Source organism: Eucyclogobius newberryi, unplaced genomic scaffold, assembly GCF_026437365.1.
Source record: "Eucyclogobius newberryi isolate DKJ021-1_F unplaced genomic scaffold, fEucNew1.0.hap1 SCAF_4, whole genome shotgun sequence".
Taxonomy (NCBI): domain Eukaryota; kingdom Metazoa; phylum Chordata; class Actinopteri; order Gobiiformes; family Gobiidae; genus Eucyclogobius; species Eucyclogobius newberryi.
The window spans coordinates 28767940-28829988 of NW_027316056.1; the positions used below are offsets into that span (position 1 = coordinate 28767940).

Here is a 62049-nt window from a genome sequence, read left to right on the forward strand (position 1 = left end):
GGACTGCTTCAGCACCACTGTCTGGACTGAGCTTTACGGCCATGGGGAGGACATCAACACCATCAGAGAGTGCATCACGGACTACATCAACTTCTGTTTTGAGAACATTGTTCCCTCCCAGACGGTGCGGTGTTTTCCAAACAACAAGCCATGGATTACCCGTGAACTGAAGGCTCTGCTGAAGGAGAAGAAGAGAGCCTTCAGGTCAGGGAACAAGGAGGAGCTGAGGACTGTGCAGAAAAAGCTGAGGAGGAAAATCAGGCAGGCTGAAGCCGGCTACAAGAGGAGGATGGAGGAGCAGCTGCAGCAGAAGAACATTCAGGAAGTGTGGAGAAGCCTGAAAACCATCTCGGCCTTCAAAATCCCCCCTGCCCAGACAGAGGGGGATCTACAGTGGGTGAATGATTTAAATGCTCACTTCTTGAGGTTTACTGGTCACCCGCCCCTCCCCCTGCACAGCTGCATGCTCCCTCTTCCACAGCTGGACAATGCCCTGCATCCGTTCCTCTTCATTTCTCCGCCCCTGACCATCAGCTCCCCACTTCGCCTGGACTCACCCATCCCCCCAGCACACAGTCCCCCTGCCAACCTCTGACTGTCACAGCAGCACATGTGAGGAGTGAGCTGAAGAGGATTAAAGTGAGGAAGGCAGCAGGACCTGACGGCATCAGCCCCAGGCTCCTTAAGTCCTGTGCAGATGAACTGTGTGGAGTTATGGAGCATGTCTTCAACATGAGCCTGAAGCTGAGGGTGGTAACACAGGTCTGGAAGACCTCCTGTCTGGTACCTGTGCCCAAGACACCGCGCGCCAAAGACCTCAACAGCTTCAGGCCGGTGGCTCTCACGTCCCATCTGATGAAGACACTGGAGCGGCTGGTCCTGGACCACCTCCGCTCCACCGTGAGCTCAGTCATGGACCCGCTGCAGTTTGCATACCGGCCTGGCATTGGAGTGGAGGACGCCATCATCTCCCTGCTGCACCGCTCTCTCTCTCACCTGGAAAAGCCTGGCAGCTCTGTGAGGATCCTGTTCTTTGATCTTTCCAGCCCCTTCAACAACATCAGCTCCTGAGGGACAAGCTGGAGACTGCTGGTGTGGAGTATGACCTGGCAGAGTGGATCCTGGACTACCTCACGGACCAACCCCAGTTTGTGAGAGCACAGGACTGTGTGTCTGACACTCGGACCTGCAGTGTGGGGGCGCCCCAGGGCACTGTCCTCGCACCCTTTCTCTTCACCCTTTACACTGCAGACTTCAGACACGACACTGCAGAAGTTCTCTGATGACTCTGCCATCATCGGACTCATCACGGACGACGATGATGCAGAGTACAGGGGACTGGCGCAGTACTTTGTGGACTGGTGTCAGCGGAACCACCTCCTCATCAACTCGGGGAAGACCAAGGAGATGGTGGTGGATTTCCGCAGACGCCACCCCACTGCCCCCTTACCAGTGAACATCCAGGGAAGGGACATTGAGAGCGTGGACTCATACAAGTACCTGGGTGTTCATCTGAACCACAAACTGGACTGGACTCATAACACAGACGCACTGTACAGGAAGAGCCAGAGTCGGCTCTACCTCCTGAGGAGACTCAGGTCTTCAGGAGTGGCCCTGTCACTCCAAAAGACCTGAGTCTCCTCAGTGGTGGCATCAGCCCTCCTGTACGGTGTGGCCTGCTGGAGCAGCAGCATCGCAGAGAGGGAGAGGAGGAGGCTGGACAAAGTCATCAAGAAGTCCAGCTCCGTCCTGGGCTGCGCTCTGGACTCGGTGCAGGAGGTGGGGGACAGAAGGGTCCTGGCTGGATTCACATCTATGCTTGACCATGAGTGCCACCCCCTGCAGTCCGCTCTGGAGAGCAGCTTCAGTGAGAGACTGATCCACCCTCGCTGTGTGAAGGAAAGGTTTCGCAGGTCTTTCCTTCCTGCTGCTATCAGACTTTATAACAAACACTGTTAGTCCTGAACACTCGACTTAACAATGTGCAATTCCGTCATATGTGCAATATGTGCCGTCGTGACACATATTCATGTGCAATTACTGTCATGATCACATGCAATGGTATTTATGTATTTATTTATTTTTATCTTTATTATTTTTCCCCTCCATCCCTTGTTGGGTAATGGGAGTTTTTGTTTATAAGAGATCATCTACTGAAAGTGTTTTTCAAACTTCCTATAAGTGATCTGTTCTTTTCTTCTGTATCTACCTCTGTAGCTACCTGCGTTGCATCAATGAAATTTCCCCATGTGGGACAATAAAGGAATATCTTATCTTGTCTTATCTTACTCCGTACCCCCCAGCAGGAAATGGGCAGTGTGAGCGGTTCAATCGAACACTTCACAATATGTTGCGTGCTCTTCCTGCATCCCGTAAGAGGGACTGGAGTGGTTGCTTAACCCAGGTGCTCTACGCATATAACACCACTCCCCACCAGTCCACTGGTGAGTCTCCATTCTTCCTGATGTTTGGGCAAGAACCACGTCTGCCTATTGATTTCTTGTTGGGTAGGGTGCAAGACCCCGTGGGGGGGAAGTGTGCATGAGTGGGTGTTACGACCACCTGGCTCAACGGCAGCCAAACAAAGAGGGGAGTCCACACAGCACTCACAATAATTAATAGTATATTTTTATTATAAATAATCAGGCCCTGACAAAATAAACTAATGTATCTGTGTAGATGGCAACTAACTAAGTGTAGTGTGATATGTATCGTTGCAATGAAAATGTGCAAAAATAAACAGAAATAAAACTGTGCTGCCACACAGTACATCAACCAGTCTTGGGGCGCGGCGAGAGAGAGAGAGACTGCTCCCACCAGCCTCCCTTATATCCAGGCTGGCTCCACTCAAGCCAAACGATCCTAAGGTGTGTTAGGAGGGACCTGCAGTGGAGAGAATCACCTGGCAACCAGGAGAGGGTGCTGACTCCCACTGCCCAGGGAGCTGACACCCCTACAGAATCCCTAGGTTCGTAACAGTGGGTGAAAAGCGCACCAGACGCGTCTTCAGGTGGCTTTCAACGGGGCAAGAGAAAGATTGCGTCTGGCGGCCTCACGCAGAAAGGCAAATCATGACCAACGGGTCAGAGATGTGCCATTTAAGGAAGGCCAGCTGGTGCTACTTCACGATTACAGTGCTAGGGGTTGTCGGAAGACCCAAGACCTGTGGGGTCCTCAACCTATGTTGTCCTGCAAGCCCCAAGGGAAGATGGTGTGGTGTACACGGTGGCTCCTGTGGATCAACAAACCAAGGTAAAAAGGGTCCACCGATCCCTGTTGAAGGCCCTGCTTTGCAGTGACTCCCCTGCCACTGTCCCTGGTGTGAATCCTCCGGATGCACCTGTAGCACCAATCGTAGAAGATGAACAGTCATTTGAGGATGATTTGTTTTTACAGCCGCCGGTGCGGCAGCCAACAGTTGTGCCCCAAAACTCCTCCCACGTCCCATTACACGTGCCGAGTGCTCAAGAACCATTAGTTGCTCTCCCCACCGTGGTCACTGACCAGGCTCCGCCAGCAATTGACCCTGTGGCCAATCCTGGCTTCAGCGAGGCATCTGTACGCCGGTCCACTCGCACGACCGCTGGCCGATACCTAAATCCCCACCGTATTCCAAGGTCCCTAGTTGAACAACCATCCAGCCAAGGTGCTCCTGTGTCATCCTCCAGGCTGACACAAGCAGTTTTTAGGCCTTGGTGTTAAGTTGTGTTTCATCGTCGGGGCGACAATGCATTTCGGGGGGGGTGGAATGTGGCAATATGGGCTGTAGAGGCCTGGGCTGAGGGTACACTTACCTGCCGCTCCGTGGCGCTCAGCTGGCAGACTATTTAAGCGCGCCCTCCTCATCCGCCTCTCGTTTCGCCCACACGCTCTTCCGGGCCTTAGTTGTTGGCCACTCCATCCTCCATTCCAGGTAATGACAATCCCGCGGCTTCGATTCATTCATTTCACAAATTCATGAGTTAAAATTCTTCCGGTAGTGCCGCTGCAGTGCCACAGGCACCCATAATCCAGTCCAGGGCTCTGGCAAACACCTAGCAGGTAATGAACTCCCAATTCTCCTCAGTCATTCAGTTTCAACGCTCCTAAATCCCGGTTTGCCCCAGATACACCGGTCAAGTACACCCGTTTGGCTTTTAACGCCTTGTCCATGACCACGCGCCGCAGATTGCGGCGAAGGCACGCTTTTGTGCGGCAACAGCTGGCCAACGTTGCGTGCGCTAGTCCATTCAGTTTGGATGCAGCCTGTGGTGTGGAGCAATCCCATTGAGAAGCTAAGGAAGTATCGTGTTCTACTCCGTCAACCATGCCCGGTATGTGCCGAGAATTTATTTAGATCAGTTTCGATTGAATGTAGTAATTCCACTGGTAATATTGCAGGTCTCCTGTGGTGGTCCGCAGCGGCTTGGGCACGCCCCCCTCTGCTGTTTAGTTCCTTCTTGGCTTCTTTTTGTTTTGTTCCTGCTCTGTTCTGATCCTGTATTGTGCCTATTTTGCCGTCCCGTTTTGTTCCTGTTTTGTCCCTATTCTGTTCTTATTTCGCCTACTATTATAATAACTTGGGTTTGACTTTCGAGGGTTAATTTGAAAAAGTAAAAGGTGTGCGTGATACCTGGAGAGTCAAACTACTATAATCACTTGGCATTTACTATCTAGGTTTGCTAACTTAGGAGCTATTGAAAAGAATCCTTGATTTTTGACAAAAAATATTCCTTAAAAATCTACAAAGGGTTAAATTGAAAAAGTAAAACGTGTGCGTGATACCTGGAGACCACAACTACTATAATCACTTGGGTTTGACTTTCTAGGTCAGCTGATTTAGGAGCTATTGAAAAGAATCCTTGTTTTTTGACAAAAAATATTGCTTAAAAATCTATAAAGGGTTAAATTGAAAAAGTAAAAGGTGTGCGTGATACCTGGAGACCACAACTACTATAATCACTTGGGTTTGACTTTCTAGGTTTGCTAACTTAGGAGCTATTGAAAAGAATCCTTGTTTTTTGACGAAAAATATTCCTTAAAAATCTATAAAGGGTTAATTTGAAAAAGTAAAAGGTGTGCGTGATACCTGGAGACTACAACTACTATAATCACTTAGCGTTTACTATCTAGGTTCGCTCATTTAGGAGCTATTGAAAATAATCCTTGTTTTTTGACTAAAAATATTCTTTAAAAATCTACAAAGGGTTAATTTTTCAGCCCAAAAGGACTTTGACATCTAGGATTAGCAACTTGGATTCATGCTCAATGTTGTTGTTTTTTTTGTTTGTTTTTATAAATATGTTTATATTTTTTAAGATAACAAACGGTACTTTAGAGACGGTCCCTAACTGGCGCACCTAAGCCAGCGCGCAGCTCCCTGTGTCGAGCTACTGCAGGCGGAGCACACTCAGAGGAAGCTCCCGCTCTAGTTGCGGAGGCGAATATCCAACGTCCAACGTGAAACTAACTTCACCGCGGTGCCCCGGAGCCCTTCCTTCCCTCCCTCCGAGCATCCACAACCACCACCGCCGCCGCCACCGCCACCGCCACCGCCACCGCCTCCCCTCTTCCGCCTGCACCGTGCCTGAAACACGGCGCTCCCGGAGCTCGTTCCTCGGTCCCGGAGCTCGTTCCTCGGTCGCACTGAAGTAATGCCCCGGCTGACGCGCGTGTGAGCCCCGCGGAAAGACAGCAGAACATGGCCTCGTTGCGGATGGTTGGTAAAGTTACGCTGGGACGTGCGGGAGCGCTGCTACTTCATCCTCCGCACTTCGCTCTCAAAAATGCCTCTCCGGTTGCACTTTTTCACCAGGTAATTGTCCGTAACCCTTGGAAGGCGCGTGGGACCGCGAGGAGCCTGCGTGTTTTTAAAGACGACTGCTTTGACTACAAAAGGGAGTCTAGTTTTGTAACTTTTTGGTTTGATGCAGCCTGTTGTGTTGTTGTCACGGGAGAAAAGATGGATGATGATTCCACTGTGGGCCGTGTGTCGTTTGGCTACTTTATTAACAGCAACAAAAACATTGTGAGGGAGAATTTGCACCAACAGCAAACTCAAACTTGCAGTAAATCATGCATCAATCAACGCCAATATCTGCCTGTAGTTCATGCGCCCTCTGTAGGACAAACTGAGCATCTTCTACTTAAACTGAAAACTTTGAGCAAATCCACGTCATCCATGCAATAGTATGTGAGGCTTGAAGAATGTATCTGTAGACTTCTGTTGTCATCCTTGTGAAAAGATGCACCGTTGGCGTTTGGGTCTTGGCTGTTGCTGCTGAGGATTTGCCTGCACAGGGTTTGCGGTTTCAGCTGTTTTGACAGGCGCTCATGCTGCAGAAGAGGCTGCCACTGCCTTTTGGACTTCAGTTAGATAAAGCCTGCACAAAGCCTTATTCCATGAGTCCTGACACATAGGCCTACTACCGGTGATAGTAAAGGGATTATTGTGATTATCCGTGCTGCTGTAACCATGGATAATCATTCTAGTTATGAATAGCCAATGGTAACACAAAAAGTGGAGCATGTGTGGGTCACTTTGGGGCAGGCATGTCAGCTGTGTTAGTATGCACGTTGGAATTGTTGGATTTGGGGAGAAGACGAGCTCACTTTGTTGTTGTTGTTGTTGTTGTTGTTGTTGTTTTATGGCGGTTGGCATCCAATTGTTGCATTACCGCCAGACTTTATTCCTCAGACTTTTCGTGGTCCTCAGACTCTGTCGTAGTCCGTAAAAGTACTCCTTCCATTGCTTTGTTCGTTGACAAATGGCAATAAACCTGATTCTGATTCACTTTGTGTCAGAAGAACACGGAATGACAGTTCAAAAGAAACACTTGTGTCATAGTTAATGGTTGAGTTTATCCTGTAACTTATTGTCTTGATCTGTAGATAGACATTGCAGAGGTGAGGTAAACCTCATGGGACGGGAACAGTTTAATTATGAACAAAATGCCATCAAAAACCGCTTCACTCGTAGTGTTGCCGAGTAGCCTATTTAATGACATACAGTCTATAAACACTAAATTGCTTGAATACAGGGGTACAATTTGATTTAGGTCCACCTATCATTTGAAATATGGACATAAAATCTAGTATTTTGTGTGTATTTTGTGTGTATTATAGTCCAATCATTGCTCAGTTATCCATAGATCTTCCTTTGTCAAAGCTCAGCCACCTGAGGTCACTATAGACTCTTAAGAGCACGTTTAAGTGCTCCCTTTGAGGGTGGAAACACCCCTAAACAGCTCAGTGTATTTTCTGTCTGAGGTTGTCATGTCTCATGACTAGTTCCAGCAGCACAGGGACTAAAAATAGGAACTACATTGTGCTCATTTTACATTATATCCTTAAGCCATTTATCCATTTAGAAGGATTAATGACTGTCTAATGATCTCACTTTCATTGGGGTCTTCAGTTTGCATCTGTTACTTCTGTGAGGTCCGTTTTACCTGTTGAAATACAGCATAATACTAGGGCTGGATGCGATACACGATGCACTGCTCACAATACAATACTATGATCTATTTTGTAATGCATGCGATAATCAATATATTGCCCATGATAATTCTAGGATATATCACTATTTTAACAGAACCCAATACATTAACAACATTTTTCTTTGTTAAACCACAACCTGCACAAACCTAAAATAAAATACAGTAACAAGTTTCCTTTCGCTAAACAAAGCAACAAAATGCTGTCACATAGAAATTTGGTGAATTATGCCAAAAATTACTCCGATATGGATAGCCCACGATCTCGATACTGTATCAGGAAATTCCCCGTAAGAATAAAGGAGCGCTGACATCAGAGAGTCCAGTTTTTTTCTCCTTGGCTGATCCAGAGAAACCAAATAGCCGATGGCAAATTAAATCCTATGAATGCATGTTAAACTAATATTTGTATTTAACACTGCACTGTTCTACGTAAGAAATATAATTGTACGGGGAAAAGAAAGTCTCTAGCAGTGATTTCTAGGCATCGGTTCCTTTTCACTACTAACCCTGTCACGTTGTGTGTGGGGCCTTTATTAGCACTAATATGTTCAAACAAAGACTATATAGCCCTGCCAATGTCTGTCTGACTTTAACTGGCATGACACGACATAAGGTCATCTATTACACTTGGGTGAGTCGTACAGTACAGTCCGTATCATTTATTGTGGGAGCTGAACTGTTGGAGAATAGACTCGGCTGAACCTGTTGTTCAGTGGAGAGATTTTATGACACTGACACTTCTCTTTTGTCTGTTCTTTCCTTTTGTGTCATGAAGCAGTAAGTAACCACGAACATAGAGTCATAAGACTGAAGATACTTGAGTGTATATAAGTGCTTTTCGACAGCTTTATATTGATTGGCTTGTAAATGTATGCATAAAGGTGCTGTGGCCACTCGAATTCACTCTATTACAGAATGCGTACTTGGCGTTCTGCATAAGTGGTTGTTTGATCACTTTGTAGGGTCACAACTACTTTGGTATTGCCTCTGTTGTCGAATAATTGACTTTGCGTCGTGTAAAAGAAACGCATCTGGCGTTGTCGGGCTCAATTTGAAACAAAATATGAGCATTTATACATGGATTACACGCATTAGCTGTGGTGTTTGTGATAAGAGAGTTGAATACTATAATAGAAAGTAAGCTACGACAAAGAAAGCGCACGAGCGTGAATAATAAATTCAATTCCCCTAAAAAGCTTTTCACTGTCACCGGTTTCTAATACAACGTGAGGAAAGGTGAAATGACTGCCGAGCTGTGACCGGCCGACAGTTGCTCTTTATTCACAAGTCAAATGTTTTAATGTAGTTAGAACAACGCTGAATATAAAATAACCTTTTTTTTACACAGCTGTAAACTGAGGCTCCATTCACTTGTCGAGATGTCTAACCGTCTGCTCGATGTAGCCCAGATTTACAGACTAGTCTTTGAAGTCACTTTCTTAACCGCTTCACTGATAATCCTATGCTATCTACTATTTTGTGGTGGAGTCGATTGTTTTTAATTTGTTCGGCCCGGAAGCAATTGCAGCCCCAAAATGGCACCGACATCTGTCCGTCGGGAGGCCTGACATTTCTAAGTGAACACTTGGCTGCACTTGCTTTGCTTCGCCTTTCAGCCCTCAACAGCTTGTTGACGCTTTATTGCCGCCATAAATCTGTTTCTATTGCGTTTGGGAATGCTTAGTTTAATGTTGCATGTTTTATACTTGTACTCAAATGTTCCTTGTTCGTGATGGGAAACATTACAGCTCTGTTTTTACAATGAGGAAGAAATGCTACTTATTAAAAAATGCTTTTGATGAACTCTAGTTTGGCTGGTTTGGTTCTACGTCGTACAGGTCAAGAGTTGGTCAGTTGGTTTGTTTATGTTGTGGTTAATGTGTGTTAGTGTTGTCGCAATACTAAAATGACAGATTTTTGGTACCCCTGTCATAATGCAACTACGAAGGCAAATTTAGGCCACGATAGATGAAAATAAATAGAAACAGGACAACAAACTTAAAATTTTGCAAGAAAAAAAAACATGCACATTAGCCAAGTTTTCTTCATCTATTTGCCTCGTTTTTATCATTCTGGATTCCACAGCCCGGTGCAGAAGAGGCTGGAGATGGAAACGATCCTCATCAGTTTGTCGTATTGGGCTTACATTATTATAAAACACACACTAACATTAGTCTAAAACTGTTGTGTGGGGGTCTGTGTCATGATATTGTGTCAATCTCCATGGGCTTCAGCTGCATACTTTCAACTTGGTAAGATTTAGTCCTGTTACGGTCCAAGTGTAGATCAACACACACTGTCAAACTTCTCATTAAAGTCTAAAAATGGCACAATGGTAAAACGCCAGTCATAAACTATATCATTGTAGTTTAGCAGAAAATATATTATGTGGTCTTGTAGTAGTTCTGATATAGATTGCTCTAGAATGAGTCAAGAAAAGTCAAATTTTGTCATTTGTGTTTGTTTTTTCCCCCTTCAGTATTGATACTTATATCTAGTTCTGATACTTGGTTTTAGGGCTGCAGGATTTGGAAAAAAATATCCAATTGCAATTTTTCTGACTGATTGAGATGAAATTAGAAATTTATGTTGTATAGAAGTTGAAATTCTGTTCAAAGTTCACATTTCAGTATTTGTATTTGTACAGATACTACCACTACTAAAGCTTTTACGCAGAATAAATTATGGTATTTCAAAAATTGCAGCCTTTGCAATTGCAATTATTCTTGCAGCCCTGCTAGGTTTAGTATTGATTATTATCTGGATATTAATACTTTGGACAACCTTGTATATTCATTATCCGTGCTGTCTCCCTTCTACAGCACACGGTTGTAAAACATGTATATTTAAATTTCCGAGCACTGTGCCACTCCGGCCTGTGCCTGTCTTATACCACTCGGAGGACATAAAACCTAATAACAGTGATAACTCCCTGTAATGGGATGAAGAGACATGCATGGCTCCCGGGTGGCTCAGATAAGATGGCTGATTATCATCTTGTCTTTGCATTAGAGTATAGTTACTGCCATTGTTGGAATGGGGAAGATTAGATATTTGTTACATGTTATATGATCTCAACTTTGTTTTTAACATGGTCAATTAGAAAGAATTAAAAAAAAATTGTATATGCAGTTGTATCCAGACATTGAACCAATATCATGAAGCATCACATTAGGTATGGAATTTTAGGGGTGTGGTCAAAAATAATAGAGCATCCTCTGCGTAGTAGGCCGTTTTATGTCCATCCCATCCATTGTACTGGGCCAGTGATTCCAAATACAAAGCAAACAAAAGGAGAGACCAAGCACAACCCTGCCTCAGTCGTCCATCCATCTTCCCATTTTTTGTCGGGACCAAATCCATCTCATGAAATTGTCTTTCCTGAGGGCAAATATTCTGTCTAAGATAATGTTCTTGTCATATTTACAGATTTTTTTCCCACCATTTTGAGCTAAACTGCATTTTGAACTTAAATCAAAAGCCAAACTGCCGCCTCCTTGTAAACTGCATCACTCAATAACGCACAACTATTGATGGATACTGTGGCACTAAACCTTGACCTATTATTAAGTTAAGTACCTGTCACAAGGGTAATATCCAAGACCGCACGCTCTCCCTCCAGCATAACGACAATCTATAAAGTCATTACATGGCTAAAGTCAATAACTGAAAGAAGGAGCTCGTTGTGACAATATGCTCTAGATCCACAGACTGGGGTAGAATGCTAAGACATGCCTTATCGCTGTGAAGCACATGAGCCACTCCACATTTCCCCATTCCACATCCTGTTTGTATCAGTTTAGCCTAGAATTACTTTGCCAGTCCAAGTTTGTGTAGATTGGACAAAAGTAGAGCTGAATGTGCTGACGGCAGACCAAAATGTTATTTGTGAGGCAGTAAGAAATGTGCCAATTAGTTAGAAAGTGTATTCATCACTCCAGGCTGCCGCATTGAAAAAGTCAGTTTGAACAGTTCATTATATTTTACATAACATAATGCAAAGTTTAGAAGGAAAACCTTTTAGGGCTGTAGTCGACTAAAGATGTGCTTCGATTATTGAACTAAAGGGAGCGAGTGGAACTAGCAAAAGCTCTCAAATCTAATGAGTATCTCTATTGTTTGACCACAAGATCACCCAGTTACAAATATTTATACTGAAAACTACTAGTAAACCGTGTAAAAGATAGAATAAACTTAAAAGTCAAACCCCTCTTTTTGCTATTGAACATAAATCCTTTCAAATCCCCCCATAATAATTGGTCGACTGCTAAAAATATGGGTCAACCAATAATAATGATTCACCCTCTCCATCTGTTAAGTGTAGTGGGGCTGGTTTGTTGTCCTATCAAATATTTGAAGTCATCTTGCTTAGTCATATTCATGTTCATCAACAAAGAAAGACGCTGGGCAGATTTAAAGGGACTCTGAGGGCCCATGAGGGACATATGATGGGACAGAAATAGTGCAGAATAAGTGTCGGTGGTAATGAGAAGTAGACGAGAGGGTGATTTCTGAACCTGTGGGATACTGGCATGTACCCCTTATGACCTATGACTGTCGTTATCCTTTATAATATTTTATAGGTGTTCAACTGACCGTAAAATATATGTTCTAGAAAAATGTTTGTTTCAAGCTGCAATTTGTAAGACTGGCGTGGGTCTGCTTGATTTGGTCATCCTTCACTGCACTTCCAGCAGATGTGCTGCGCTGCAAGAATACCTCGGGGCCCAATGCCAGTGTTGGGATGGAGCCATACCCAACTGGGAAGGATATGGATGCTTCCACAGGGACAGCAAAGAATTTTAATTGGTAAAAGAATGAAGAACCGAAATCTGCCGTCAACATTGTAGCTGTAAGGCCGGCTTATAAATTAAGTTGAATTAATTTAAATGTAATTGAAATATGATGAACTATGTATCAGTGTATTGTCTGTGCTTTGCTTTCACAGACCCAGTGAGCCATTGGCTTTAACCATTTTAGGGGCTATTACTGCTCTATTCTTTACTTACAAATGTGGTTAAACACTAACTGTGTAGCAGTTCCATTGACGGATGATGCCTAGTATATAAAAAAGAAATCAGAACAAATTGAAGAGTCAGTCCAATGTTGCATTTTGGTTAGTCGCTGATGTTTTCCAAATTGTTAACACTTAATTTTAGAAAGTGGAAACCATTAAGGTAAGGCCGTAGCTAATCAGTCAAGACTACTTTACAAAATATTGCTTGTGCATTTGGGATCACAAGCTGGCGGTGCTGCTGTGTGTACAGCTGCTCAGTGAACCTGGGAGACCCATGAAGGCTAAAACTGTAAAGATCATGGACCTTAGCTTTGAAGCTCAGTGCAACACTCTACTGCTCACAGTTTTTTCCACTCCTATGTTTATTTTATGAAGATCAATATCATGTTTGTGGAGTCATTGTTTTGTCCTTATTGAAAAAGCGGCCTCATCAAAGCGTGCGGACTTTTGGTTGGCAAACATACCAATCTGATTTCCACATTTTAGGCTACTTTGGCTATTTGTTTTAAGGCTCAAGCCCAGACCGTAATTTTGTTTGGGCTGACCATCTGTCGAAAGGAAATGCAGGAAGATTTGTTTTAGCAGAATTTGGCTCCAGATGGAGCTGGTCTGACACATATTCATGTGCAATTACTGTCGTGATCACATGCAATGGTATTTATTTATTTATTATTTATGTATTTATTTGTCCATGGGAGTTTTTATTTATTTATAGGAGATCTTCTACTGAAAGTGTTTTTCAGACTTCCTATAAGTGATCTGTTCTGTTCTTCTGTATCTACCTCTGTATCTACCTGCGTTGCACCAATGAAATTTCCCCATGTGGGACAATAAAGGAATATCTTATCTTATCTTATCTTAAGCTAGACTTCATACTGCTCTGAGCTGGATCAGCCCTGCCCTCACTTTTCACCCTGTCCTTCACTCAAAAGATTCTGATGTTGAAATGACTGCAGTCTGAACCCGGCAGTCACACGTATCTGACATCTACAGAGACAGCCACATTGTTTTAAACGGGAAAAGGCTGGAGAAAAAAACTGCAGTGAAGCTAGAAAGTGCACAAAGTATGTATTGTTGTATTGGTATTGTTGTGAGAAAGTGTGTGAAAGAGCTTATATATTGGAAGCATATGATGATTAATGTTGCTCGCTCACTAATCGTGTGAATGTAGATGTATTTGTTTATGATAAAATGAATGCCTGAAGGCGTTATTAGACTGGACAGTTAAAGTGTGAAATGGGGAGACGGTACAGACATTCGGCAAATTGTCAAAAGCTGGTATCGACTCCACAGCGTAACTCAGGTGTGTCCAAACCGTTTTCACTGATATTCACTGACCGTATTTTGAAACTTATACGGAGCCGACGTGAACATGCTTGAATTTGTAAAAATACTACTTTTTTGTTGTTTAGGCCAACTTAGCACGAAGTATGAGGGCTGCGTTTTGCCCCCGGGCCACAGTTTGGACACCCCTGACATATCTGCACCACCACTGAGCACTGAATAGCCTAGTTCAATTCCTGACTTGAACAATTTGCCATCGTTGACCATTTAAAAGTTTTGATTTAAATGTAATCACTCTAAAATCAGCATATTACATACTCCACATGCTGCTTTTAGATAACGGATAGACTATAATTTCACACCATAGGATGCACTGCAACAGTAAATAATAACCTTACAACAGATACAACCACCACCTTCTCCTTTTCATTGTTGTATCTAATCAATATTCCAAGTGCGTGTCACCGTCTATGCATCGCCCTTCACACTTTTTGGGGGACAGTCTATATATATGTGGAATGATTTGACTCCATCTGTTCCTCATCATCGAAACACTGCCTTTGCCTCAACATTAACGTCTGGCGGAGTATTCATCCCCTCGCTATACGTTGGTTATTTATGTTCGGTCGATGGAACTGAAGACAGATAGTCAAAGCTGGTGACAAACTGTCCTCCTCCCCCTGCTTTGCCCCGAGGTGCCCATCACCATCAGGAGCTGTGGGTCACTCATTACAGACCCCTGTCAGAGTTGAGCAATGTTCCAGTTAAAGCCCCCTCCCCCATACGCCCCAGCCATAGTGTTTCCCACTTCATTTCTGTAAAAAGGGCCTTGATATAAAACTGGAATGACTTATGCACAAGAGGTTGGGGCAGGGGGTCTTAACTACCTTGCAGGAGCTTCAAAAGGTGGAGGGGAAATGAACAAGATGTGACAAACAGCCCATGGCTAAGAATAGAATGTCTAAACTACTATTGGTGGTGGTTCATACAGGCTCCATGTTTGATTTGAAATTCTCTGAGCTGTATCGTAAGCTATCATTAATCAATTCCACCATTTGGTGCTTAGAAGGCAGGAAAGCTTTAGTAACTTAAAAATGAGAGAACTAGGCACAATCACATGGTCGATGTAAAATAAAACATACATTGTACAAGTCAACCATTATGGGTTTGTTTGCCAATTAAATGTATTTTTCAATGCTATCAATGCCTGGGGCAGACTTGTGGGGCTGATTTTCATCATTTCCCCCAGTTATATGATAGCGAGCAACCTATAAGCCATTTTGAGAAGCTTGCGAAGGGATTTCCAACAATTGGGCGTCTCAGCTAAGCTTAGTTATAAGATAAGATAAGATATTCCTTTATTGTCCCACATGGGGAAATTTCATTGGTGCAACGCAGGTAGATACAGAGGTAGATACAGAAGAACAGATCACTTATAGGAAGTCTGAAAAACACTTTCAGTAGAAGATCTCCTATAAATAAATAAAAACTCCCATAGACAAATAAATAAATACCATTTCATGTGATCCCGACAGTAATTGCACATGAATATGTGTCACGACAGCACATAGATTGCACATGAATTTCACAGTAATTTCACAGTAATTGCACATGAATTCCAACAGCAATTGCACATACGACAGAATTGCACATCAGTATTAGGTTAGGTCAGTATTGCGACGGGATAACGTGACGATCTCCGGGTAAGACGACAGTTCTCCGCAGTTTCATGAGTTCCTCCTTTGTGTAAACGCGGTACGGCGCAGGCCGGGGGCGGGGCCGGAGCCGGAGCCGGGGGGCGGGGCCGGAGCCGGGGGGCGGGGCCGGAGCCGGGGGGCGGGGCCGGAGCCGGGGGACTCAGAGCCAAGACACATCGCAACGACACGACGAAAACACTCAATCCAGCCGAATAAAGTCAAAACAAGTTAATTTAAAGCGATTCCAGTGCGTGTCCCGATCGTTCGTGAAGTTCCTCTTTCATATAAACGTGTACATAAACGTGTACCGACGACACGCCGTACTTTAGCGCGGCCGGAGGGCGCGGGGGGGGCTGGTGGGCTCGCTCGGAGCTAGCTCACGTCACAACAACACAACGAACGCAACGAAAAACGCTCAAATCCAGCCGAAAAAAGTCAAAAACAGTTGAATTAAAAAACTATTCCAGCGCGTGTCCCTATCGTACAGTAAAATAGAAAAAATATACTAACTATATTTACAAAATATAGGAGATAAAGCACAATAAGTGTGAGAAAGAAGAAGAAGCACTCGAGCTTGAGCTGCAAAGAAGCAAAAAACATACAGTTTTTATGAAGAGTGGGAATCTGACCTTTTATTCACATCATTCTCGACCAGTGTCCGAGCTCTGTCTGTGGCTAAGCGATAGTAGTCCATGATTTTCGTATTGGTTACTGATGCTGTTTTTACCCCAGCAGCACGTTTTCTTCGTGTAGACCAGCACCAACTTTACTCTCTTCTTTCCCCGCAGTCACTTCTCCGAGTGCTTCTTTGTGGTGTCACCGCTCATTTTCCCCGTTTTATCTTTGGCGCGCAGGCAGTGAGCGGTGGGCTTGGTTAGGTTTACACTCTGAAAAAACACATGCGCAGGCGGAACAAGACCACTGGGGAAAATGACAGCCACACAACCTTGTTCTGCTGGTGCCAAGCTACAAATGTCTTTTATTTGATGTTAATCGGCCTCATACTCACGAATCAAAATGCAAAAGAGGGAATGAATGGAAGCGCAAATTGACGCCAACGCACAGAAACACACGCCGCAAAGTCAGACTCGTTCTTGCAAATTACACACATAATAAATTTACCTAAAAAAAATGTTTGCAGCCTGTTACCTGGAGCCTCTACGTTCGCAGGGAAGGAGAGAAAAGAGGTGAAGATGTAGGACCAGGGGCTGTGGGGGTAACGGGGTGCGGGGTTAACTACAAATGAAATTAAATCATATCATGCAGTCAAGTGAATGGGCAGTGGCCTGCTAAAATAGTATCTCTAAAATTCCCCAGGATGCAAGAAATCACTTTTCCAGACTCCCCCAGACCCACCTGGGCGAGTCTGGAAAAGCGATTAGTTTGTATTACGGTATATATTAAGTTAAAGGTTCAGACAACAGAAATTACAGCGTCAAGGCCAAAATAAGCTATAAAGTACTCCGTAAAGTAGCTCATGGAGGCAAAGAGGTTGGAGCCCCCTGCACCAGACAGTTGTGACTCCTCCTCTGAGGCTTCAGTCATGACTCATGCATGGCTCATAACATGTTTCTAGGTGTGTCTGTCATTTCCCTGTTTGTCCGGACTTGTTGTTTCAGTTCCTGGCTCCTTCGCATAGCTTAACATGCCACACTTTTATTTCACAATAAAAGTGACAATGAAGAGTTCAGAGCAGGGAACAGTTTACTTCTCAGTTCTCTATCATGAACAAAGACGTTTCTGTTCTCAGTTCTGATATTATTATTATTATTGCATCCTAAGTCTCCATTAGTGTGCGTTACAATTTACAGTGCGTCCCCTTGCCATATTACTGCTAGTGTACTGGGTTGTTCTCTGTAGAATATTAATACATATTGTGCCTTGGACTGTAGGGGCTCAGGTCGTAGCCGTGGAAATAACTACGATTCATCAGAGCTGTTTCCTCTGCCACAGTGGGCCTGTCGGGTTGATTTAGAGCTGGGCCTGGTATGGTTATGGCAGCACACGGCGAATGAAGTGCCTGTAGTCTTTCAGCTGCTGCTCACTGATTCTCACACACACGTACACACTTTACAAAACGGACAAATAGAAGAAGGCACTGGTGCAAGAGGCTGTTTTAACATTAGCTTGGCTCCACTGGTCTGAGAATAATGTGGTTCAGGTACAGTTTGGATGTAAAGTGTGTTTAATGGCGTCGTAAAAGCGCTGCCTTGTTGACTACACATTTAAATGTGTGGCAGTCAGCAGCCACGCCATTTAATTTGAATGAAGAACAAAAGATGAAGCGATCAGTGTGGCACATAAATGTGGTCACTCTTATATAGAGGTGCAATTGTGCTTTGTGTAGAAACATTATAGATGATCACAAATACATGTTTATTCTTTCTTCGTTTTATTGAAGGTAACATTTTTTGTTCTCCAAGACGACTAGACTTGACTCTGTCATTCATTAAGGCCTTTTCTGTTTCAGACAGTATTTGCAGGATTGATCATGTCTATATTTGTCATCTGCCTGGCTGGCATTTTGTTTTTAACTTCAAATATTCTACAAACTTAAACTTTCCTAGGAAATATTGGAAAATCTACCATTTACCCTGGCTTCAGTTTTTTGGACCCATTTTTACAGTACTTGCGAAATCAAAGTTTTCCAACTTGCAATTAAGGGGTTGAAATTTAAATAATTTATGTAATATGTAAATTGTCACAATCTGATGTTACACTTAACAACAACTTCAGGTTTTAGACAAATTTGAAGTTTCCTAGGGCACATCAAATCTGCTCCTTCTGTTTTTTGGGCCAATTTCTTACTGTGCATCTGAAATCCAAGTTTTGAAGCTGCCATTGAAAGACCATAAAGGCATAAATGTCCAAACATGAAAATAGATTTATTTATTTTTGTTTGTGCTGCCCTGTAGTTGAGTGGTTAAGGCACAGTGCACATATGCCAGGCTCCAAGTGCAGCCGGCCACAGTGTTGTGAGTTTGAGTCCTGACTATTTACTGCATGTCCTCCCATCTCTCATCCCCCACTTCAAACTGTCCTCTCCTGTCTAATAAAGCCTACGGGCCAGAAAATCTTTTTTTTTTTTTTAAACAAAGAAAGAAAACACAATCAATTTTGTTCATACTTTTTGCATTCATCTTAAGATCTATTCCTGGCCTAATAGAAACTCTGATTTTTCAACTCACTTATAGGCATCACGTCCTTCTCAATCATTCGTCAAATCCTGGCGTTATCGGAGTTATTGATGCAGCTTTAGCATCACATGTGCTGTGCCAGCATCATGCTGATAATGCTGCACCAGGAAGGTCAGGAAGGTCAGGAACCTGTACTTGAAGTATATCTAAACAATGCATCACACTTGTATTTTGTACCACCCGATACGGCTTTACTCAAAATATTGATACAGCAATATATTATGACACGCCGCGGATGGGACAGTTTCCGTGAGCAGTGGATTGATGTGCAGTTGTTACAAAGTGGAAAGATTTTTATTCAATTTGACTTAAAACCAGGGGGCGGGGTCTATCCTGTGGTCTTCCCCAAACTCTGGAACGCACTGTCTCCTTCACGTCCAAACGCCCCCGTCTTAAGACCCACTTGTGTGCTTCTCTTTTGTCTTTTATTTAGATTTTTTTGTTTTCGATTAGATTTTTATCTTATTTTGGGTATTTATTATTATACTTTTATTCTATTTTACAATTGTAAAATTATATTCTATTTTGTTTGCTGTGTTGACTTATTTCACTGTGTGCAGCACTTTGGAAATGTGCTGTAGAAATAAAGTGGATTGGAATGTTGCAGACAGTATTATATTTGTATCTATAATTAAATAGTTGGATATGATTGCAGGGTTTAGAGTTAGGAGTTGCATTGAAGTGCAAGTAATATGCTTTTTATTTTATTTTGAAACTCTGGGTTTCTCAGACTAACACCAGAAGACAAAATGACATAAGCTAAAAATTTTAATTTATTCAGTTAATGTAAAATTTGATTTTTTGTCTCAAGCAGAGCTGAGTGTACCCGCTGACTGCAGTAATTCAATGTGCCTGTGATTTCATCTATTCTGTGGCACACAGCCATTTGATCAAACACTAAAATGATGGACAGCTCGGTGCTGATCAGCATCAGCATCATTTGTGTGATCTCCGCTCTTTGCTCACTGATTACAACAAGATTGATTCAAAGACCAGCATTAATGGGATAAATACATATTCATTAGAAAGAGCACTTGGCACAGCCCAAACTCCACACTTCAGGATCTTGTTCAAGTGTTTGCACAAGTGCCGGTTCACAGTTTACCAAGGGAGGGACACATCTCTGTTCAACTGTTTATGTTTCTTTTGCTCATATTTCTTGTCTTCTCAGGTTCACCACAGAGGGATTTTCCGGGGACAGCGCCAGGCTTTCTTCTGCAGTGCAGCCTCTCCCTCAAGTGGTAATATGTTGTTACTACATCGTATACTTATATGTCCTCACATTACAATTGTAAAGGGGTCTGCCATCTGCTTGACTCCATTGGGGATTGCTTTACCTGGAATGCTCCGCAATATGTTATCACGACGAAAACCATGCATTCTTACATTCTTTAGAATAGTATCTCTATGTAGACAGACAAGGTGATGGATTAGAACCTCCAAATGAAAAGTAATACCTTTAACCTTTGAACCGTGACTCGCATTGTTTTGTGAATTCTGTAAGTCGAGGAGGTTCACATACGTACATGCAGCTGTTTATAAAATGTGCATTGGAAAGTTGTTGAAAGATGGTTCGCAGGAATTTCACAGTTGTTATTGCAGTGTATAAGCCTTTTGCGTGTTTCCAAACTGCCATAAAAACAAAAAAGATGATGGATAAAAATACAGTCAGTTCATTCATCCATCAAGTATTGAAAAGTGTTGAAGAAAATGCCACATCCACATTTTCTTTATTCACACACATTATTTCAGGGTTACGAGTGCCGCTTTCTCTGTATTTCAGCCGTCTCCCTGAAATACAAATATGACCGTCTGGTTCTGGAGGTGCCGCTGCCGTCCAGGAACGAGAAGTGCGTGTTCTTCTTGCGCCCGATGTTGATGAATGTGGGCGACCTGGTCGGTGATCTGCAGAAGGAGGACCCCGGAGTCGCCGCCTCTGTGCTGTCCAAGGGTACTTCCCCCATAATAATCCGTATGAGCCGTATAATCCAGTGCGCCTTATAGTGCGGAAAATACGGTAGAACACAAACCCACAATGTGTGTCTTCTTTATGAGACTTTTGAAAGAACAGTATTTGCAAAAGGTACATCAGCAGCTTGCTTAATTTATTCCTGTCTAACACTTGGATGGAAAAGTGTTTATGACGCATAGACCACAACTCTGGAAACGTATTCTTATTTTTATGGGCTGCAGATGAAATGGTTTACTTGGCATTCACCACCACGGATGATATCACTGCTTATGATTACTTCTATTTCGCATTGTACATATTAAGTTGTATTTTTGCATTTGTCGGCAGATGGAGAGCGCGTTGCAAACAGCACACTCATAGAAAGTTTGCTCGACACGGACTTCAAGCTGGTCCTCAATAACATTGTGCATGATGTCCATTCTCCGGAGAAAGGTACACGTTCTGATGCAGCGTCATGTGTACTTGATGTGTACTTGATGTGTACTTGATGTGTACTTGATGTGTACTTGATGTGTACTTCATGTGTACTTCATGTGTACTTCATGTGTACTTCATGTGTACTTCATGTGTACTTCATGTGTACTTGGTGTGTACTTCATGTGTACTTTGCGTCCCGTCTGCAGTGTCTGTTTCCAGTGAACATGCCGTGGAGATGGAGGACATGAAAGATATGGTGCACTTGCTTCACACGGCCCTGAACCTTCCGGAATACCACCAACTGAAAGAACGAGAGTTGCTGGAGAAAATGGATTCACTCAAACAAGAGCTTGCCCCTCTGGAGAAGGTAACGTTTAAATACTGTATGTTAGTGATGCGCAGGTCGGGTTTATTCCCAAACTGTGGGTCCCGCAATGTTGGCCTTCTCTGACCCGCCTCAGCCCCACACCCCATCTCTCTCTCTCTCTCTCTCTCTCTCTCTCTCTCTCTCTCTCTCTCTCTCTCTCTCACTCACTCACTCACTCACTCACTCACTCACTCACTCACTCACTCACTCACTCACTCACTCACTCACTCACTCACTCACTCACTCACTCACTCACTCACTCACTCACTCACTCACTCACTCACTCACACACTCACACACTCACACACTCACACACTCACACACTCACACACTCACACTCACACTCACACTCACACTCACACTCACACACACCCGCACATCACGACTGTATACGCTATAATCATAATGTCATGAATTCAGGACTGTCTTTCTAAAGATTAAAAAACGTGTTTGTTATTTTCAGATGAAGGCCGAGCTGTCCCATAAAGCAGAGTTCCACAGCTCCAAGGCTTTATGGACCGGGATGGCCCTGCTGTCGGTCCAGGGCGGGGCTCTGGCCTGGCTCACCTGGTGGGTCTATTCCTGGGATGTGATGGAGCCTGTCACATATTTCATCACTTATGCCACCAGTATGGGGGCTTTTTCGTACTACGTCCTCACCAAGCAGGCAAGTCTCCGTGCACTCCTCAGACCTTTATTGCAAAAAATGCCAATGTATGCATACATTACCAGAGAGATATTGTTTTAGGTATACAGTATGTTTGAGTCCACTGGAATCCTTTCTTAGCTGTGAAATGTAATCATCAGTAAGTCTGTCACATATTTAATGTTTTCTATTCTATCATTTGTGTTCAGGATTATCTTTATGCAGAAGCCAAGGACAGACAGTTTCTGCGATACTTCTACAAAGGGGCTTCCAAGGCACAATTCAATGTGACGAAGTACAATAAGCTAAGAGAAGATCTGGCTCAGGTTTGTGCACTTTTCCTTCAGAGTTGCTCAGCAGGTTTTATTGCTCAATCACATCTCATGTCTCAACCCAAAGCTTTTGCAAGTAAATGATCCTTTTCTTGCAGCTAGAGGATGATCTGCGACGCCTGAGATATCCCACTCAACTTCAGCTGCCACTGGAACACATTCAGATAAAGCCATGAACATACAACTCTGAAACAGCCAGCAGCATTTTGAGAAAAGACTAACACATGTTCATCATTATACTAAGTTTACAGTCCCTTCTATTTGATAATGCAGAATATACTCTTCCGTGTATACTTGCCTGTATAATTTTGAAATGTCTTGCATATATTTGTTGCTACTACTAAGAGTAACAGAGGTTATTAAAAAATCTTTTTTTGCAATAAAATAAAATGGAATTGTGGTTTTTAATGTGTTTGTTGATAAATCACTACAATTTAGTGCCGATATTTGTGTTTTTATCAGCACAAAGGTTCCTTTTAGTCTGTTCGGTTCTGAGTTGATATGGATCAAGGTTCAGTTATGAGGAAGAAAGATTACACTCTTGTTTTATGGAAGATCAAGTTTGTTTCATTTTCTGTTTCCAGTTGATGCTTGATATTGAATCATAAAGCAGTAAGAGTTCACCTCAGAACATGATGATAAAGAGCCCAATACTAATGTAGGTGCCACTAATGTTTAGTGGCACCTACACACGCAAACACATGACCTTAAAGACTTATAACCTTACGTAATTAATGCAGAGTAAAAACTCACGGGTACTTATGGGTGCATAATTGGTCTTTTAGTAATAGTTAATATTTATTTTATCATGTTTAGAGAGCTCAAACTGGTGTATACATGGTATATCTACAGTGTACGTTTCTGTCTTACTTTTACGCAATAGGGGTTTCCAACAAAGCACATTACGACTTGCTGGGAGAAGAACTGGAACGTTGCTCAGCAGGTTTTACCAGGAACTGTTAAAGGTTCATGAAAATACTTCAGTGTTTCGGATCATGAAAGGCCTGTTTTTGTCCCCAGATGATGAGGGGAACATTTTTATTCTATGTAATACTAATTTTAAACACATCTTAACACCATTTAAATGCTGTGGTAAATATAGATCATTTGTTGGGCTACCAAATATTTCTTTCTAGACCTACAGTGTGTGCAGAGAATCAAACATATAGAAATATAGCTACTTTATCATTTGCTGAGTAAGGTTTTGTGTGTGTTTGGGAGTCACTAAAGGTTGTTATGGGGTAACTACTGAAAAAGTTGAGATTTACCCTCAGCCTAAGGGTATTTCACTTCCCAAAGCCTGACATACACCCCAAATTCTAGTTCTTTTCTTAGTTGATGTTCAATATAATCCAACAACCCCACATCTCAAAAGAACACGTAAAAATGGACTAGAAATGCAAAGTAAACGTGTTTATTGTAGTGTAAAATCCAATGTACCCTGGTAGTCTTCCTGAGCGATGAGTCAGTTACATACTCGGTCTAAAGCACATATCCCTGAGGTACTTTCTACAAGATGACACGTTTAAACTCGACACAGTACCGTCACGTGTTACATGAAAACACACAGTACAGCAATTCCCTTTTTTTCCCAATGGCATTACACATAAATGCTATGATGGTGTAGGACTTTCACAATCATATCGCTAATTGTCCTGGTCAAACATTAACCTGGCTGACACTGAGGCTTTGAAGAGTAAACCTAACCCTTTTTTTTTTAAACAGAGATAATGTAAAACAATTGTCAAGGAAGATACATTTTACATTCAATTCACCCTGCTCACAGTAATTCTCCAAAATAATTCTAATGATTAACATTTGTCAACACTACAAAACTGCCTCAATGTCAGGTAAAACAGACTCCACGATGTGACAGATAAAATGTTGATTGATACAAATAAGCACACTTTAGGGTTAAAATCTGGAATGATGAACGCCAGCCGTGGTTTGCATCGGTTCCCCGTTCACTCGTCGGCCGGTTTTGCTCGAAAGTACAGTTTTTTGGTGAGCATCGAGGCGAAGCAAGGCACCTGCTTCTTCCCAATGGCGTTGCGATCGTTAGAGTTGCCCACGCTCCTCATGGACACCTTCCTGTTGACCAGGGTCAGCACCTCGGTGAACTCCAGAGAGTCTCCGTACTTTTGGAGCAGCTCGCAAAGATCCTGAATGTACCAAGATCCGTTGATGGTCTCCCGATGGGAATAGTAACCTTCGGAGAAAAAGAATGTCAGAAACACTTTGAGGTCGCGACAAAACGAGCAAAGACGTGTCCCACCTTCGGCCACGGAGTAGCACATGATGAAGTCGGCTCCCGCAGGCAACGTGTGGACGGCGCTGGAGTCGACCACTACTTCATTGGTCTTTATCATATTGTCCACGTCATCACAGGGTTTCACGGGGGTGTCATGTTTATCTCCACGACAGGCCTATCGTTAACACAATAATAATGCGAGTTGAACAAAAGCTTTAGTCAGTAAGCGACTTGTTTACCTACCTGCAACACGATGATTTTCGGTTTTCCTGCAAGACTCGGACACTTGTCGCCTTTAAACAAGGCAGTGATGTCTTGAATGCTGATCTTGCCATCATATGCATATATATGATCTTGTTCACCGTGGCTCAGGAAGATGAGCATAAAGCAGTCTGCTTCGGAGTGATTAGACTGTGCCACTGTTGGGATGAGTTACAGGTTTGTTAAACTGCAGTGTCACTACAGTATTAGTATTGTTCAGGACAGGGGAGTCTACCTTCACTGAGTATTTCCCAGATCTCCATCTGTTTGTAATTGTCATAAGCCCTGACTTCAAAATTCAAGGCTTTTAGTCTAAAAGAAAAAGATAAAATAGTCACAACAAACATATGCAGCTTTATTTATTTATGTTTTAAATACCTTCTTTCTAAATTATAACGGTCAGCATTAGTTCCATTTCTTATGGACATTCCCAGGCGCCAGAAGAAGTGTTCTTGGTTAAAAATGATAGCAAGTCCTCGTCTTTTTCTGCTCATTTTATACTCCTCATCCGGATCAAATGCTGCTGCCCTGCAAAACCAGAATGACAGTGACAGAAATAAGCCAAATTCACTTTTTATAAATATTATGATGAATTATATTAACATTTTCACCTCCAAGCAGAATCGGTCTCTGCCAAATTCTTTGTGCCTGCTTAAAAAAACAAAACAAAAAACAATTATATGAATTAGTAACATTAAATTATTCAAGTATTACTTGAATAATTAATCCCTCAAATCTTTGTGCAAAACACCTATCTATACAGAATACCATAGAATGGGATATAAGGGCTTTTTGTTGCTTTTGTTAAGCAGCAGTGCAACTACGTTGAGTGAATTGATGTTTGGGGTCAAGCAGCCTTTGTTTCAACAGGTTAGAGTCCTTATCGCGTTCAATGGTCAGTTGACAGCTGGAGAAAGATGGCAAAGGCTCCAAAAAGAAGAAAACACTTGCTTGCCCCACCCAACTGTGAATGTAGGTTAGACAGGAGCATAAAGCCCTGTGTCCAGCCATATGTTTGAATAGTTTAGCTTGTATTAGTGAGTAGTATTATTGTTGTTGTTGTATGGTGCTATGTTGACACGAGTGGTGTAACTTACTCTTTTGTCTAGCAGAGCTTTGTCAGTGTCTTATTACTCAGGTGTAAAGAATAGACGTTTACAGGAGCTAAAGAGCAGTCATATCAGGGTTGTAAACAGTAGCAGCCTCTCACCGGAGCTCTGAGCAGTTTCTCTTTGTTGTTTTGGACATTTCACACAACGAGCCAGTGGACCACTTACCCGCACTGTCCGTAATAGTCAGGTTGGCCATGGAAACGGTTCCTGAAAACAAACAACCACTTTATTTCACGTTACACAGCCATGAAAAGCAGGTCGGAGGTTCGAATCCTGGGAAGCACTGTATGCTACAGACTTTATCCAACTGAAGCTGCTTCTTGTTGGCCCGATAGTAACAGAGTCATGCAAAGAACAAACTATAAAGTGCTCAAACGGGCACTTACCTTGTCCGTCTTCTCCCGTCACACCTGACATCGCCACAAAAACTTTCACCGAGTGACAGAGGCAAAATGCTGCGTCAAACCCAACACGCACCGAAGACCCGCCCCCCACACTGGATTGGACGAACGTCATCGTCCTAGCACATGATTGCATGAGAGCCATGTCAATAAATAACCACTACAAGAAGACTTCCGCGTTCGCCCAGTCTTTTTTACTCTTGATTTACTACAGTAGTTTATAACTTTATATCCTTATTGAAGAGAGATAAGCAAAATGAAACAAATGAAGCACACTAGTTTCACTGTCCTTGTCAGTGCCCTAAGCCTATAGTGTACGATTATAACCGTCGGTACAACAATATTTATTTATTCATATCACACACACGCGCATTAGTTTACAAATGTTTTATTCAGTTTTGATTATCCATAAACACAATATTACACAAAAAACAACAAATATTCTCAGAAGACAATTTATTATTTTTAAATAATTTATTTCAACATAACCTTATAAGGGTTGGCAGTTCAGTTCACTCAAAGTATTCCAGTTCCAGGGAAATCCACGTCATAATCAAGTGCAGGTGGCAGACCTCCAGCAGGTGGCAGTAGACAAGGAAGCAGCAGGAGTTTCACAGTCACAGCTCCTTCTTCGTTTCATAGTGACAGACGCACGACTCTCGTTGGCTGTCCAGGTACGGTTTACAGCCCAGGTGCATGACCGCATCAAAGAGCAGAGTCACGGCTGACTCACAAGCTGCAAGGAACAACAGGCAATGAAAACATGTCCAAAGTATAGAGAGCACAGCAGCAGGACACTGACTGAAGACGGAACACACACGTCCAATCAGTCAACAAACAAACAAACTTAAACTGATTAAAAAGACTGGGTCCACATTATACTGCAAATACATTGGTGAAAAGAGAAACAGACATGGAATACATTATGCTAAATGATGAATATGAAATGAAGCAGTGTATCATTTAATTTCCATTGTTTTTGTGTTCATACTCAACTCGAATTAAGTTTTATTCTTTTTTGCCAACACTGTAGTAGTAAACTATATTGAGGAACTAAATGTAAGCGCACCATTGCCCTCTTGTGGGCATAGTTTAACATTACAACAACAATTGGCATGTATAGCGTTATAACAGATGTGAATAAGTTGCCTGACTAACCATTCCCAACACGTTTTGACAGACTACTTTGAACAGAATGTGGGAGGGACTGGCTGGTCAGGTAAGTACATAAGTGTTATTTTTATTAAGAGTATAAGTAGTAAGTGTCTTTTTTTTTTTTTTTTTTTTTTTTAACAAGTTAGAGGTTTTTTTATTATTATACTTCTGTGTCTAATCTGTGTTGCAACACTCAAATTTCCCCCATTGTAGGACAAATAAAGGTCATCTTATCTTCTTATCTTATAAAATATGGAAGCACCATTTAAGTCAAGTCACGGAACAGTCAGCTGTGAGACCGGCTCTAAAGATCATTGGAGATCCCACTCGTGCGCTCGCCCTGCGGTACGAGCTCATGCAGTCTGGAGGGGGATGGCTATTCTCTCATGGAAACGCAACAGGTACAAAGATGTGTTCATACCCCGGTATATTAAATTAGTTAAGACTTATTCATTGTTCATTGTTTTATGTTGCACCGAATCACTAAGACAAGTTTCTGTTTGTGAATTCTGTTCATTGACAATGACAATAAACCCTTTCTGATTCTTATGCCATGTCCTCTTTATATGTATACGCCACTGACTCCTGCTCCAATCCAAATCACACCTTTCAGAGACAAAGAAAACCTGAACTTGTCATACTTCTTTTGAAAGCGAAAGTAGAGTAAATTGTGCATTCCTCGTACAGCACATCTCTTACCTTGAACAGTCTGAGTCAGCCCTAGAGTCCTTTGCACATTTCTGCAGATGGTCTCGAGACAATCTTGGAACTGCTCATCACAGTCTCGCTTCCCACGGCCACAGGTGTCGTAGCAGCGGTCGTGCTGGTTGCAGCATTTTGTCATGGATGGAATGCCTATGTCGAACTAAAAGGAGAGTCAAAGATTGTGAAATGACACACACATTTAATTATATGGAAGTGCAACGCAAACTGCAGTTAGCTCGGTGTTTCTTGAATCACGGCATGAATTGTACAAAACGGTGCACAAAGTTCATGCCGAGAGTCAAGCTGACACTGGCAGGTAGGATTTTGCACCAGTGGTTGTTTTGGCGTATTTTCAGGCTCAAAGCTTTGCGCTGGGCACTCCAGAATTGCCAACTGTTACACAAAATAACGTTGCAATTTGGGATTTCTTGCATTTGGAGGCACACCTTGTGAGGAGTCTGTCTCGCTGGTATGAAAAATCAAGGACCTACTGTACCCGAAAGCCAAAGAGCGGGGAGCCACATCCATTGGGGGGCGGCTGCTTGTACTCAGGGCGAGGAGCCGGCGTGTACCCTGTGTGAGGGGGGCAAAGGTGGTCAAAAGTCTGCCAACTCTCACTTATCTTGTACTCAGATAACAGACGATTACACTGAAATCCAAGCCACTGTGACTGTGTTAGCTTTTTGGCTTTGCTACACAATGAATCAAAAAAGGAAACGTGGGTATATAGCATGTTCCAATAACAGTGTACAGTATCTTTTAGTCCTCACCATCACTGCAGCTGTAGTGACACTGGCCGTCCTCGCCCCCAAACAAGTCCAGAGCCGCGTTCAGCACCGAGTCAATCTTGTGTATGCCGTTGCGAATAGTTTTCAAAGTCAGCCTCCAGTCCGGTGTCTCTGGTTCTTGTCTGAAGGCGGACACATATCGTTGACATCCAAAACAACAGCACAAAGTCAAGACAAAAACATAAACACAGCCTTGACAGTCCATCGTCCCAGAGCGTCAAACTACAAAACTCCTGCGACACAAAAGGGGAAATAGATCAAATTTCCCTCCAAATGCCTCTAAAAGCATCTCAACTTTGATTTAACTTGTTTCCCGTGAGTTTCATTTCCAGAACATAATACAAGGAAAACATTTAAAGAGTCGTCTCCGGTCGTCTCGCGTTTCTTGTTAGCTAGTAGCTCCTTGGCGGTGTCGGCAAATCACTTCCTGTTGAAGAGGTCATGTGATCGTCGACGTAAACCAATCAGATTTCCTTCACATGTAACGAAAGTTTGCGCCGCGCGTTCGTTGTAATTATTATATCGTTACAAAATATTTATTCACTAGCGTGCTTACAGAAGTCAGTAAAAAGTAACGGCCGACATAATACGTATTTTAGTAAATTTTAATAACGTATCAACACAATAGTAGAGCAGTATATTTTAGAGGGGGAATTTATTCAAGACATAATTCAAGACCGGACCAGCTTAGTTAAATGTATGAGACAAAACGTTTGCATGTAGTAACTTTCACTTTATTTAAATGATTATTCAAGCATTAAATATTTTTTTCCTCTATTGTTACTTAAATAACCCCATAAGTTTCAAAACATGTACAATAATTTAACAGCTTTTTAAGTCCAGTTATACACATTTTGGGGAATATAAAATGATTCTATGTAAAACTAAGTCTTCACTCGATTTGAGGAAGCCAAAAAGCATTCAAGTCTTTTCCTCTCCAACAGTGCAGCTAAACAAATATACATACAAGTGGCGGACAGAGCCAGGAGATAAAATGATCCACTTTAAGGGATATATCCGTTTTATTTACTGCTTGCTCATGCTTTCCGAGCATATTGTGGAACAACTGCAAACCTGGCCATCAGTCGCAACCCTTCATTCCTCATGTTGGGAAAGCACATTTTACAATCTCAAAGTCCTGTTCTTTTCTTCAAAACACATAATTTAAAAAAGCAGTATTAGAAAAATCATCTCTCTACAGTGTTAAAGGGTTTCAGTGAGATTTGATTATGCCAGTCTTGATGGAAGAGATGTTAAAAGACAAAAAGTATACATTAAAAAAAAGAAAAAACAGGTAACCAGAGCTACATATGTTCATTGTGTATTTGCTTCAAGCATTACGACTTCCTTCAAAATAAAAAAAAAACAGTGAAAACATAAAATAAACATCTATTCACATAAAATTTAGTTATTCATTAAGAGTCCAGCTCATCCGCCCCTAAAAATATTATTTAATCTGTCCAGCTCTTTGCAGTTATCCATAGTCATAAGTTCCGCCTTCTTGCGCATCCGGTCATCCCTGTAGACCTTAGCAGCATACAGCAGGTCCGTTTCTGTGTAATACAGATAAAAACAAGTTTTTAGACGTTTAATAGTTCAAGGATTAGTGCAAGACAAAAACCTACTTGTCTGTTGCTCTTTCCAACAGTTATTTCTGACATTCGATACGTAATCGTCTTCGACGCCTTTCTCTATCTGCTTGAGCGCGGAGCCCTTGTACTCAGACTTGAAATCTTTAGTGACGTAATAATCAACGTGTAGGTTTCCTGTTTGCCGTTTTATGGTCTGACCTGTGGACCTACGGGTGACAAAGATGCAAACGAGCGCGGTTAGCAGTACACACACCATTTACAGATAATAACAGCATTTAAGTCCAGTACGGAGGAATCAAATGTTCATGTACTCACGGCCTGGAGTAGAGACTGTATGGAGGAGGAGAGACCATCATCTGACTGAGCACGGACACTACTATTAAGACTACGACTGGCATCAGCTGAATGAACATGGAGAAACCACCCTAGGGAATTAAAAGAAATGCACAAATGAATTCTGCCGTGCTCATGTTTACATAATTTTAATGTTGACTGCGTATACTTACATCCCCTCTCTCGTTTGTCCTTTCATGCCTATCCGTGTGATTACTGTAACTAGATCTGCCATTGCTAAACGTGTGTGTACTCGCTGTGGACAGAAGAATCATGGTTACGTTTCATAGTGAATGACTGACGAATGCTGGATTTTGTGTCGACGACTTGGTTACTGACATGAAGGAAAACCGCCTCCGAAGAACATATTGAACAGGTCCTCTGGGGTGATGTCTGCCTCGAAGCCTCTGTGGAAGTCGAACCCGCCTTCGTTTGTGTGACTGGGGCTGCTGGGCTCCTCCCCTCCCGACAGGTCGTACTGCCGTCGCTTGTCTGCATTGCTGAGCACTGCATATGCGTTACCAATCTCTACAGAAGCAAGGTTAAAAAGGACAATAAGTCTCCTTTTAAGGCAAAAATACTTTAAACAATTCACAATCTAAAGAAAAAGTACTTTTGAAGGCGTCAGTGGCTCCAGGAGCATGATTTTTATCTGGATGAAACTTCAGGGCAAGTTTTCTGTAAGCCCTCTTTAACTCATCTTCACTGGCATCTTTGCTGACGCCAAGGACGTCATAGAAATCCTTGCACCGCTTTATCCTGAAACATAAAAGCATTTAATTAAATGACTGTACTCTTAAAAACACCACCATTCAAAGTCATTTAATGTTTTATGCTACTTTGGGCAGAAACATTTGCAATACCTTTTCAGCCAAGAAAAGTAATACCAAGAATTTAATGATACAGTTTTCACCTTCAAAAGCTGAAAACACCAAGGGAAAAGTGTGTTCAGGTCCAATTACCAGCAGACAATACACTTGACAGTAGAATATCCCCAGTGGAGTTTTAATGTTCTTCTTGCACCACATGTACCTGCTTTATATAAACCACAGTTTGTTTGTTTGTTTGTTTGTTTAAAGGTTTTTTTGGCCCGTAGGCTTTATTAGACAGGACAGCTTAGCGTGAAATAGGGATGAGAGAAAATGGGACGGGATTTCTCACAACACTGCAACCGGCAGCACATGGCATGGGGAATCTTGCGCTATACATCTAGGATATATCTATACAACCCTTATGCATGGCTTCTATGGGCCTAAGTTAAGGCCAAATGTGCCCTACAGGGTGTAAATAGTAATATTAGTAGTCCAGGTCAGAGTAACAGCAGCTGCAAATGACATTGAATGCGCCAAATGGCATAAAAAATATATATATCCAAAATGCTATTGACATGACATTTCTGTAGATATCGATAACGACCTTGGCAATCCATACAATGGCAATTAAACTGCGATAACACTTTTCTGATTCTGACTGAAAGCACAGACAGCAGGGGAAATCCACTTGCATCTTGGATATTTGACTGCAGAAGGTTTTTTTACACTACACGTTTCAATGACCACTGTCAAGGCAATAATGTGGAAGTGGAAGGAAAATTATTCGACCACAGATTCTGACAAATGAGAAATGAAGCCTACGTAAGTTCACCTGGAAGACCTAACTCAATCTGAGTCGACCACCATGGCAGGGCACTTCTCCCCAGCTCCAACAACGCACTCAAGCGGGCGTCCGCCTGTGAGAGCCAGATCCTCCTTCACACGGGGCTCCTCCAGGTTTCTAATTTTCCCAAGGAGTTGTAGTTGTAGTTTTTCCTGGCCGAGAAGGGAGGGTGTAAGGACAGGGGACTCCCGCGTCATCGCCCCTCGCACCTGCTCCCCATCCTCTATCAACGCACTCAAGTCACTCCTCCCCGTGGCACGGCGCACCTCCTCTGCACCTCCTCTGCTCCCAATCAGCGCACAGGCGGTTGCATTTAAGCACTCAGGCAGATGGCTGAGTGAGATGGCAGACCGTACTGTGACCCACCACCCCCCCAATTCAATTTATTTTTGTAACGCCCAAAATCACAACAGTGAAAAACGGATTAAGCAATGTCCGTGGGGACGAGGGACGATGTTCCAGAGTCCCCTGTCCTTAGACCCTCCTTCTCTGGCAGGAAAAACTACAAAAAACCCTCCTTGGGAAAAAGTAGAAACCTGGAGGAGTTCCAGAGAGAAGGAGAAATCTGACTCCCTCAGACGGACAGACGGACGCGAGGTAAGCAGTGGTGCTGGACCCACTCAGGAGGAGAACCAGTTCTTCAGGAGGAGAACCAGTTCTTCAGGAGGAGAACCAGTTCTTCAGGAGGAGAACCAGTTCTTCAGGAGGAGAACCAGTTCTTCAGGAGGAGAACCAGTTCGTCAGGAGGAGAACCAGATCTTCCAGGCAGATGAAGGACCGTCCACATGGGGTAGAGACCGCTTCACCAGGAGAGGAGCATCTGGGTCAGTTTGAATATCGCGTGCACTTAAGCAGGTCCATGATACATTGTTAAAATATTGTCAGTTTGTCAATATGCCCCCCCCCCCTGCACCACAGCCTGTTGTCTGGTCAAACACCACTGCACACCACCAAAACCACATCCACCTCCATAGAGAAGTTCAGCGTGGACTGTTCACCAACGCAAAGCCAAGGTAATGCTAATACTGGTTTCAAGGAGAGAAAGCTGCAACAATCTGCATCTAAGAGCAAATCTATGAAAACGTCATGTTCTGTGAAGAAAAATGAGCCAAAATCGCATTTGAGAAAGGGACTATTTTTTCGGACGAATTTCTGAATTTTGTCCATTGCATAGAATAGAATATATGGACATATATGGATTAGTTAGGTTGTCACATATCAAGAGAAATGTTCATGTCACTTGTACTTTAGATTTCACAAGAGTAGATTTCTTCATGAACCTCACCTTTGAACGCCCTCCACCTGCTCCTTGGTGAAGCCCTTTGACTCGTGCCCCCCTGATTCCTGGCTCCCCCTTTCCGGCTGCGCACCAGTGCTTTGTGAATGATCTGCTGGTCTCCTGCGATAAGCACCATTTCCTGCTGAGCTCCCATTTTTGGTCAATGCGTCCAGCAAAGCTAGAAGGGAAACAATGAGAACCCAACAATAAATGTCATTTCTAATGTACAGTTATATGACTTAGCACTGGGGTGACCATGTCCCTCTTTGATGGTCCCGCACAGCCATTTGGGCCCCTAAACATATTTACTGACGGTCACACTTTTTCATTGATTCCATGGAAAGGTGTAAGATTTACATACAAACATGAGAACATATGTTGTTGGTTTTTTCCACAAAGATCTTCTTTCAGGTTGCAATATGTTGGCATATGCCATCACTGTGCTTTATGATTGATTGAGTGACTGATTAAAGCTAGTATCCTGCTTCCGAAGAGTGCACACGCTTTTTTGCTCGCTCCGCTTGCTATCGCTGCTTTCCTTATTTATTTTGCTTTTTAATCAGTTTTTGTCTTCCAAACATTTTTGCTTTAGACTTTTTCAAGTAAACCAAGGATTTTAAGAACATTTTTCCAGTTTTAACGACATATCTGACGCCAGCGACATGTCCGGGAGAAGAAGGGAGAAAGACTGTGAACGCTGTTGGAAATATCAACAAGAAATTAATGAGCTGAAAACACAGATATTTGTTTTGGAATCTGAAAAAGTTCTTCACGATACCATTCCTGTGTCAACCGATGGTAAGAAGAGCATACTTTTTACAAGAAAAACTGCTACTTTCAACCTAAACCGCAGTGACTCTGTGTCGTTTCCAAAACTGTCTAAAAACCAGAAAGACCAGGCTGTTTCTTGGAACAAACTTGGAGCAAAGCCTAAACGATACAAAGATAACGTGAAGTCACTTAAAATACAGCTCATCAACAGATTTTTACCACTTTCAGAGATGGAATTAAATAAAAAAAGGAAAGATGACGTGGCCAAAATACAGCGAGGAGGATCTGTGCCAGGAGCCAAGGTCACGAAGATTGTTTTAGTTGGGGACGGCGCGATAAGTCACGTGACGCATGAAAAGATAAACACACATTCTTTTCCAAGCGCCACTGTTTCTGAGATAACGTCACTCCTTCCAAATATTATGGCTAAGCATGGAGGAGCTAAACAGCTGATTGTGCACGTGGGTGCAGTGGACATGCGGCGGCACTGGGTCTCAGCGTTGCCGGGACTTATTGTCACATTAAAAATCAAACCAACCCGGGGCCCTATGTAAAAAGAGCCCCCCCTAGTGCTATTTCTGTAGTCACATCATAACACAGATGGAAAAACAAAATGCGAGCCAGGCCCAATCTGAGAAATGTGATTCATATTCCCTGTGAAAAGATAAAGCCCAGTCCCACTGAAACTAGTCTGAAACTTGCTGTGCTAAATGTTAGATCCTTATGTAACAAATCTCTCTTAATTAATAATTTTATTTCTTCTTATAATCTTGATTTTATGTTTTTAACTGAAACATGGCTTGACAAAAACACAGGAAATGTAGTTCTGATAGAATCTGCTCCACCCAACTTTAAGTTTGAATCTGAAACACGAGAAAACAAAAAAGGGGGTGGAGTCTGTGCTGTCTTTAGAGATGAAATAATTACCCGCAGGTTGTCTTTTGGGGTGTTTTCATCATTTGAGTATGTATCCTTTAAAATGGAGCTAAAACGGTCTCCATCCATTCTCTTCATTGTTTTATACAAGCCTCCCCAGCACTGCCAACGTTTTATTGATGATTTTACTGAGATGCTTTCAGTCATATGCACAGACTTTGATGGTTTGGTCATTACAGGTGATTTCAATGTGCATGTTGATAATATTTGTGACAGAAACGCTAAAGAGCTTGATGCTGTCCTTGAAACCTTCAGTCTTACTCAGCATGTGAGAGGCCCCACCCACAGCAAAGGACACACTCTAGATCTCATAATTACAAAGGGGGTAAATATTTCAAATGTTAATGTGATCGATGTTGCTCTGTCTGATCATTTCTGTGTCTTCTTTGACCTGTCTGTTTCTCCCAAACCTCCGGTTGGTCCTGCAGTTGTTCAGAGGAGACACATAAGTGATGGCACAGGTGCACTGTTTATGGAAATGATAAACTTTGAAAATGTCTCATGTTCTAATGTAAATGATTTGTTGAACTCTGTTACATCTAGTGTTTTGAATGTTCTGGACACCATCGCCCCTATAAAGGCTAAAATGGTTAAAAATAAGCAGAAGGCGCCGTGGAGAAATGATGTATTCGGTCAGGGCACAGAAAAGGGAGTGCCGCAGGGCCGAACGGAAATGGCCCAAGTCAAAGCTCCAGGTTCAAAAAGAGATTTACAAAGAAAAGCTGAACATGTACAACCTAATCTTATGTAGAACTAGGGAAAGATATTTTTCTGAAATAATTGGAAGCTGCAGTAACAACTCGCGTTTCCTGTTTGCCACAGTAAACAGATTAACAAACCCTCCAGCTCAGCTGCCGTTAGAACTCATTTCCACATCCAAGTGTAATGAGTTTGCATTATTCTTTAATGACAAAGTTCAGGGCATTAAAAATGCTATAAATCCCACAATGCAAAAAATTACCCTAAAACCACCAAGACACTTAGAGCTAACTCACTTTGCACCAGTAACTGACAAAACTGTCCATGAGATCATCACCAGTCTGAGTTCATCTACATGCTGCCTTGATGTGTTACCCACCAGATTTCTAAAGTCTGTGCTGAACAGTTTGTTGGCACCACTCACTCACATAGTTAACATGTCGCTTCAATCTGGAACATTCCCAATGTCTTTGAAAACTGCGGTCATAAAGCCTCTCCTAAAGAAGAGCAGTCTTGATGCTGCAGTATTGAGTCATTACCGGCCCATCTCTAATCTGCCATTTTGGGGCAAAGTCCTTGAAAAGGTTGTTTACCAACAGCTCACAGATTTCCTCTTAATAAACAACTCATTTGATGTTTTTCAGTCAGGTTTTAGACCTCATCACAGCACTGAGACTGCTCTTGTCAAGGTGACAAATGACATCCGCCTGAACACTGACACGGGCAAAGCCTCAGTCTTAATTCTGTTAGATCTGAGTGCTGCTTTTGACACTGTCGATCATGGGATCCTCTTACAGAGACTAGAGGACTGGGTGGGCATCACTGGCACTGCCCTAAACTGGTTAAGGTCCTATCTGGAAGACAGGAAGTACTTTGTTGAAATTGGTAGCTGTGTCTCAGACCACATGACCCTGACCTGTGGAGTGCCCCAAGGGTCAGTCCTGGGTCCCCTTCTGTTCAACCTCTACATGCTGCCGTTAGGTCAGTTGATACGCAGTGAAAATGTGTCCTATCACAATTATGCAGACGACACTCAGATCTATGTTTCACTATCGGCAGGTGACTATGGACCAGTAGATTCACTCTGTCACTGCATCCAACAGATCAGTGTGTGGATGCAAAACAACTTTCTCCAGCTGAACTCAGACAAGACTGAAATAATCGTTTTTGGCCCACAGAAACAAAGAGAACGTGTTAGCGGTCACCTCCAGAGTCTCGCTCTAAAACCTACAAACCAAGTTAGAAATCTGGGGGTAATAATGGACTCAGACTTGAACTTTAATAGCCACGTCAAATCAATAACATCAGCAGCTTTTTACCATCTAAAAAACATTGCCAAAATCAAAAATATAGTGTCAAAACCAGATTTAGAGAGACTTATCCATGCGTTTGTCTCCAGTAGATTAGACTACTGTAACGGCCTGCTCACTGGCCTCTCCAAACGAGTTGTAAAACAGCTGCAGTACATCCAGAACGCTGCTGCTCGGGTCCTGACTAGAACCAGGAAGTATGATCACATTAGTCCTGTTCTCAGGTCTCTGCACTGGCTCCCTGTGGCTCAGAGAAGAGACTTTAAAGCAGCTCTGCTTGTGTACTAGTCTCTCCATGGCCTAGCACCAAAGTACATCTTGGATATGTTAGTGCCATATGAACCATCTCGGACTCTGAGGACCTCAGGGACCGGCCTCCTGCTGGTGCCCAGAGTCAGGACAAAACATGGGGAATCTGCGTTTCAGTTTTATGCAGCTAAAACCTGGAACAGTCTTCCTGAAGATGTGAGACAGGCTTCTACTCTGACAATGTTCAAATCTAAGCTAAAAACAGTTTTGTTTAGCTGCGCATATGACTGAAACAATTTTTTCTTTGCACTCTTCTCTTTTGTTTGTGATTTTATTAGTTTAGAAAATCAGTTGGATTGATAATTTTTAATTTAGTTAATTTTATTGTATTTCTGTTTCTGTAATTTCTTTGTGATTTGAATGCATTTTTCCTGCTGTGTGAAGCACTTTGGATTGCCTTGTGTATGAAATGTGCTCTACAAACAAACTTCCCCTTCCCTTAATTATGCTGTTATTTCAGTTATTAGCTAAAACTTCCAGAGTCCCACCACATTCAACTCTACTCCTTTTCTTCTTTGGTGTTTTATGGCGGTTGGTATCCAAGTGTTACATTATCGCCACCCACAGTAGTTGTACGTCTTCAAAGTATGCGTTTTACTCCATAAAACAGAGAGAAAAGGGGAGCGAAAAGAGACAAGAGAGAGAGGAGGGCACCCTTCTTAGCACAGGTCATTACAGACAACACAATAACGAGTACTGACGTAATGCTCAAGTGTTCTCTTAAATCAAGTGTCTGAGACTTCACCATTCACTTAAAGGATTAAGACTGTGGCCTACTCGACCCTACATCCTTTAACAAGGCATGTCACTACAACTGATGGAAGTTTCATTTCACCCAGTAACTCGATGAGACAAAGCACCAGCAAATCTGACCTGACTATTGAAAGTTATTACACCACAAACACCAGAGAGGAGGGTTTGTAGCACGACACCATCCGGGGCCTGTGTCGATCCAACTTGGTGGTAACACACTTCACACGACATTTTATTTTTATTTATTTTTTGGAGAGAGTGATGTTAGTGGCTTGCCGAGATTCCAGTGCACGCACAGTTTATCTTAAAGTGAAAGTACAAAGTCTGAGTTGACATCTGACATAGCCCCGGAGCAATGCTAAGTTAGCTCGACGTCTCAGGTGGCTAACGACCCGGCTAACACAGCAGCATCGGCCGCAAACCGCGTTACCTTTGGCGCTGTCAGTCGGATACAGCTTCTCGGCTTTGATGAGAAACTTCAGGGCTTTGTCCTTGTCACCCGCCTCAAGTGCCCTTGTCGCGATTTTGATGCAGTTCTCCGCTTCGTCTCTGTTGCCTTCCATCTTCTCTCCTCCTCCTCTTCCTCCTCCCGGTGGAGTCAGCTGACCAGACACGTCACGTGGTCAGTGCGCGTCACCGTAAACACGAATCTGGAAATCTTAAAGGAGACGTACCGTGTTTTCCCCCGTAGTGCTTAGTAATAAACCATGACATAAGGTCATAATTGTCCATTATGTTCATTGTAAAGTGTAAAATATATCTAAAACGGCTTGGTAATAGAAATGAGACAAGACTGTTAAAATATGCAAAATGTTTGCTGTCGTGGAAAGCTGTGAATTTTGGTCTTATTGATGAAAAATTGCTGCACAATGTTAAAGTGCCTATGACAGGTTGGACAACTCTTAAAGGAGATCACTTCATTATTTGGCCTCAATGAAAAGGGCAAAAAAAATCTTTCTATCTCTCTCTCGCTTTCGCTCTCTCTCCCTTTTTTTACGCTATAGCAAAAAACACATACTTTGAAGACGTACAACTGGTACTGTAAATGCACCTTTTCATTGGGCTGCCAACCGCCATTAAAAGCAACACAACAACAACAACAGAATGAAATTCCTTCTATTTTGCTTTTAGACTAAAAAGAATTGAGCACTTTACAAGCCAAACTCTTTGAATGGTCTGGGCCTTGAGGCCTTGGCCACTACTCAATTTGGATCAAGAAGAGTGCCTTATGCAGTTAATGTAATACAAGCTACTTTTTTAGGTTAATAATTTAATTTATCTGTTTTTGACTCAATTTGGATCAAGCAGAGGGGGCGTGCCTTATGCAAGTAAATGTAATATGAGCTACTTTTTTAGGTTTATAATTTCATTTATTTGTTATTGATGACATCACTATAGGAAATGACCCAGCAAACACTGGGAAAACTCATCTAATGGCACAAAGTTTTTATTTGACAAATGAAAATATATGAGAGCACCTTTATTGGTTGAATTATATCACATTATATCATATATCATACATTTTGTCTGGAATTAATGTACCTAGCGTTACCTGTCATTTTCTACAGCTTCAACTTTTCTCCACAAATACCAACTCAACTGGTGTAAAATTTGAATTGTTTAATGTACAACAGGTACAAATATGCCAAATAAGTCAAAATTTGAAAATGATAGATTACATAAATACATGCATGTTAGTACACAAAAGCCCCACCACAAAACCTAAATACAACTCTGAGTTATTGTGACGGAACACTGGGTTATAATATGGTAAAAAGCTCAAAGGTTTATTTAGCTTATGCTTAGTAAATATTTTACTATAATTACACAAATCCAGCATTTTATTTTAAGTGAAGAAAGTTTGTATTTGTTATATTTTCCAATTTGAATAGAAGTTTAATAAATAGATTTTTTTAAGTTTACAAGGTTTTGATGTTAAAGTCTTCATACAATAAACATATATTATAAAGGGTCCGTTTTACATAAATTCAAAGTCTTATGTTTGTACAAAATTCTGCATTTTATTTTACATCATAACGAGTCGTGTCATTCTTGTCACCGATTCAAGCTGGAGTACGTGAAGGAGGAAGTTTGGCTGTAAATGTTCCCATTGTGTTGAGCGCAGCATGGATCCGGAAGTGTAACCTTGACTCCATGCTGTAATCTTTGTAGTTTGCCCTGTAAAAGTATAGGAAGATGGGCAAATACTTGAATATTTGAAGTGTATTAAAGTCGATCAAAAGAGAAACTTACTTGACATTTTCCATGAGCTCAATGGCGCGGTCACAGTCGCCACGGAGCTTGTATAGAAGGCCCAGTTCATACATGGTGTACGGCACAAGATAGTTGTTGAACTTTATTTCACTTTCACTGAAATGTACACGCAACAATAAGTAACTCCTCTGTAGTGATGAGATGAACATGTCATATTTTGTTTGAAAACAGATCCTTGCCTTGATAAGACATTGTTGAAGCACTGCTCAGCCTGGTCCAGCAGCCCCAGCTCTCTGAGGCACAGGCCTTTGAGCAGCTGCACCATACACTGGTCATCCAAGTGGTACTCTGAAGGAACTGTACACACAACACTGCAGTTAGCGGCCAGTAAAACCATGACGTGCCTCTTCTTGTTGACGCTCTTACTTTGGGAGTCTTTGAGCTTCTGTTCTGCTGTTATTAATGTGCCCAGGATGGCTTCAGTGAGCTCGGGTCTTTTCCCCACCACCGTGAATCCATTCCACACATAAATCATTTCCTGTAGCAAAGTTTGAAATAGTTGTATTTAATATTATGTATACAAATGTTAGTAAAACTGGTGGTTTAATCTGTCCTCACCAAAGCGGGCACAACAAGTTTCACAGGGTTGGGGGAATTGTATCGATTTGCTTTCTTTGCTGCAAACTTCTCTGTTGGAATAGACTTCCCAGCAATTCGCAACCTCAGTCCATCCACCTGCCTGCAAAGCTCAAAGTTAGCTCTGTACTCATTAGCTAAGACATTATTGAGACCACATTGTTTACCTGAATACATCCACCACATTCTCTCCCATTTTAGCCACATCCTCCTCTGGGAGCATACTCAGGATGGCAGCTTTCAAAAACGTATAGACGGCCTACAGGCAAAAACTACAACTTACAACCTCTAGTTCATTTTGGTTAAGTCAAGCCGCAATGTCGAACAGGGATTTACCTGTGACCACTTGCTCTCCTTACACAGCAGGTCAGCATAGCGGTACGCCTCTTCCCAGTTCTGTTCAAAGCAATAGGCCCACATGAGCTCCCAGTAACACAAGTGATGGATCTGACGCCACTCCTCCTGCGCCGCAATGCAAGCCAAGTACTTCTCCTGAGCCTGAAGGGAAAACACGTCAAATAGTCACTCCAATATACAACTATACATAAAGCTATGCAGTACATTAAGAGTACTTACATGAGTGAAATCTCCTTTAAGTAGTGCAATTCTTGCAGAGTAGAAAAGCATGAGTGCTCCCTGCGGGGTCGCGAAATCAATAAATTAGACATGCATTTTCACAATTGTATAGAATATGATTTGATGACAGTAACTTGACATGAGGCTGAACTGTGAGAGTGAGTGAGTGAGTGAGTGAGTGAGTGAGATATATATATATATATATAAAATTTTGTTTTGCTGCAGCCAAAATTTGAATTTTAAATCCACAAAAAGAAGCCATTGCCTCTATGTCAGTAAGGTCTTTTCTTTGTTATAAATTTGGAAATGTGGGCAATCAATTCCCCTCTAATAACTTACCATTAATTCTTAAAATGTTTAGTCATTTCCATAATATCCTAGCTTTGGAAAGCGTTTTTAAAGTTACACACTTACATTTGGGAACTTCTTTGCATAAGGTTCGAGCAAAGATTCAGATTCAGTGAGGTTGCCATCACCAGTGCCTGCACAGGAACAAATAGCTACAGTTAGATTTAATTAAACTAAACTAGCGTCAAAACTACACAGAGAACCTCATACCAAGGATAACAGTGATGTAAAGGTGAAACATCATTAATGTGAGGGTGCAGAGGATGGAGCGCAGGCTGTTGCTGGCTGCGCCCTCCCTCAGCTCTGATAAACCAAGTTCCTGTGAAAAAAAGTCCAATTTCCCATGAAAGGTAATATCACATTTATATAAAAAAAAAAAAAAAAAAAAAAAAAAAAAAAAAAAAAGGTACAAACCCGATCTCCAGAGAATCCCAAAAACTCCATCAGCCTGAGGACTCGAGATGGAAGTAAAGACAGCATCTGACAAAGACATGGAGAGGACTGAGCGTCTTGTGAAACATGACCACGTTCTGTCTGCAGCAGGTGAACTCACCAGGTTAAAAGAGCCTATGCCCATACTGACCCCACTCCTAAAATGGACATGTGAGCTCTCCTGCTTTTCATCTTTTCTGATGTTTATTATGGCCTGGCATTCTCTTAAGGAGGGTGCAGAACATTAGGTTATGTTTACGTTCAAGAGAGCAAAGGCTTTAAAATAACACTTGTGAAAAAACCCTTACTTGTATATCTGGTAACTGTTTCGCATCTTCATGCCTCCTTTGATGAATCCGATTATACTCTCGTCCAAAAACGTCAGCGCTGCCTTCTGGAGCAGAACCTCAGCATAACACAGCTCTGCGTGCATCTCCTCTGTGAATGATCAGACCTTTTTACACTGTGGGGTCTATCTTATCTTACAATGTGTGCATTCACACCTTTTATATTTACACAGTGATATTTAAACATTACAACAGCTAAAATGATCAAATAATTGAGAATGCTGACAATGAATGTGTGTTTACGGTCATTGCATTTACCTTCAGTCAAGTTGTCGGATGGTTGTTGGTACCAAAAACTTGTCAGAGTCTCAACGAATCCAGTTTTCTTCCTGAAACTAAATCAAAAGAAAAATTAGATAAATGTATAGTTGTTTGTGTGTGGAGAAAGCGTGTGGGTAGACAGTTAATATAGTGGACCTACCGCTGACATGTCTGCAAAGATGCTCGCAGTGATGTCATAGCAGCGTCCATGTCTTTGGGTTCAAAGGTCATGCCCGCCTGCATCACCAGGATGCTGCTATAGCCCATGGCGTGATACATGCTCTGTCCTGCCCTACAGGAAAAAACATTTGATTAAAAAGTGTTCCTTAACATTCCTAAAATCTGTTATCTGTCCTTTTCCTCTGTATCTACCTGCGTTGTATCAATGAAATTTCCCCATGTGGGACAATAAAGGAATATCTTATCTTATCTTATAAAAAGGTGCAGTGTATGGAGGGTCTATCACCGTTTTAACAATTAAAAAACACCTGTAATTAGAACTAATTCAAGATATGACGGTTTAATGCCATACTGAGGAATATTCCATGGAATAACATCTCTATGGAGAAAAGCAAGTATCGGACATCCACCACCAGGAAAGTTACCTCGTGCATCTTTGAGCAAAAATAAAATGGTGACTTGCCATGGTTTTAAAAGAGCCAGAGCGTCTGCAAAACGGTTGTTGAGAAAGAACTCTAAAGCAGTTGCACATTCCTTCAACGACGTCTCCAAGTCCATGTGTGTTATTCTAAAATAAAACACAAATATTTTCATGCCGGTCAGACATCACCAAATAAATTCAATTTTCAATGTATGTATTACTTACTCTCCATTTTCAGCCTTGGAAAGGTTTACCTGAAACAAATAACACATTGAAATGATGCATTAATAAAATACATATTTTATAAGAAATGGGAGAAAATGACACTTAAATTCATAATGGACCTAAATGACTTAAAACCACAATATTAAAAAGGGAGGGTATGAAACATGTCCACACTTTTGAACAAAAGTCCTCCTGAGTTTGTCTGGTTTAGGTCATTTCAAACTTAGCCAAATTATGGCAAAATATTGTGTTTATATTATTTAGTTTATATAGCAATATGAAACCAGACGCATCCTTCCACATCAAGTCGAGATCACAAGAATATTCACTCAGGAGAAGCCGTTTGGCCATCCCTGCTCTACTGACTTGAATTCTATCTGAAAATAGAAGAGTCAGACTTGCTCTCCTTCACTGTGGTTCTCATTTGGGTTTCACTTTTTGTGAGGTTTTCAATGCCGAGAAAGAAATCTACAGACAGGGGACAGTTCTGTTGCCTTCTGTTGATAGGCGACTGCCGTTATGAACTTGGGTTCTACAAAAATAAAATGTAATTGACAATGTAATAGGGACACACTTCTTCATTCTGAACTGTGGAGCCCGGACAGCTCATTCCTCAGTCACAAGCTCAGAACCTCCAGAATTCATTTGCTGGAGGCAGTGCTGGTAATAATGAATGACCGGCTGCAGGTGCTGGGGGTTTGTCTGTATTCACATCCCAGGGACTTTGATTTCCAACTGCTGCTGATTGTAGGATCATTACTGAATATTCCCCTATTAAATTATCAGATTGTGTTTTTGGTTTTCAAAATGGAACCAAACAAATGAGACTATCATTTACATGTTTTCATCAGGAATAGACTTAAAACAACTTCACAACCGTCATAAATAAAAAAATCTATATTTGACTTTAACATATGGACTTCATAAGACACAAACAGACCATGAACATAAACAGTTTAAATAGAACATCTTTTAGACACACAAAACGTACCTGCTCGAATGTATGCACTTTGGTCTCCATGACTGGGGTCTTCTTTAAATAATGAGACAGTGGGAGGGAATGGTGGTGATCACTTCCAAACTCAAGGAGAAGACAGACAGAAGACAGTTGTGGGGACATTTATAAGGTAAAATGTCAGGAGGGGCCAAAAGTTAGGCAGCCAACCCTTGTCCCCCCCACTACATCTTTCAAAACAGAGCTTCATTGTATTCACTCCTAGACCACATTTTCAGAACAGTATTTTATTCATAACACTCACAAAATGACTAGATGTCTAGTGGGCTTTTTAAATGCAATTTTGTTACGGAAATTATATGGTTTATCAAGCTCAATCGTAAAGGAAAATGAAGCAAATTTCTGAGTAACTAACCTCAAATTACGATGGGGTCGAAGTAGAATTATTTGAGACGTAAGTGAAATTAATTATTCGGCGCTAGAACTGATTTTAAATTTGGTTCAGCCGGTAGTGACGCACATTAGAGACACCTAGTGGGCAATTGACGAAACGACTGAAAATTTCTCCTAAAAAATAATAATAAATAAATACATTACGTAGATCCTTATTTTGCATTTTATTAGTCAAGCGGGACAATCTGAGTCAAACATGCACAAATCAATCCAAATACAACTTTAAGTCAAATAATGTGAAGGGAACGCCATAAACATAATTTCAAGCTCCTTTCTTGCGCCAATTTTCCACAATATGTCACTTTAAATTGCGTCTACTTGCATGAATAAGGCTACACATTTATAATATTTACCGTTTGATAATTGCTAAATGTTATGCGGTTTTTAAGAGCGTTACAATTCGTAGTTTGGCCCATATTTTGCTCGTAATGCGTGCAATACGATGCACCGCGCCCTCCTCGACACGTGTGGCAGTAGCGCGCAAAGTCAAACCGGAAGCGCAGCAGCAGAACGACAACAACAACAATGGCGGCGTGTGGCTCCAATACAAACATCCCGGAGTACGAATTCGTCGATGTCAACACCAAACCGTTTCACATCGACGCGTTTAGGGCCGAGTGGCTCAAGCGGCTCCAGCCCAGTCAGTATTCTTACGAGCGGCCGAACGAGGAGGAGTTTGACGCCAACTTTGCCAAAGAGATGGGCATCGACCAGGACACCATGCGTGATCTCAAGTCCGTCTGCAGGTATGCGCGGTTTACTCGTCCGGATGCATCAGTTTGATTTTTTTGCGCCCTGCGGGTGATCGGGAGGGTCGCGCCGGGGCTCGTGATTCAACACCCGTCACGATGTCGTCCGTGTGCCCCGGGGCAAGTGACGTGCCTCGGCCGTTTAAATCGGGAAATGTTGCATATCCTACCACTACTGCTCTGGTCAGTTCAGTCTTCAGGCGACATGTGATGTGTTGTCTTAGTAAAGCTGGTAGTTTCCACTCAATAGTGAAAAGGGTTTCTCGTGTTGCAACTGAAAGTTGCTGTAATAAACTAAAATTAAAAAAGATCCACTAGGTAACTTTTCTGAATGTTCCGCACTATGGAGTTATCCAGCTTGTCATGTGACTAACGTTTCAAAACTCGATTTTGTTAAGGAAAAAAGTCTTCCAGATCTTGATGCAATGATGATATACAGTTTTTTTAGCGACAAAAGAATCTTATATTGGGGTTTATATTAGTTCTGATATTGAAAAGTCCTTCTAAAACGATAGAGACGGTCCAATTTAGTCATTTTTATGTCTTGTTTTTACAAGTATCATCAAGTATCTAGATTCAAAACTGGTTTAAGTTTTGATTAGTATATGGGTCTCAATCCTTTTGACAATCCTTAAAAAGTTACACTGTGCACCTTTTAACTGAGATAAAATGAGTCAATTCTCCTGCCTCTTCTCCCTCTTCAGCGCCGACTCTCTTCTTTGCCATCCCAAGGACCAGCAGCCCGACACGGACCTCGTGCCTGAAGATGCCACGCTCACCACCCTGATGTACCATTTCCCATCGACAAATATGAAACGGTAAACGTGTGTGACCGAAATAAATAACCGAATTACGCTTTCTGACAGACACAGAAAAAAGAAACAAGATTACAAGCTCTCCCAAAAATGCCCAAGGAACAGACACGAGCATTACGCGGACGAGTTGGTCAGGACATAATTCTTTAGTTATATTATTTAGCTATTCAAGGAGAATCTGATGTTGTTGTGTGTTGTTGTGTGTGTGTGTGTGTGTGTTCCCGTGTCGATTTTGGATTCCAGGAGCGAGCGATCGTCGAAAGGAAACCAGAAGCGGTGGAAAATCTGGTCCCTGAAGGAGATGTTCTTCTAACCATCAATGTGTACTACCCGGCGGTTTTTGACAGAGTGAGCTAACGTCCTGCAGTCGATATTCCCTTTTGATTCCCCAATGCTTTTCACGTACATGTACTTTTTATCGTTTTTGCAGTTCAACTACACCAGACCTCATATGTCCCTCCTGATGACCGGCTCGCACACACTGGCCGAGCTCAGAGACGCCATCTGCTGCGTCAGCGACTTGCAGATCTGCGGGGAGTTCAGCCACAACCCCGACATGGTTCCAGGTTTCGTTAGCAAAGTGAGCGATCGCGCCGCCCGCGTCGCCTGTGCTTTTAACAGTGTAAAAACCTGTACCGTTGTCTCGCCCTAGGATCACTACAAGTCGGCGTTCTTTTATTTCGAAGGGGTTTTCTATAATGACATGCGCTTCCCAGAGTGCCGGGACCTCAGCGCGTAAGTCCAGTTATTAATTAAACCTCAGTCGTAATATATGTTTGTCTTGTTTGCACTTTGCAGCACGCTACGTCGCCGAGGCCTAGAACGTCGTCGTCACACACACACTGGCATCCTTTAGATAAACCTGTGCGTATTGTGACTGCCAAAGCCCATTTCCACGAGATTGTGTGGAAATGGGCGTTGGCAGTCATAATACGCAAAGGTTTATCTAAAGGATGCCACTTTCGAAACAGCTGCCAGTTACGTCAAGTTGTGCCCAGATCTTCCGAAGATAGTACAGTTAATTTGCCTTAACGTTATTTCGGATGACTATGTGCCTTTTTGGCTTTTGAAACATGGCTAATTAATAACGAACAGTAAAACTAACCACAGTAAACCCAGAGGGCAAGTTACCAGACAAGGTTGTTTTTATAAATAAGTTTGTCACATCAAATGACTCCAAATTGAACCGTTGAATACCCAATATTGTTTTTAGCTTTAATTTACATTGAAATTGTTGGCCTAACTAAACGGTCTTTCTATTTTCCCTCTTGATAGATGCTGAAGTAATGTGTGTGTGACCAGTCAAATCCGAGCTCCTGTTGGAGACTTTTTTTCTGACTGAATTGATTTTTGGTCATCTTTTCTTATAACTTTTGTCCTTTTCCTGGATTCAGCACAACTATCGAATGGGCAAAAAAACAAAAGTTTCCACCGTTCACACAAGAAAAGATGGAGGACACGCGGTTTGTGGACCTGAAGGTGAAAGTGGGCTTCCCGTACCTGTACTGTCACCAAGGAGACTGCGAGCATCTGGTCATCATCAGCGACGTCCGGTCAGTCATTACACTCGGGATGCTGGGCCTACAGGAGAGTAATATAAGGACAAGTGTATTTTCCACTTCATGGGGCAGTTATTTACCTTTTTATAAGTAAAACCAAATGCAGTAATAATAGCTATATTTCTTATGCCGTGTGCACAGTGAAATGTTCTATGTAGATTGCTGACATGGTGTGACTACACAGGGTGCTACTGTCGTTTCAGTTTAAAGTATATTCCCCCTGGCCTGCAACAATCTACACTTGGTACACGGTGGTTTATCACAAGATGTGATTATAGCCTACGTTAGCGTGAAGCGATACCTCTGCCAATGAAAGACTCTTGTTACAAGTTCCTCACAAGACCTTGAGTCATAAATGCATGTTTTATTGAGCTAATAAATGCGTAAATGTCTGATCTGTCGGTGAAAGCAGGGCAACCACACCTGAAATGAGCACTCACGCCACTAATGTGGGACTAATCTACTGCTCAAGGGGGGCTTTTCATATGGCTTCCTCTGCCTCTAAACCCTGCAGGCTGATGCACAGAGATGACTCCCTGGACAAAAAGACCTATCCTCTGATGATCCACAAGGACAGGATTGACACGCATAAGTGCGCCGTTTGTCACGTCTACATTGGCAGGTTTGTAATGCACATTAAACAAAAAATTATATACATTTAGACATACTTTAATTTTCTATTTTTAGGTGGCATACTACCAACGACCTGTTGGCTCCTAGCGACCCCTGTCTCTTCTGTGACAAGTGTTTTCGAATGCTGCACTACGACACACAAGGCAACAAGCTCGGGAACTTCCTGGCCTATCCTTATATAGACAGAGGGGCCTTTAACTGATGTACACTGTAATACACAGCAATAATACATGTTTGAAATATTTTGTTAAATTATTTTTTCTATTTTGGTGTAAGACTTATTTCTATTTAGATATTTTATAAGGTGCAAACTATTTATTTTCTGAATAAACATAAGAGAACAAACTGTACATCTGGAGTCGATATGGATAAGACCACTTTATTCATGGTTTAGGCAAGTTAAACAAAAATACTCTTATTTACAGCAATAGGTAAAAGTGAAAATAAAATCAGACACTTGAACATGTTTAAACGGTTCTGAACACTGATGCTGACAGAAAGCTGAAGTGAGTGGATCTCACTTTATTCCAAAAGTTACAGTAATGTCAAAGCTTTACACAGAAACCACTGTTGAATGAAGCTGTCCTGTTCAAGAACATGCAGTTATGGCCCTCAGGAGAATTCATCTGGTGTTTTCAAGGCACTGCAGAAAAAAAGATGAATTGATTATCAAAATATCTTAGATTAGTTTAGCTCGCAAAAGGTCCTTGAATGAGATTTTTACTCAATTGGAAGCAGATGAAGCTCAAGTGATGCTGCTTTGCATCGTAGTGTCTGATGTAAAGAGTCCATAAACGTACATGTTTGTCATTTTGTTTTGGATTCTGTAGTTTAGAACAGTGGATCAGAATGCACAGGTTGACTATCATTTTGCGAGTAGCCTGTATTATATGTTCAGGGGGGGTGAATGCAAGCGGTGGTTCTAATGTATGTCGAGACTGAAGTTGAGAACCACTGGTCTAAATAAATAGATTATGGCAGGAAAAGCTTGAGATTTTTCACTGGTGTTTTAACATTGAGGTGACCCCTCATTTGTCCTGGAGTGGTGCGATTACACAGTCTAATCATTTCATTACCAATTTAGTTAACGACTATGAAATTTCAATAAAATTCAATTAATTGATAAACTTGTTTCAGTCCTAAATGTGATATTCTCTTTACTTTTCTTACATAATTCGAGTAGTAATAAAATGAATGATCTGCTCTGTCTAAATGCTTATCAAGGACGTTGGAGTTGACAATTGTTATACTTTGAGTACCTATTCAGCTCTGCTGCTGGGTTATCCTCGTTTGTCTCCTTTACGACGTCCTGCGTCTTCTCTTCCGGGCTCATTTCACTGTTCACAGTCTTGTCTACGAGACAGAGACGGCCTTAGTGAGACGGAGCACCAGGGCCTAAACTAACCACCCACAAGAGATTTACAGGAGCATGTGATGACACATGCCTAGCTCCAGACCTTACTGAAATAATTAGGATTTTCCATCCATTTGCCATGGCTTATCCTAAAAGGAGACCTTTTAGCAGGCACTGGGGGCTAGTGAGAGTACAGCACATTAGAGGGTGGAAGCAGGATGTGGCCTCGTTAAGACTTTTACACGGAAAGTCGACCTGGGACAGGACAAGACATTTCTGAAGCTATTGTTCGTCTTAGAGTCAAGACGCACGGTGTAACTTGGATGGAGATGTTACAAAGTATGGCATTTATTCAATTAAATGTAGTTTTATCTTCAAACATTAAAACACATTCTTACAGTGTGGAGGGTCCTCTACTGACCAGAGCTGTGGTTTGACCAGAGGGTGTCAACTGCTCGGTTCCATTGGAAATAAGTTGAAATATAGCCGCAAGCGGCAATGATCGGCCCTCGCTACGCCGCCGCCACGCCGCAAGAGGAGGGGGCGCTAACGCGCCCCAATTGTCCTTTTATTACGCCTACTGCTGAATCTGTGACGCTGTCACATCTTCTCCCCTTTGTTTTACCATCAAAAAGCTATTTTATTTTGAATTCTTGGCAAAATGTGCGGCTTTGCCGCACAGACACCGTGACTCTTTGAATAAAAATGTGGATAACTTTTGATGGTCCACCCCTGAAGATGAGTCTCACCAAATTTCAGGTTAATATGTCTAACGCCCTAAGAGGAGTTTGTGAAAGTCTAAAGTGTAAACATGTTCTGGCGATTTCCCCATTGGAATAACATGGAAGGTTTCGGTCATCGTTACGGCAAAGCCATAACAATTATGACATGGGTCTCATTGACTTTTTTGATGGGGCCAAAATTGAATTGTGTGTCAAATTTCATATAATTTCGCAAAACTAAATATTTAACCTCCATATAAAATCTGTAGGGGGCGCTGTGGCTCCAAATTAATTTATTTCACTTCAAGTAGGTTTAGGGCAAAGAGTTTAACAACTGATTCTAATTTGACGCAATTCGGACTTTATCTGCGCAAACGGCAGAAATGTTAAATTTGGGAGATTTCTGAAATTCTTGTTACAGTTTGCGGCTTTGCCGCACAGAGACCGTGACAGGTATCAATGTAATTTGGATAACTTTTGATGTCCCACTCCTCAGTAGCATTTTCACCAAATTTCAGCTTTTTAGGGCCAACGGCCTGGGAGGAGTTCGTAAAAGTACGACGTTTGGAAAAACTCCGAAGTCATGTTTAGCCATTTTTGAAGCAATATGGCCGACATTTGGTTGGGCGGACGGCGTTGCCGTAATAATATTTTTTACTTCTCTTGTCACCATCTACCTCTGCGCCAAATTTCATGATTCTACGATCAAATTTTTTTTGGGTCATTTCCCATCTCTCAATGCATTTTTGGTACATTTGGGGGCGCTGACGCGCCAATTTTTTTTATTTTAGAAAAGGGAAATAGCCAGAATGTAGAGAGGCACGATTTTTAGAGGTGTGCAAATTTTTGTGACTTTTCGTCAATGTTCACTGGGTGAAAAATAGGGGGGTTGGTCCCGAGAAGAAGAAAGAAAGAATAATATTCCGATACGAAAACAATGTTTCCCATTTTCCAAATATCATAAACTATACATTTTCGGAAAGCGCTCGCGCTTTCCTACCTCATGGTGTGGGTCCCTGGTCACTGACGGGTACTTTCGTTAATTTTGAGTGGGCTCCGCCCACTTTGTGTTTTTGGCCCTCTATACAGTAATAATGTTCATTTTTTGCATTACATGCTTATATGCACGGAACATGCAAGAGATGGGGAACGTATTCGTGAGGTACTTCGCGCAAATGAGTGCTTTATATGGGGATGACGACCGCGAAGCGGTCGTCATCTCAATGTAAAGTGCTCGTTTAGTGCGCACTTTTGCACGGGCTTCGCCCGTTTACAACGGTAATGTTCCATTTTCCTACTACTAATTAGTATGCACGGGGCGTGCATGAGTGAAGGAGTGCGTTAGTGAGTGTTTGGAAGTGGGCGAGCGCTTCGCGCTCGATTTCGTGCGCACTACGTGCGCACTTTCGCAGCCGTGCTTCGCACGGCCTTACGAGATTAATAGGCCTCTCGCCAGCTTGTGGCGCTCGGGCCTAATAATAATACTTTGTGGAATATTCTTACACTTAAGTGCACCTTACAGGATGATGCTATAATAAGATATCATATTATATATTGCTCCTCTTTTCTAACTGGAACAGTTTTCTCTAGCCACATTCTTTTTCTGATTTGTCACGGATGAAATGAGCCAAAAAGGGCACAAGTCAAGACTGAACACGTTGAAGTATTAAAAAACACTAAATGCTACACACCTGTGTTTTCTTTGCCTTGTTCGGCTTTCTTCTGTGCGCCTCTTTTGGCCTCTTCATGTTGTCGTTGTTCGGCTATAGACTTATTGAGCACTTGGCTGAGTGCACCGTCTCCTTCTCCAACTAGAAACATGCTCTTAAACTTGTTATACAACATGGTCGCCTTGTCCATGACGTCTTGGCTGGCCTTGAACCTTCTCATCTGGAAGACAATGTCACTTTTAGTTTGATCCAAGTGAGAGTGCGACTGCCAGTGAATGAAACTGCACCTTTTTAAGAGTTGCGATGAGTTCACTGTGTTTCTGCAGGTGCTGAGTAGAAACCTGAAGAGCGCCGAGCTCGTCCAGCGCATCCAGACACTTCCTCACATCCTGCAAAGTACACGGGACATACAGAGTCGGGCCACAAAATACGCACACTCGACACCTAAAACATATTTGCTCGACTCCATTCAGACTCAGCGCACTGCCGAAAACAATCCACAGAACGGCATTGCCCCGGTTACAGCAGGTCACATCTGTGGGAGGCGACCTGTTCACAACGAGTGCACTTTTTTTTCCAAGTTATTTAGAATTTTTTTTTTTTTTTTTAAGCAATTTAAAGTGTTAGAAAGAAATGCAAAACAAATATATACAAAAAGATCAACCTAATGACATAATGTGTGGAACAAAAACACAGGCCTGTAGTAGTAGTAATAGTAGTAGCAGTGATAGTATTTGTAGTAATAGCAGTAAGAGTATTAGTAGTAGTAATAGTAATAGTATTTGTAGTAATAGTAGTAATAGTTGCAGTAATAGCAATAGTAGTAATGTAATAGTAGCGGTAATAGTATTTGTAGTAATAGTATTAATAGTAGCAGTAATAATAATAATGTAAATGGAGCAACAGTAATATTGGTAGTAGTAATAGTAGTAGATGTAATATTACCCCTACATTAGATCCATTTCCATAAGAGTCTGGGCTCAGCTCTGCAACCTTCAGCGCATCAACATCCGCATTATAATACTGGGTTTATGAACAACGCTTTAGTTTAATCCATCAAACTTGAATCGACACATGCTTTGGTTGTTTTTGTTCACCGTGACACAAGTACGAGTACAAGAATCCCATTAAACCACCACATTATGACATCATCCGTGCCGAATACTCACTGGGTTTTCTATTTTCAAGGAAACCCTAATTTCGTTGTGCAGTTTGTGGAGCTTCAGGTCAGTTGATAGTTCTGTGAAATGGAAAAGCAAAAAAGGTAACACTTCAGATGTGCATAAACAACACGTTTCTAAAAAACTGATTATCAGAACGGATGAAGAGACTCGCAGTCATTGCCTAAACGTATCCGCGGAATTTATGAATAAGACTTTTCTTTCATACTCCAGATTACAGATTACTCAAAAGTGCTCCGTGTTTGCCTTTTCTTTCTCAAAAACGCGTACCCTTTTTCTTTGCTCCGGCCCGCTCTTCTTTCTTGCCATCATCCTTGCTCGTTCTGAAATATTACATGACCAAAATGAAATTAAACACCACACAACATAAAAGTGATTTTAAATTCACACTTCAATCCAAATATTCAGGAAACTCACACTTCCTCCCCTTTCCGTCTTTTCACATCCTTCTCCACGTCAGAGTTCTTTTTTCCTCTGCTTTTCTGCGAGACAAAAGAGACAAAAAGGTTAGCAGAACATGGCGTGACCAGGCGGGCGCGGTGCGAGGAGCGAGCCAGCACCTCTTCATCGTCGGAGGCGGACGCGTGGCCGTCTTTGAACTGCTTCCTCTTCTTGGGCTCGGGCTCCTTGACCTCCGCCTCAGACTTTTTACCTTCATCCCTCTTCTTGTCCTCTCCGCCTTTCGACTCGGTTGTCCTTTTTCTCTTTCGGTCCGAGTCCGTTTCCCTAGACGCACAATAAACGCACTCGAGTAATAAACCCTTCAGGTGTTCGTAAGTAGAAACAGAATGTGATTTCAATGCCTTAAGATCATAAAATGTGAAAAACCATGGTTGTTTTTGACGTTTACCTACAGCACTACCATTACTTGTTTTGCTAGAATTCTATTTGGAGGCTCCTAAAATAGTATTTTTCACTGGTTTTAAAAAGAGAAGCACATTTAAGTTTTTACTATAGAAATGTTAGAAATACAAAAGCTCATTAGTAAATATATTAGAGCTCAGTTAATCATTGTTTATTTCACTTTAGCCTCCAGCCGACTCCATTCAGGAAACGTGTTTGCATGTCAGATCCATGTTGAGGGTTCTTGAAAATCAAGATAATAAAAAAGGGAGTGTCTGCCGAGCCGCGGCGCGCGGCCAAAACTGCCATGTTATTTGTGTGCCGGCCGCGCGCCGCGGCTCCTGAAACTGCGCCACTATTTGTCCGCGTTTTAGACCGCGCCGGGTTAAGGTTAAGGTTAGGGTTAAGGTTAGCCATGACGCTATAAGGGAAATGCAGCGGTCCCTGAAACTGCACGGCTATTTGACCGCGCCGCGGCTCTCCAGGCACGGCCAATAAAAAATGCCATGATTGTGACTTCCTCCCACGGAAACAGTGCAGACATGACAAACAGGACACACATCACAGGTTTGGAGTGAGACTAGATGTGTCCACCCTGTCCTTCTCAGATTTGGCTGCTTTTTCAAATTAAGAGAATAAAAGCACATATAAATTAAATAAAACAAAACAAACAAACCGCAACCAATGTGGGCCAATCTTTAAATAAAATCCTCGCTTTATCAAATATTTTGGCATTCATATTAGTCTAGAAACAAATGCAATAATAATAATACACAACACTAAAATGTGTTCACAAATATAGAATGTGGTTTGGACCACTGTGAATGATGTAGTACTAACACATACCACTAGATGTCACTCTGTAGGGTTTCAAAACCCCTGATCATTTGGGTCAAATACGTTGCAGTTTCATGAAGCTTCACTTTGTCCTTCACTTCTTTTTACCAGTAATGATCCAGTCATTTATCGGGTTGTTCCACTGCGCTTTTGTTTACCTTTGTATGGTTTTGGCGAATGCATCTCTGAGGACGTTTGCCACGATCTGCAGCGACGCGGCAGATTTTGTTTATGACATTCTATCCCAAGTACTTACATTTCATTCCCTGATCCATGACTCTCCTGAAGGGGAAGTGCCTTTTCATTCTTTGGCTTTCTTCCTCTTCGTTTTTGAGCATCTCCTCCTTCAGAAAATCAAAAAGTCTCATTTACAACTGAACATGACATATTATTACAAGCCAGATGAAACACAAGCGGCCCACCTGAAGAACTAACTGGACTGGCCGGAGCGTCATCCTTTTCATTTTCAGTTTCATCACTCTGTATAAAGTCACAAGTCAAAAAATGTAAATACATCAACATCATTCATAAGAACTTACGACGTACCTTCTTCTTTCGTCCTCTTTTGGATCTAGAATCTTTCTGGGAGGCGCCCTGAAAACAACAAAAAACACTCAAAAAGAGCCGTTCTGCTTCACTGAAAACATGAAACTACAATGTGTTTATCATTGTTAAGAAACACGCAGTGATCAAATCTGCACTGGACAGGATCAGAAGCAGCAGCAGCACCATCTAGTGCGCCACAGCGGTATTACCAGTCTAATATTGTAGATCAAAGGGGGGAAATTAAACGATTTTGTGTATCAACTGATGGTGGAAATTGGCTTTGAATATTATCAGATTTCCTGTGAAGTCCTGTGATGCGACAAAAGTAAAATGAAAGTAATCGGAAGTGTGTGCACAATACAGGAATTAAATAAACAAATTGGACAAAAATAAACAGCGTATGTACACACAACCTGCCGTGCAAATAGAACGCCTTACCTTAATCCAACACGCAAAGAAAGCCATGCAACAAACAAAACAATGTCAACTCAGCAGTCAAAAGATGTTCTGTTCGATCCAAACACAGACATGCACGAATAACTTGGTGTAGTCGCAATGCCGAAAGGTTAAACTCTATTTTGATGCTACGAAAAAGGGTATAAATACATGATACTCTGATACCAAAATGAAAATAAAAGCAAAATAATTAACTTGCACCTCATTTCTTATATCATGCACCTCATTTCTTATATAATGCAATCTTACTTAGTTTTTTCTTTTGATATGCCACAAATGTATCTTAAGCTGAAGTAAAGATCACAAATGAACCTTTTCACCGTAGTATTTACGCATTTATCTGGAATATAAAATAAATTGTGGCAGTCAAATTTCAAATATATCGCCCGTCCCTGACAGAAAAGTCCTACTATTGTCCCAGTTTGTTTTCATTCTCAGTGTGGTTACATGTCTACGTTTTTGCCAACCCAAGAAGACGATGCGTTCCTTCTTAAATTGCCAGTAAATAAATAAAAAAAAAAAAGAAAACTCCACATGCTTCCAAGTCTCCATCGACCACCGACAGACCCCCACCAAGCGTCAACCAAGAGCCTAACACCGCCATCACCGCTGAAGGTATCCCAGCATGCAATGTACGTACATCCTTACTCAGAGGACCCTGCTCTGACATCACAGAACCACCATCATCATCATCATCCTCCTCATCCTCCTCCTCATCATCCTCCTCAAGCTCATTCTCCTGCTCAGCTTCACTTCCCGGGACCTAAACGCACCCAAGACACAGCAAAAGGACGCGGCGTGGCGGCAGGTCAAGCGATCTTTTCACAGGGAAAGAGGTTAAGACACATGCCATTCCGAATGTAACTTGGGGGCAAAATGTAAATGTTAGTTTGGGCCACGTGGACAAACGCTGCAGAAGAAGAGGCAAAAAGCAGGCGGCCCTGCGGTTTACACGGCGTTACACAGCGTTAGCGAGCGACGCGGGGGAAAAGCAGTTTGGAGGAGAACTTACTTTGGATTCAGTCTCCTTGTTCTCGTCCTCCTCCGCCTCTGTGCTGCTGTCAGAGTCTTTTTCTGTCAGAGTGTTAGGAGGAACCGGCTTTGAAAAAGAGATGATGAAAAAAAAAAAAGAGGTTGTTTATATTAGTTTCCTCGACATAAACGTTAAAAAAGTATCGGTTCAAACTGGTGTTGTCGGTGTGTCACAATGCTACAATAAAAAGGGGATTTGGAGATGGAAAAAGACAGATTTTCAATTAACAAAAACAGAGATCTTTCATTTTCAACAACAAAAATGTTCTATTCCTATATTTTTTTTGATTCTTGCAATACTTTTAATATAGAGATCAAGATCCTTCGAAAACAATTCAGGAAATGTCCAACTAAACAACTGACCCATTTACATATTTCGTTTCAGTATCTATAATTTCTCTGTTGCGTTTCAACCGTCAATACTAGTGTTTAGTGTCTGTGTATCAGTGTTTAGTGTCTGTGTATCAGTGTTTTGACAACCGTAAGTCAAACGGAGGAAAAATAAGAGAGAATAAACCTTAGGCGCAGTGAGTTCGGCTTTGGGGTTATTTTCGATCTCCCACAATCCTTCATTGAAGCCTTTCCTCTTGTTGGGCTTGGCGTACTTCTCCTTGTTGGACAGGTACGGGAAAATATCTTTTGGACCGAGGAATGCCCTGTAGAACGATAGAAACGGACGGCGTAAACCAAACACGCCTCGTCGGTAAATAACACAAAGATGAAGTCTTAACGTACGTCTCGTGAGTGCCAAAGAAAAAGATGGGAAACTTCATGTTGGACGGCTTCACGGCGCCGTCGGGAACTTCATCAATCTGCGAAAAAGTGTGAAAATATTGTTATTGTTCCCCGCAGTATGGCATTAATGTATCTATATCCATGGAAATGACACTAACAGGCCACGCTAAAAGGTGCAGCTACTTCTAACTGAATAAATGCAACAGATCTGTCCATTTTTGGATTTATGTTCTGTCCGAGTCTTTTTGTTACTGAACACGTTGTTATTACACGTCAATATTTAATCATAACTCATACTTCATACTAATTAATTGTTTTATAATGCTCCATGTCAACAAAGCCAATTCCTAGCTTGTTCATAGATAATAAAACCTTTGATTCCAATTGTTACTGGGGCAATATTGACAAAAACTATTATCTTGACACGTCTTTGGAGCGTCCCGACAACAATATTTAGACAATACATTATTTAATCTGTGAATGTGTCAAAAGTGTCAAACATAATAATCATGGTTTAATTATTAGACCGACACAAAAAACAGAATCGCAAACGTGCAGGAATATCACTCTTACTTGAAAGTTGTATTTATGTTTTACAATAAATACAACTTTCAACAATAAAAGGTTCACATTTTGCATATCTTCAGAACAACTTTGATGGTATTTATTACATTTCGACACATTGCAATGCCCACATGAGTGTCATATACCATGTGAAGGAATAACTTACTCTTGCTGGCCAATGAGGATATCCCTTCATCTTGGCAAAGATCAAATCACCAGGTTTCCAGTCTCGAGCCATTTTTGTTTGTACTTTGCGCTTGGATCTGAAATATAAACAGAGCATATACACAACATGTTTATTATATGTTTGACCACAACACAACACTGAGACAAACAGCCTTTTAGCATGATTCATTGGATCATCAGACATTAACAACACACTGCAGGCCCCTCCCCATTATTACCCACAATGCTCAATCCAATCAAACGTGACAGACAAGTAAAAGGGACAAAAGCATCCAAGAAGACACTAAAAAATAATAAGTCTGAGGACTACGACAAAGTCTGAGGAATAAAGTCTGGCGGTAATGCAACACTTGGATGCCAACCGCCATAAAACAACAACAACAACAACAACATAATAATTAAGGCATCACATTAAATTAGCATCTCATACAAAACTTGAGGCAACAGAATATTTAAAATGAATGACGATTACTGTAATAAATGTAACTGTTCAATGAAATTCATTTTAATAGCTTTATTATTTGAGATATTAGGAGATTGACCACATGTTTTGAGTTCTATATTTAGTATTTTTGAAAAGACGTTTGCTATTGAAGAATTTGGATTAGTGTGAATAATATTTCCAAGCAAAACAAATAGATTAACTTAATAACTAACCAACCCAATCGACTACGACACATCCATAAGGACTGATGGGATAATAAATAAACACGCTAATTAGCTCATTTCGCTCTCGCAGTAGCACTGAAACATCACACATGTACTCCGCTAAACACTCGAATTACTTGACAGGTTTTGCCGCGATCACACGGTTACCTTTCTGCGTGAGGAGACGGGGAAATATGATCATTTAGCTGCGTCTCGTCCTCGGTTTGGTGCACGTTTTCCGCTCCCGCGCAGGACGTCGCTGGACTGAACCATCGCACAACAGCGAGGGGGGACGTGCTTTTCTCTACTCACATGTACAAGTCAACGAGCGACACATTTGTAACAACTGCAGATTCAACAACTAACAAGTAACATGTTTAAAGATTTTATATGAATTTAAGACGCTAAAGGAACCCAAAGGACAAGTTGCCAAATAATATTGTTTTTGTTTTGTCAAATAGATTATTCACCAAAAGTGGGCGTCAACTTCTACGCATGCGCATTGTCTCCACTGCCAACATGATGTGAGGTTGGATGTGACTGTGAAGAGGGCGACTGTAGAAATAAATACATTCATGAGAATAAAATAAAAGTACAACGGTAGAACAGTGGCAGAACACCATGTTGTTTTGTGGTCGGAACCTGACTTACTTTAGTTTGCATTTCCAAACAAATGCACGGTCCAATTGTGCCCCACATCATCCATGCCATACACAGCATTTGCGATGAAACCGAGGCATTTCTCAGTAAGATAATTAGTGGCATGGTTAGTGTTATTTATTTGAGACAGAGACAGTGCACAATATACATCAACCTTATCAGGAGAGATGCATTGAACCAGGTTGAAGCTCAAGTGCTCATTTCCACCTGGGTTAGGGTCATTTCCTGTCAGTCTCATTGATGCAAAATATGAGACATTTCAGAAGATTATTTTACGGAAATAACAAGCTGACAGTAAATGAAACACTTTCCCCCACCTTACTAAATAATGTACTATGTAATATGAGCATGGAGAAACGTGACTGACCGTGATGTGTCATGCAATTGCCCCTATTTAAATATACTATCACCATATTCACCTTTTCCCATTTTAATATGTTCAATTAATATGTATTTTAAAATGTTTATCTTTCTAAATTATATGTTTTGGATCAATACATAATAAATAGAAAAAGGTGACATTTAGGGTTATCAGTTCTTATTTTTCATGTGTGTGTTGTATGCTGGAGTGTGGCAGTTTTAATGAGGATAAACACATTAGCAGCCTGATCTGAAGTTCGTTCTGCACCCATCAGAATAAGGAGTCTGGTGAAAGTGAAGAGAGCTCTGTCTTTCACACGTTATGCAGTGAGAACTCACACGAGAGACGGAGATCATGAAACCATTCACACTTTGCACTTGAGTTATTTTATTTCTTCATTTATTCGAATAGTCGTTGAATACGATAGTCTCTTTCAGGGTCTTACTCAAAAATGCCTTTATTTATCCTGGAAAAGTCCATTGAGACTAAAAATCCACAGCCTTCCAGACAAGGCATCGGGTACGAACAGGCAAATATGTGCAGCGTTTCATACAATAGTACAAACAACTTCAACTTGTGATTCTACAAATTACCTTTCCTTCTGCTCGAACCAAAGTGACCTTAAACATTTGTCAGTTGCCAACTTCAAGGATCCATGCTTTTCAAAGTGATGAAAAATGTTGCCATGGTAATTGACTACTCAGAAAATCCAACCATTTCCCTTCACTTCTC

At 41.8% G+C, this 62049-nt stretch overlaps 7 protein-coding genes across 9 annotated transcripts; 2 read left to right on the forward strand and 5 right to left on the reverse strand.

Moving 5' to 3' along the window:
* Positions 1-5613: 5613 nt before the first annotated feature.
* On the forward strand, positions 5614-22807 carry LOC140377923 (calcium uniporter regulatory subunit MCUb, mitochondrial-like). Its single transcript, XM_072463539.1, has 8 exons — positions 5614-5794; positions 19845-19914; positions 20457-20624; positions 20973-21077; positions 21269-21429; positions 21893-22096; positions 22285-22401; positions 22506-22807. Exons 1-8 carry the CDS (start codon positions 5681-5683, stop codon positions 22581-22583), a joined length of 1017 nt encoding a protein of 338 aa, XP_072319640.1. The 5' UTR covers positions 5614-5680; the 3' UTR covers positions 22584-22807.
* A 1554-nt stretch (positions 22808-24361) lies between these two features.
* On the reverse strand, positions 24362-26517 carry LOC140377807 (caspase-6-like). The gene is made up of 8 exons (XM_072463379.1): positions 26418-26517; positions 26197-26238; positions 25531-25570; positions 25298-25447; positions 25155-25231; positions 24902-25077; positions 24683-24833; positions 24362-24616 (listed from the first exon to the last, which is right to left on the reverse strand). The coding sequence occupies exons 1-8, from the start codon at positions 26446-26448 to the stop codon at positions 24372-24374; spliced, it is 912 nt and encodes a 303-aa protein (XP_072319480.1). The 5' UTR covers positions 26449-26517; the 3' UTR covers positions 24362-24371.
* Positions 26518-26969: 452 nt separating this feature from the next.
* pla2g12a (phospholipase A2, group XIIA) lies at positions 26970-29418 on the reverse strand. Its single transcript, XM_072462345.1, has 4 exons — positions 29063-29418; positions 28789-28865; positions 28287-28452; positions 26970-27168 (listed from the first exon to the last, which is right to left on the reverse strand). The coding sequence occupies exons 1-4, from the start codon at positions 29283-29285 to the stop codon at positions 27050-27052; spliced, it is 585 nt and encodes a 194-aa protein (XP_072318446.1). The 5' UTR covers positions 29286-29418; the 3' UTR covers positions 26970-27049.
* A 380-nt stretch (positions 29419-29798) lies between these two features.
* Positions 29799-39320, reverse strand: dnajb14 (DnaJ heat shock protein family (Hsp40) member B14). Its single transcript, XM_072462344.1, has 8 exons — positions 39149-39320; positions 33947-34118; positions 31619-31764; positions 31345-31533; positions 31179-31261; positions 30988-31097; positions 30706-30878; positions 29799-30633 (listed from the first exon to the last, which is right to left on the reverse strand). The coding sequence occupies exons 1-8, from the start codon at positions 39279-39281 to the stop codon at positions 30509-30511; spliced, it is 1131 nt and encodes a 376-aa protein (XP_072318445.1). The 5' UTR covers positions 39282-39320; the 3' UTR covers positions 29799-30508.
* A 1394-nt stretch (positions 39321-40714) lies between these two features.
* On the reverse strand, positions 40715-45451 carry LOC140377064 (tetratricopeptide repeat protein 39B-like). The gene is made up of 18 exons (XM_072462347.1): positions 45350-45451; positions 44359-44387; positions 44176-44280; positions 43693-43824; positions 43530-43606; positions 43233-43362; positions 43046-43148; positions 42907-42972; positions 42703-42811; positions 42559-42626; positions 42145-42204; positions 41905-42066; positions 41736-41827; positions 41551-41671; positions 41359-41470; positions 41172-41289; positions 40972-41088; positions 40715-40896 (listed from the first exon to the last, which is right to left on the reverse strand). Exons 1-18 carry the CDS (start codon positions 45377-45379, stop codon positions 40782-40784), a joined length of 1746 nt encoding a protein of 581 aa, XP_072318448.1. The 5' UTR covers positions 45380-45451; the 3' UTR covers positions 40715-40781.
* An 803-nt stretch (positions 45452-46254) lies between these two features.
* snapc3 (small nuclear RNA activating complex, polypeptide 3) lies at positions 46255-49767 on the forward strand. Its single transcript, XM_072462823.1, has 9 exons — positions 46255-46512; positions 47220-47303; positions 47382-47460; positions 47574-47678; positions 47761-47910; positions 47983-48065; positions 48725-48883; positions 49404-49511; positions 49577-49767. Exons 1-9 carry the CDS (start codon positions 46292-46294, stop codon positions 49722-49724), a joined length of 1137 nt encoding a protein of 378 aa, XP_072318924.1. The 5' UTR covers positions 46255-46291; the 3' UTR covers positions 49725-49767.
* A 116-nt stretch (positions 49768-49883) lies between these two features.
* Positions 49884-60568, reverse strand: psip1a (PC4 and SFRS1 interacting protein 1a). Of its 3 annotated transcripts, none has more exons than XM_072462821.1 (17): positions 60465-60568; positions 59629-59725; positions 58899-58975; positions 58681-58819; positions 58144-58230; positions 57772-57894; positions 56676-56723; positions 56552-56609; positions 56386-56470; positions 55010-55175; positions 54867-54931; positions 54720-54772; positions 54438-54508; positions 53556-53657; positions 53290-53488; positions 50782-50875; positions 49884-50165 (listed from the first exon to the last, which is right to left on the reverse strand). In XM_072462821.1, exons 2-17 carry the CDS (start codon positions 59698-59700, stop codon positions 50135-50137), a joined length of 1470 nt encoding a protein of 489 aa, XP_072318922.1. In that variant the 5' UTR covers positions 59701-59725; positions 60465-60568; the 3' UTR covers positions 49884-50134. The 3 variants fall into 3 exon arrangements, with proteins under 3 accessions (XP_072318922.1, XP_072318921.1, XP_072318923.1); XM_072462820.1 differs by having other exon boundaries at positions 56386-56473; XM_072462822.1 differs by lacking the exon at positions 57772-57894 and having other exon boundaries at positions 56386-56473; positions 60465-60566.
* Positions 60569-62049: the final 1481 nt, after the last annotated feature.

Excerpts from the sequence above, each read along its gene's own strand:
- LOC140377923 (XM_072463539.1), top strand. The coding sequence starts at position 5,681 with ATGGCCTCGTTGCGGATGGTTGGTAAAGTTACGCTGGGACGTGCGGGA. Across the intron at positions 20,625-20,972 it reads CGCCTCTGTGCTGTCCAAGG|ATGGAGAGCGCGTTGCAAAC; the intron begins GTACTTCCCCCA and ends ATTTGTCGGCAG. Across the intron at positions 21,430-21,892 it reads AGCTTGCCCCTCTGGAGAAG|ATGAAGGCCGAGCTGTCCCA; the intron begins GTAACGTTTAAA and ends TGTTATTTTCAG.
- LOC140377807 (XM_072463379.1), bottom strand. The coding sequence starts at position 26,448 with ATGTCAGGTGTGACGGGAGAAGACGGACAAG. Across the intron at positions 25,232-25,297 it reads CGTTATAATTTAGAAAGAAG|ACTAAAAGCCTTGAATTTTG; the intron begins GTATTTAAAACA and ends TTTTTCTTTTAG. Across the intron at positions 25,078-25,154 it reads CTGGGAAATACTCAGTGAAG|TGGCACAGTCTAATCACTCC; the intron begins GTAGACTCCCCT and ends TCATCCCAACAG.
- pla2g12a (XM_072462345.1), bottom strand. The coding sequence starts at position 29,285 with ATGGACTGTCAAGGCTGTGTTTATGTTTTTGTCTTGACTTTGTGCTGT. Across the intron at positions 28,866-29,062 it reads TCACTACAGCTGCAGTGATG|GGTACACGCCGGCTCCTCGC; the intron begins GTGAGGACTAAA and ends CCCCTCACACAG. Across the intron at positions 28,453-28,788 it reads CCCCGCTCTTTGGCTTTCGG|TTCGACATAGGCATTCCATC; the intron begins GTACAGTAGGTC and ends CTCTCCTTTTAG.
- dnajb14 (XM_072462344.1), bottom strand. The coding sequence starts at position 39,281 with ATGGAAGGCAACAGAGACGAAGCGGAGAACTGCATCAAAATCGCGACA. Across the intron at positions 31,098-31,178 it reads GGACAAACGAGAGAGGGGAT|GGTGGTTTCTCCATGTTCAT; the intron begins GTAAGTATACGC and ends TTAATTCCCTAG. Across the intron at positions 30,634-30,705 it reads TTGGAAAGAGCAACAGACAA|AAACGGACCTGCTGTATGCT; the intron begins GTAGGTTTTTGT and ends TGTATTACACAG.
- LOC140377064 (XM_072462347.1), bottom strand. The coding sequence starts at position 45,379 with ATGGAGACCAAAGTGCATACATTCGAGCAG. Across the intron at positions 43,149-43,232 it reads AACAGTTACCAGATATACAA|AGAATGCCAGGCCATAATAA; the intron begins GTAAGGGTTTTT and ends ACCCTCCTTAAG. Across the intron at positions 41,089-41,171 it reads TTCAACAATGTCTTATCAAG|TGAAAGTGAAATAAAGTTCA; the intron begins GCAAGGATCTGT and ends TGTACATTTCAG.
- snapc3 (XM_072462823.1), top strand. The coding sequence starts at position 46,292 with ATGGCGGCGTGTGGCTCCAATACAAACATCCCGGAGTACGAATTCGTC. Across the intron at positions 46,513-47,219 it reads GATCTCAAGTCCGTCTGCAG|CGCCGACTCTCTTCTTTGCC; the intron begins GTATGCGCGGTT and ends CTCCCTCTTCAG. Across the intron at positions 48,884-49,403 it reads GTCATCATCAGCGACGTCCG|GCTGATGCACAGAGATGACT; the intron begins GTCAGTCATTAC and ends TAAACCCTGCAG.
- psip1a (XM_072462820.1), bottom strand. The coding sequence starts at position 59,700 with ATGGCTCGAGACTGGAAACCTGGTGATTTGATCTTTGCCAAGATGAAG. Across the intron at positions 58,820-58,898 it reads TTCTTTGGCACTCACGAGAC|GGCATTCCTCGGTCCAAAAG; the intron begins GTACGTTAAGAC and ends ATCGTTCTACAG. Across the intron at positions 55,176-56,385 it reads CATGGATCAGGGAATGAAAT|GGAAACGGACTCGGACCGAA; the intron begins GTAAGTACTTGG and ends TTGTGCGTCTAG.